Genomic DNA, 72,089 nt, shown 5'->3' on the forward strand with positions numbered 1-72,089 from the left:
CCACTGCTTCTACTCACTGCTGGGACATAATAAGTTTAATACAGTGCTCTGAGGAAGACAATCTCTTGCTTATGCTCCTTATTTACATTCTCTGTCTTCTTTCTCCTAACTCATCACATCAGCTGACTGAGAGTGCACTTTCCTCAGTTAAACCAATCAAATTTTGCCTTAACCTCTGACTGGGAGCCAGTAATTTTACAGCTCTCAGTTTTTTTAATGGTCTCTCTGCTGCTGTCAGCTGTTATTTCAGTGTAAGATCGATTCATCCCTCCTCTGTCACTTTTACCTCCAGTTTTTCACACACATGATGCCAAGTTCATAGGTAGTATATACGGTTCTATGTCAGATTAATCCTTCAGGTCTTTCAGCATTGCTCCTTTCCCCCACACCACCAGCGCTGAGTGACTTCATCGGTGCATGACTGTATAGCTTGTGGCATAACAACCCCCTTAAAATGATGATGTCACAATAGGATTTTAATATTACAGCTCTCATAACTGTGCACATCATGCCAAGGCTGTTTTCCTCCTCTAAGTCTGTCGGGAAAGCTCTGGTACACATCCTGAGTTATTCCAAACAAATCATTGTGCCCATTATGACTGACTAGCAATGACTTCACAGAGGTGAAGGGTTAAAGGTGAAGGTGAAGGTTTGTCAGGTCAGACCTTTTTTAGGCACAAAGGGTTTCTTGTAGACAGAGAGGTTTGTCAGGTACAAAACAAAAACAAAGGAAAGACTTACACCCAAATCAGTTGTTACGTCATGGAGCTTCATCAGTAAATTTGAGGTGAGGTGCATTTATCGTTATAGTTTGTGTTGCATATTCACTGCATTTTACCATTAAACTACAGTAAAACACAAATCTTTACCTTTTTCCTGATCAGTACTTTAAAATGTTGGAATACTCTTAAAGGATTATGTTTGAATTTGAAGAAATGACTTTTATAATCCAAATATCATTTCTGAACAAAGTTTAAAAGATGTTTACATAAAATTGTACAACCCTTATCACAGAAGTTTGCGCTTCTTCCTCGTCCTCTCTATTGCCACCTCTAAACACAGTCATCAAAGCGTCGCCTTTAGCAGCCCATAGGCCTGCGCCGCACAGCTCACCTGGAAGATTATGGCTTAGAAATGTGTCAGTGCAGCTGTCACTGTGTTTACTCACACATAAGCGTGCTTTAAAAGTAGAAGCGACGCAGGGACTGTGTATTCCTCTGCGACATAATGCCATTTTGCAGCGGAGTCGAAATGATTGATCGTCTCACCGATTGACAGAAAATCAGCTTGTAGAAACTCAGATAATGAATCGTATCAACAAAAACACGAGAAAGTTGGTGGTTTGTTTTTCCATTTTTTTGTCTCAAGTATCAACATTTGTTGTTTTGTTTTTTTCTAATGACTGTAAATTGAATATATTTGGGGTTTGGGATCTTTAGTGAAACAAAACAAGAAATAGATGCTGTCACATCAGTCTCTGAATTTCTGATGATTAACTCAGGAAATGTCGTGCAACTTAAGAGAACATGAAAAATGGTAAGATTTGGGCCCTATTATGAATTAAATGATTATTGTTATGATTGCCATATTCTATACTGAGCTGAAAAACTAAGGAAATTTGTGTTCAGTAGATTATTTCTTTGTTGTAACAAAGCTTCTTGGTACTAAATAATGTATTCATAAGATTGTATATAAAATTTTTATTTATGTTTGTTTAAGTGTAACACTGAGGTCTTTGGGAGCACTGCAATTTCAAATTCCTGTGTTTGATCTCTACATATTGTTTTTGACAATAAAGTTGACTTTGATATTATACTGTTGGTAAACCTGTTTATTTCCCCTTAAATGCTCAACCCGAAAATGCATTTTCGGGTTGAGCAGCAGGGGTGAGTATGTTGCTTGCACCATGAAATACTTGCCAGGAAACCTGCCATGAATGCGCTTTATCATCAGACCTATTTGCTCTGGTGTTGGCAACATGTCCGCTGGAACCTGAACATGTGGAGGAACATTATGTTAAGCGATGAGCCCAGAGACTACCTCAAGTTTGGGAGTGGAGATTACAGGTGACTGCCTGCATTCCTGAACTCAACCCCACTGACCTCTTGTTGGATCAGCCTGGGTGTGCAGTTCGAGCACAATTTACCAAAAAAACCCCACACTGGCTAATTTTTGCTACAAATTCTGGTGAATGTGATGTCATCCAACAGCAGTGTGTGACCAAGCTGGTGACCAGTATGGGGAGGAGGAGCCAGGCTGTGTACGGTTCTTCCACATGCTGCTGAGGCTCCTGCTTGTTAAATGAATAAATTGTTAAATTCCTAATATGCTTCTGTTTCTTCAGACTTCAATCATCCAATCCAATAAAATAAAACAAAAGTCGATAGCAAAATAAGCTGTTTAGTACTGGCAGAGATGATCTGGCAAGTTTGTCATGAGCGTAACCCACAAATGCATTTTCCTTACAAAAAATCAACCAAACACAAATTTCCTAATTTTTGGTGATAAGTTTATATCTTATTCACCTTCTGTTTTATTGAAACAGTAAAGACAAACATTGTGTATTGTATTTGTTTTTTCTCTATAATGCAAAGTACCGTAAAACCAAGAATGGGATTAAAAAGGTGAAGGTCCCATCATAACCTGATCGGACGGGACTGCCACACACTGGGACTCATGGTGTAAAATGTGCCAGGCAAGATCCTTTTGTCAACGGGAAGTGTGTAGGCATGGGTGGTGAGCAGGCAGGACTTACAATGTGATGAATCCTCGAGGTCTTGGTAATTATGGCGGTCGATGGACGGGGGGAGGGTTGGTGGAGGCATTTTATCTTAATCACAGCTCAGCTCCATTCAAATTAATTTGACAAGTTACCCCAACTCTTATTAAAAGACGCGCCCCCCCCCCCCCCCCCCCCCCCCTCTAAATGTGACATTATTAAAGAAGTATATTAAAAATATTTTTGTCAAAATAAAGGGGTGAAAGAGGACACCACGAGGGTTGGAGACGCAGAAATTTGCCGTAGATATTTTCTCCCTGTAGGGCGCCCTGAGCCATCCATCCCTCCCACCTCCCGAGTGTTTCTATAGTAATTTCCAGCCAATGATCAGTAGGTGTCCACATCCCTGCTTCCTCACCTCAGCACCAATCAGCCACACACAGCGACAGGAGACACGGGCTGAACTGAGACCAGGCAGACACACACAATACAGCCTCCGGATCAAGAAGAGAGGAAACACCTAACCACCTCTGCGATTTCCGCTTCCCCCTTCTCTCTCTTTTTCGTCCGACACCTTTTGGCTTATTTATGCACTTTTCAACCTTCCCCCCCCCTAGCGTGTCCAGAAAGTCGATAAAAATGATCCTTTTGTTTTGAGCGTTCTCAGCACACACACATACATACACACACACACACACACACACACAGTCTCCCTGTTCTCCTCCGGCAGCCTATGTCTGTGCGTCTTCTCGCGTCTTTGCATTATTTCCCCCCCGCGTATCCCTTCGCAGTGATGTGCCGTTACACGGTCTCCGGCTGGTAGCATCTTGGGAGCTCTTCTCAACAGGAACCTGGTAGGTGATGCTCTCTCCCTCTCTCCCTTCTTCTCTCTCTCTCGCTCTCTCTCTCTCTCAAGCTTTCCCTCTCGCTCCGAGTGTTTGTCCATCCTTATTTTGGCGTCCGGTTGCATGTGTTTTACCCTCCCGTTTTGCTGTCCCGATTTGTGTCCGTGTGGCTGCCAAGTGATCCGGCCAGTGTCAGATTATTTTTATGGGGCTTTTATTCGCACTGTTACACCGCACTCCCTCTCCGGATTATCTATGCATGACCTTTGATCTGGATGTCTAGCTCAGACCAGGCTGGGTGTAATTAATGGCATCATTGTGCAGCACAGCAGAGGTACAGCTGCTGATCACCGGACGTGTTTTGTTTATTTATTTATTTACTTTTCTTTCTTCGGTCTCCCTTTCGCACTGTCCACCTTTCTCTGGTTATCTTTCTCCTCTCCCCCTCTTTCTCTCTCTGTCTCTCCAGCTTCGAGTATTGAACATTTCTGTCTCTCTAAACTTTGTTTACAGGCTGAAAATCAATGTCCGTGACTTGATTGCCTTTGGGCTGCGTATTTCGCTCCAGGGGTGAATTGATTAAGTAATAATGACCCTGAGGAGGGCTGATCATTAAGCCAAGGAGGTTTTTTTTACGGGTGGCTGGCGGTTGTTTCAGATGCCACACTGACATTGAACTTCCAGATTTGGAGACTATGGTGGAGAAAACTCGTCTTCTCACATTTGCTTTGTGAAAATTAAAAGTGTAAAGTGTACCAAGACCTCAAGAATTGCTGGAAAGAGAGAAAAAAATATATCTATATAAAACCGTATGGAACATTATTTAGATTTTATTCTCCTGATAATCTGGTGTCAGGTTAACGGGACAAATGCTTGACTCTTTGGGCATGTTTAGTAGTGGATACACTTTAGTATATTGAGGACTTTGATAATGCCACCCAGTGTGATACCTCTTGTTCTGTGTGTGCATATTTATAATTCATTCTTTTCAAGACAGCTGCTGGGTAGCACCATGGAAGTGATTTGAAATGGTTTAGTGTTCTAGCAATGGATCAGCTTTGGCAATTAAGAGAGAAAGCCCAGAAAAAGGTAATGGAAGTAGGGGAGATGTGTCTAATGGGCTTTTATCTGTGGAAACCAAATCCAGACAGACTGGGGGAGAGAGAGAGTGAGAGAGGAAATGGAGCACCCGCACCCCCCACAAACACACACACACATGGACACACACATGCATGCGTCCCGTCCTGAGGCAGCTGACACTGTAGTTGGTCTGGTCCATGATCTGGTTGGAAATTCACCAGTGGCTATCACTGAGCGCTGTCACAGAGTAAATGTAATCGAGCTGGCCATGAATGAATACCACTTGCTGCTCAGGCTGGTCAGAGTCTTGTTTACAGGGATGGGCCAGCTTTGCAATTACGGTTACTACAGGCGAAAATCAAGAGATTTGAAAATGTTTAACTCTGTAAATCCTCACATCCAAGCCAGATTATTTTTAAGAACCTCCTGCAGGAATTTTGTGCACGTCTTCACATGACATGAGGCTCTCTTCTAACTTTCCCAAAATAATATGATTTTGGATAGAATATTTAAATTTTCATGTTTTTATTAAATGCACTACTGCATATCCAGATGTTTGTGTTTATTCTGTGAAGCAGCAGATTGAGTTTTCTTGAAAATAAGTAAGAAGACCCTGGCAAGAGAATCTTTTAAAATAAACATGCAAAATTTTTTCTCTCAATAATAATAATGACATGTTGGTCTGTCACAGCCATCACGTTATTGTCACTTGATGACTTTTTGTGATTATACTGTCAGAGTATAAACACTGTGCCAGAGGATTCTTCACAATATCAGCCTCTCTTTTTCAGAGAAAAGTTGAAATTGAGAAGTGGAAAGTGATCAGGATGAAAGTATTTGTCTCTTTCGTGTGTAACTGTTGTTTTCTTCTCATTTGTTTTGTTTTCTTTTTCTTTTTAGCTCTGGAGGAGACAAACCAGGATGGTAACTCGTTGTTCGTAACCAGCTTCACTTTGACGAAGGCCGCTGTAACCTCAATCTCTTCTCCTAAACACTGACTAGCGTTCCTCAGCCATGTCTAACATAAACAATGCACTTTGCATTGAAAATGGACAGAATGCAGATGTGTCTCTGCTACAAAAGGATAATCTTCAGGATGGTGGATTAAGTCAGCTTTTGGATTATAATGCAGAAATGGAAAGGTACAGGTCTTTTGCAAACTTTTATAAAACCAATGGGGCATTTCCACAGACTGCTAAGATTGCCCGCATCACGACGCCCATTTTTCCCAGTGCTAGAATTGGTATGTCCCCTTGGAACTGTGATAACGCCATGCTCTGGGGAAGGAAATCAGCGGCAATAAACCCTAATAGGACCAGCATGCATAGAAATGACTCCCAGAGGCCGGGGAAGCCTGGCGTGCCGCCAGAGACGCTGCAAATGGCAAATAATAATTTCCTCTCTACCTTATCCCCCGAACACTGCAGACCTTTAGCAGGAGAATGCATGAACAAGCTGAAATGCGGCGCTGCTGAAGCAGAGATAATGAATCTCCCAGAACGCGTTGGAACTTTTTCCGCTATTCCGGCTTTAGGGGGCATCTCATTACCTCCCGGGGTCATCGTCATGACAGCCCTTCACTCCCCCGCAGCCTCAGCAGCCGTTACAGACAGTGCGTTTCAAATTGCCAATCTGGCAGACTGCCCACAGAATAATTCCTCAGCATCCAGTGGAAACCCAGCAAAGAAGAAAAGGAAAAGGTGTGGGGTCTGTGCACCCTGCAGGCGGCTAATCAACTGTGGTGTCTGCAGCAGTTGTCGGAACCGCAAAACGGGCCACCAGATCTGCAAATTTAGGAAATGTGAGGAGCTGAAAAAGAAGCCAGGCTCATCGCTGGAGGTGAGAACCGGGGCTCTGCTTCCCCTTCTTTTGTTATTATCCCCTTGCACTCCAAAGCATTAACCTTTTCATCCAGTCACGTTCTAAGCCCTTGAAAATTGTTTCCATGCCCACCCATGCCTGAACATCCCCCCGGTTTCTCAAATCTGCCTACCCGCCTAGCCTAATTGGCAGTAATTAGGGGTGTTTGTGCGGAGCGCAAGCTGAGCTTGGCTCAGACACCCCTAATTGCTGCCAGTCAGGCTGGGGCTGGAACGCATCCGAACAACCCCGAGCTTGGCTCAGCTCCAAGCAGGGCTGGGAAATGGTTTTCAGCAGAGAGCCATCTCTCTGCACCCGGTCATTTTAACCAATTATGGAAACCGTCTCTGGATGGGGAGAATCAATATCTCACAAAGCCTCAGCCTCCGACCACCAAGAGATGGCGAGAGTGATGGCAGAGCTGCTGATGGCGTTTCTCAAAACATCCCCCAAGTTTTATTTGGGGAGGGGAATAAAGCACCCAGACGGATCCCTTCACACTTATCCTGTATGAATTGATTGTGCATATCACAGTGGGGTGGAGATAAAGTCATTTTACATTATATGTACGCCATTATGGGCAATTATGCATCAGTCTGGGGCATGATGCATAAAAAAATAATAATAATCTGGTCCACTTAGGAAAGGGAAAAACATATTAGGAATCGGCTTAACTGAGAGCTAGCAAGAGGCTTCATTAGGACACAGGGCTGAATTGTTTTTAAAGATTTGTTTTAATTGATCTATTTACCTGCTGACATTTGATTATCAGGTGCAAAGGCGGAATACGAATGTTGAGTTGCAAATATGGTTCTGATTATCCTGAGGTTATGACTTAACATGCGCCTGGATGAGTTTCCACCAAATGCAGCCCGAGTGCCAGATAATTTGTTCTCTAATCAGGAGATTACACAGGGAGGATAACAAGGTTAATTCTGAAATATTACCTAATCTTTGAGGAAAAACACCATATATGGATGTATGCTTTGCTAAATCTGAAGTCAAGTCAAGACATCCGTTTGTCTGATTCTTGTTTGGTTCTCACACGTGTTCAGTAATACAATGTTGACTCCACCAATGCCCAAGTCTGTGATGTAACGTTTTGTTATTTATCATAAATGTCACTTTTGTTTGCCACATAGAGATTTTCCATCAATTCAGTCACAGCCTGGCAACATTAGCACCTTGTAATCAATTTCTCCAGTCCAGAACCTCCAAAGCTTTGCTTCTTGGTCAACGACACAGTAATCTACATGTCTGTTTTACTCAACTTAATCCCTTAAAATGATCAGCTGTTACACGCAAGCTCTGAAGGCACACCATCAAAGTTTATTGTTTAAATTCTGCATTATTTCAGAAGTTATAAATTTATTGCATGGCATGTGTACGAAGTGCATGTTTGTGCATTCACCCTTTCTCACCGTTTTCTTTTAGAAAACAGGGTGAACGAATCTCTCAGTGAAGTGGGAGGATTTCAACCTTTTTGGAAGAGAAATCAAGATTTCAATAAATAAATAAATACATCCATAACAATAGTGGATGTCTATGAACTGAGATGGTTTGCTCTCAGGCAAGTAGAAATATTGTCACAGTGGGGATAAAGACAATGATTTTAAAGGACAGACATTACAAATATAAAAAGCGACTGTTTAGCAAAGAGACTTTCGAGGCTTGCATTTTAAATATTTTTAAATGTTTGGTGGCGTCATGCAGAATCAAATGTGTCAGGTTTGGATGTTTCTCTTAAAACATGCTGAAGCTTAGATTTAGAAAACAGTAGTGGGATCATACTGCACGCATGACTTGTCATACAGTGTACAAGACTCTGCTATTAAGGGGCAAAAAAATTAAGGTTTAAGAGTTTAATTAAATGGGCCATTAAGGAGGTTATTGAGTATGAGCTGGATGTGGATATTGCCGAGGTGTCAGTCTGAAGCTCATCGGATGCTGACTCTATAGATGATGTACTAACAGGTGTTCCAAACAGGTGTCCAGGAAGCTGGGCCCGAGCTCATAATCCATGGGTAGCATCACTTTTTGGAAAACATCCATTTGCAAAGAAGGTTAGAATTACCGAGGGTGTGAAGCCCCCCAAACAAATCCTAACTTGGATTTAAAAGCTTTTTCTCTTAGTTCAGTAATTCCTAGTATGGACTTCTCCAGCGCTAATTGTTATTTTTGACTCTGGAACTGTAATTACAGGTGCGCCTTCTGCAGTGTAAATGGGCTTGCATTTAAAGGCATCTCAGAGGTGTGAAGTTGTGCAGTTTTATGTACGTTGGCACTGAGTGGGTGTCTTTTCGCCTTGTTGACGACGCTCGGGGTTCGTTGGGATTTTATTAAAAAGTGTGAGGAGTCAAATGGTGCACGCAATATGCGCAGCATCACATGTTGTAACACGTAGTTGCACTCTGCGTGTCACCTTTTCTTCTTCTTCCTCTTTTTCTCTCGCACACACAAGATGTACGCAAACACACACGCACACACAATCTAGCATCTAACTACGCAGTCACAAACGCACACACTGAACATGAGCCAAGTCTACCTTTTGCCTTGGAAGAGACGATAAGCTACTGGCAGCCAGTTAGATTTGGCTGTCAGTGTTTTCCACATGGGAATCACCCTGAACTAATTATATCTTAAGCAGCGGTGGAAATGCAAATCAGAATTTTACTCACACCCCTGAAATCGGAGAGCCAATTTAATCTAATACCCCCTTTAATTTAGCGCGCTAATGCAAGGCCCTAGAGAATTGCCCTCTGTCACCGCTGTGCTGTTCTGCAGCAGATTCTGCTCTCTGTCTGCTCCGTCTCTGTGCTGCTCTCAGGCTCCAGGATGGATTAGTCTGGCAGAGGAATCTCATCTAACCTAACATTTCCTGAGCAGTTACCTTTGCATAGCTTTAGCTCAGATGGCTCAGAGGTCCTTCATTAACTTTCAAATGCTATACTTGTATGAGGGTAAGCTGCATCTTCACCTCTGTTTACCTCACCTGTCTGCCTCACTCCAGCTCTTATTTCTGCATAGTCTTATTTTAAATTTCTTAATGTTTGCCAGTGAAGATACAGTACAAACTGTGCTGCACCGAACAAAACAATTAAAGTACGTAAAAATGTATACGTATGTATCAATTTCACTCTTTGTAGTTATGCTTACTCCCCACCCCCCCAAATACAGCGTTTGGCCTTGTGGTGAACATAGCCTCATCTTTCTGCTAGTAGTTCTCAAAATTACCATTATGTTACCAGGATGCTGCTATGACTCACCTGCTTAGACTGTCAACCCAAACCAAAGGTGCTGCAGAGGCGCGGGTGTCAAATAAAGGCCAAAATCACATCTTATATTACTTACTACTAGAATATTATGTTTACACATCTGTTGTGTATATTTTGGTGTTTTCTGTTTGCGTTCCATTTATTTTAACCCTTCGGGTTTATGTCAGAGCACTGAGCCCATGTTTGAGAAATATTATCTCTAAGGTGGCGTACAACAAGTGGTTCAACGATCTAAATACATTCAGTTTATTGGGAATCGTTGGTGCTTCTGTTCATGATCATGTGGATGTTCATAAACAATTCTGCGTGTGAACTGAATGTGTCTCAGAAAAGCTTTAAAACATTTATTTTTCTGAGAAATCTTTGGACTCTGTCCTTACACTTTATAATTTATCAGTTCAGTTGTCATAGATTTTATTATACATAGCATGGCACTAGACGGTGAAGCAATCCAGGCTGAATCCTGACCATCCTGACCAGTTCCTGCGAGATATTCTAGCTATGCTACAAATTCAGCTGTTGAATTTTACATAATTGTTGACACTGCATTTATAATGTATGTTTTTTTCCCGATGACTCTCACTATTAAAGACTGTAAATCGGTGATTTAATGCCTACCATGCCTTCTGCAAATATATAATTCAACAGAAACTTCCTTTTAATTCCAAATGGAAGTTCAGCTTATTGTGAAGCAGGAAGTATACCGGCAGGAACAATTTTACTTAAAGAGTGCTTCTGTAGGTTTTGTTTTTTACATTAATAAAATAGTAATGACAAAGAAATCTACTTGAAATAACATCCTGAGAGGCTGCTATTTTAATAACACTGGAGAAAAAAAAGCAGGAAAGGACAAAGCCAAGTCCCGCTGAACAGATTCCTCTTTCAATTAACAAATGTCAAAGGGCAGCATCAAGTCATGTGCAGGAAAACAGCATCCCAGCGTACAGAGATGTTCACTCGCTCCCTCGCTCCCTCCCTCCTTCTGTTCTTTGTGCTGTGTTGATACGACTACATGAAATGGGTGAGATGAAAAGGTGGCATGGCTGCCTGGAAACCTTTACTATTGTGATAAAAGACAAGGCCCGAAATGGTAGGAAGCAGGACCTTGAGTAAAATAGCTTGGATTCAGCCCCTTAATGAGAGTGCGGGAGCCAAATAAGCAACGGTAGCCAGGTCTAATTTGTTTTAGGTGTGCTCAGAATAGATAAGGACAAATCTGTGGCCTTCACCCCCCTCCCACCAACCTTTGCCTCCCTGGAGATAACACCGAGTGCTTCCAGTCAATCTCCATGGGCAAAGGAAAGGAGGGAATGAAATTTAAAAAAAAAAAAAAAGCATAGAAAGAAAAAGCCCGAGGGACGCGCAGCCTTTAGATCTGCAGATCTCTAACTTACTGGATTTATTCAAGCTTTAAAACTGCAGATTAATTTGGTCGCAGAGGTCTAAGGGGGGGGGGGGGGGGGGGGTGCGAAAGAAAAAAAAGGGAAGGAAAAATGAGACCGTACGCTGCTGCGCATCTCCACCTAAAGGGCAACAGTAAGCTCCTGTCAAGACTATGGGATTTTGCCATCTGAACCACAACGCAGACCGCTTAATTATACACATCTTTCCTGCAAGGTACCCTCAGCTACTTAAGAGCCCGGGCCCCTTTAGTCATTGTCATGCCCTTTTTCCCCAAGATTGGTTGTGCCATGTGGCTTTTCTGTCAGCTTCCATTTGCAGAGAGTAGCTGTCCTCCTCAGGTCTTCGCTGCGCGCGGAAAGGCACAACCGCACAAGACTGTTAAAGAATTCATCGCCGCTGCCACTGTCACCAATTAAGGCCAAAGCGTAATTGGAGGCATCCGGACGATGCCCTTACATTATGTGGTCTGTCGCCTCCTCTGCCCCTGCTTGATTTAACATCCCTAGTTCGGCGGTAAAAGAGAAGTCGTTGTCATTGTCTTTATTATAGTGAGAGGAGAGCGAGCGAAAGAGAGAGAGAGAGGGAGACGAGGATGGGGGTAAAACAGCAGCTCAGCAGAGGGTGGACAGCGTGAAAGAGCAGGTGCTGGAGGACGTTAATGTGTGGCACTTTAAATTTTAAACAGATGAGAATACATTATTGATGATGACTCTAGCTGAGAAGTTAAAAGGTATCTCGTCATTACTGAGAGCGTGTACCAAAAAGTGTGAGAGAAAAAGTCTTCAGTAATTGCATCAGGGGACTTCACTGAGCAGAGAGCAACAACGTGTTATTATGATGCCGTGTTCTTGACTTTTTTTCTTTCTTTTTTTTGCATAATGCCCTGATTCAGTGGATAAAATGAATGATTAGACATGCTGTTCCTCTGTTCCAGTGAGCTATTCCTCAATACCTATAACCAGCTTCTTTGTGGTTATATCAAACATGTAATAGGTAGCTGTATTATTACATTGTCCTTATAAGGAGAGTGAACTACACAGGAAAATGATCATTTGTGGACTGGAACAGAAGTTCTAACTTAGTGGCTACCTTCTGACAAAAAACAAACCTCACCACATTTAATCACTTTAATCACTCGCCTATACTCTTCATTTTATTTCATTCATTAAACATTTCAGTCGTAGTGCAGTTCTGGCCAATGTCACGGTTTCATACTGACTTTGACCTTTTTGTCATTTAAATCCAAATTAAGCACCTTGAAATAAATCTAAGTCAAAGCTAGCAATTTAAACAATTGAGGATGTGTGCAGAAGGAATAAAGATCTAATATTTCTGCAAAAAAAAGTCTTTATGACTTTTATGACCAAAGACCTTCTTGCAGCAGAGTAGCCTAAACCTGTCCCTTCACTTTTTTTTCTTTTTTTTTGAGGCTGAAAGAGCTGCAGCACTGACAAGTTGAAAGGTTGATTCAATCCGCTGTTATCCACTGTGACTTTACAGACATATATAAAATGATGGCAAGGACATAGGTGATGATGGTAGCCTGTGACATTGTAAAATTATGTGGCACCGCCACAATAAAAAAAAGCCAGTGGAGCTTTGCTTGAATCAGATGAAGGACTCATTCAGGAGATTTCAGTGTGAGATGTCTAGCATGTCGCATTGATCACGGTTACTTTCTTCTTATAACCAGCTTCATATAAAATCTCATTCTTTTTCAGAAAGAGGCATCATGCTGTATTTTAAGTGTACAATTTTGTGTGGTGCTGATCAGTCAGATATGCTAGTAAAAGTTGTGTGTGTAAAAAAGTAGTGTTGAGATACAGGTTAACTGTGTTTTGGCTCAAACCCAATCAGCATAGTCAGATATAACATGCACAAGAGTAGGCCTGAAGCATAAAAGCACTCTTTGAGTTGCATTAATCATCATCACATGACCCGTTACCTGTCTTTTGTTGACACAGAAAGTCTGCAGAATAAATGAGGAACTTGTTCAGTCCTGTGGGTGCAGGATGCACGAGTAAGTATCGCAGACACGCCATGTAACTGTCGTGTATGAGAAGAAGTGTGCTGTAACAAAGAGGTGTTAAAGTTTATATGTAGTTGGCACAGTTGCACAAAGCTCCAGAAAACCAGACGCTTTCAAGAATTTTGTGTCAGAATTTGTATGAAAATGTATTATAGAGGAAAACAGCATTGAGTTTCCATAAATCTCAAACTTTATTCATAACTGAATATACTGTTACACAGTTTTCACTAACTGAGACTCAGGCTTGTAAGCTTACCTTGTATGTGTCCCTGTATCTAGTGGCTATCGCTAAACATCAGCTATGATAAAATTGTTATTTAATACTTTAATATAAAGTGACAATAACACAGACATGAGCCCTATGGCTGTCCACTTTGTTTGGGTTTCATAGAACATGTCAGTGAATCAGCTCTGTTCACATCCTAAACCTTTAACCATTTCATCTCTTCCCTGTGATCCGTTCATCATCCCTCTGAATACGCTGCACTGTCATTCCAAATACAACGTTCCTTCATTTCCTCAGGATAGAGTAGACAATTTAAATACTAAAGCTATTGACCACGTTACCCTGGTACAAAAACTAAAGACAAGCGACCGTGTAGGAAAAATGACTCCTCAATGGCCTGATCCATGCAAAATAAACTGCCATCTTTAAACCAGTAAATGGCTTGGTTCTATCATCTGTCCAGCATGGCTAACACATGGTAGATCAAACATTTTGACTTTCCTGGCATCAAAGGCATAAGACACTAAGAGGCAGCCTTTATTAATTACCACCGTGGCTTTGGTTGCCATCCTGATATCAAGGGGTTTTTGTTTGTAGGCCAGTGAATGAAGATCCTGCAAAGAATTATTTCATCTGGAGTACAGATGCTTTCTGTGTAAACAGACAAGAAGGAAAGTGATATGAATTCACTTAAATGTCGTCTAAGGAGCCTGGAAACAAAAGCATCCGGACTTCTTTTAGTTGCTTGAGGACGTTTCATCCGAGAAGCTTCTTCAGTTCTAGGGTCAAATGGTGGAGAGTCCCAGCTTTAAGCCTGTGGGAGTGTCCCCCCAAGAGGGACAATGGACCCCCTAATGATCCTCTACACGAGCCAAGGTGTGAAAATGAGTGTAGGTAACAATCAGCCAAGGTTTCGGGTGAGCTCACTGTGAAACCTAACCCCAACCTATCATGTCCTGAGGTCAGATGGCCCAGGATGTGAGTGGGCATTAAGGCGTCTTTATATGTCAAACAAATCATATAAGAAATTTCTTAAAGGATCTCTTCTACAATGCCCATCTCATTTGGCCTATACTTCCAGAAATGGAAGCACTACTACTACGGATGTGACCAGAACTGAAACTGCATGGTATTTACCTTTTAGTACCAAAATTCTAATGCAGCAAAAGCACACAAAACACAACAGAAGTGTTTCTGAGGAGACACTAATATGACAGAAACACGATTCATACGATATTGTATATAAAAATTTGGTATTAGCCGTTTATTGTTAGCTTGAAACTTCGTAGATGGTCCATCGCCTTACTGTATCCACATAAAATACTTCCCTTGTCTTGTGTGAGTTATATATTTATTTAATTTGTTTTTATGTGAGATTTTGTGGCATTTAAAAAAAAAACGTTTTGTTTTATTTATCTTCTGCTGTGCTTTGTGTGCGTTTAAAGCATTTTTTCTAGTTGCTAGTGTTTTATTAAGTTGCAGTGCATTTGCCACCGTACAGCTAAATTAGCTATGTTCCATAGGCTAAAATATTTCCAATGGCTAACATTATTTAAATGCTAACGCTAACATGGAAGTGCCTTGAACCAGCATTTCTATATGAAGGCCACCAGATGGAAATAGTTGTGGTTGCAAACCAGATTTCTGGTGCTTTCCCGAGTTTTTGGGCTCAGTTACTCGTTTTGGTGTAAACGTTCACCTCAAAGGCTTCCAGTGGTGACACACAAAAACACTGAGTGGCAGTAAATACGTCCAACTTTTACACTTTCTGTGATTATTCCCCCGGTGATATTAGTAGGTTATTTGGCAGTCATCGTAATATTTCCATTTGTGTCCTGTCAGCAAACTCTGATGTTAACATTTTGCCACCACCACGTTAGTAATTTAAAATTACTTTTTAATAAAGGAGCTAATAAAGTAAATTGTATCAAATTGGGTATCAAGAATGTCGTAACTCTAACGAGTTACTAAATTTCTGGTATCATAACATATCCAGCTACTGCTACCTTTTCATGCTCTGCGGCGCCTTTTATTTATAACAGTGTTATTTAATTAACACTGTTAGATTAAAAAAATTTATACGTCAAAAAAATTTATGACGTATAAATTTTTTATGTAAACATTTATGACGTATACAAAACTTAAACCGCATCCAAAAATATGAAGTATTTGAGTTTAATTGTAAGTGGGGGGTTTTGAGACACATTCACATTTTGGTTTGCTGAGTTTGTCTTTTATGATTTCTCTACCGAAAACACAAACCTGAGAATGTCCAGGTTATACAAGTATAGCTGTATGGCTTAAAGCATAAGGATCCAGGATGTTAAAAAAAAAAAAAGCAATGCAGCTGGACAGATGCACTAAAGTGTTTATGCGTATAAGTTAAAAGGCATCAAATGACAGATGGCCTTGTGCCATTCATCCGAGAAAAACTGACGTGAAAGTGAATTTGTGAGTGACAACTTGTGATGGGAGAAATCGGTCAATGTGGTTTAAGCATCTCAGTTTCTGCAAGTCAAATCCGCGCATGCTGCCACCTCCTCTATTGTGGCTCTGCTCTCAGATTATGAATATTTCATGCCGAGCATCTGACACCGTGCCCAGAAAGATATTTCAAGTTTTTTTCCCTGTCAGAAACCCTGGGGTTAGAGAGTGTCACAGAGGTGTGAAGTCAGTTTCTAGTCCCCAGGCAAAGGATAGGATTTATGATGCACTTGCTGATGACATCAGGTGGATATTTTTTTTTACTGCTGAGCCCCTTTGTCCTCCATGACTGATAAACCATTGAGCTGTTGACGGTTTTGTGTCACTCCTTAAAAGATCTGTCTGTGGCGTGGTGTTGAGTAGAGAAATGATTTCAATCTGCTCAGAGTGCAAGCTGCATTTTGACAAACTGTGACCAGTTGCACCGTCTGATCAGCACGGAGCTGGGATGACTAAGCCGGTGGGAGTGTGCTTGGATTAGCCCTGACTTATTACCTGCCCACTAATGATATCTGCCTTGTTTTTATCTTTGTCAACTTTCACAAATCCAGTTTTAACTAAAGCTTCCTTATATAATTCCTCATTTTAGTTTGCTTCAGGTGGAATATTAGTCATTGGACTCTTAACTAGATGACTTTAATCCTCAGAAGGGAGGTTTTCTCCACATGCAGAGACCATCAAACTTTTATTGTATGTGTGTCTCAGCTAAATTCAATTAAACCAAATTAAGTCTTCTTATACATGCAGCCTCGCTGTTTTTTTTTTTCAGCAGTATATATAAATGCAGCAGTGCAGCGGTTTCCAACCTTTGTGGCGTGTGACTTCTTAAGTTGGAATTATGCGAGCCCACGCAGAGAATCCTGTGATGGGTATGGCTTAACTCCCAAATCTCAAGCATGCATTGTGCAAACCTGTGCATTAAGGATTGGATTGGTTCTTTCAGCTGTAATGAGGAGGAAGGTTTTAAACAAATGTAAATGTCCTGCATACAGTTATGTAGAGGGAACAACCACAGAAATGCAACCCCTTTGTCTGTGGTTGGTTGAACGCGCCAAACCGAAGCTTGTTTTCTGCTTTCTAGCTTTTTCACAAGCAATAACGTGACTGAATGGAGAAGAAGTACATCGCTGGGTTTGCTTCTTACCACTGTTCCCTGGTTTTTTTGTAATAGCAGGCCTTCATGCGTGCTATGATCACCATTTGAAATTATCTTACCTTGTTTTGTTTTTTTTCCTCATTCACTTTTGTTTGGAGGAGGCACGAATCAAAGCCGTTCCAAAGCTCTGCTGTCACAGTTCTTTAATCTGAAAAAATTTCAAACTAATACACACATTTTTGTGGCTGTTGTTGTTGTTGTCGTCTGGATATTTCTAATGCAGATCAGTTCGCACTAATGTCAACCTGAAATTTTCCACAGACAAAGCAAAAGGAACTTTCTTTACTATTCACTTCAAATCCTTTGATCACCTCTTGTTGGTTTTTGGACACATTTTAAAATAACAGTAACTTTACGTTCGCTCGGTGCCAACATCTTGCTTAAAAATGTGTAAAAAGAAAAAGCAAAAAAAGGCATGAGCAGCACATTACAAGTATAAGCAGTACATTTTACTTACGACAACTGATTATTAAAAAAAAAATCTGATTTACTGAAGTGAAATGTATTTTTACTTGCTGAATTTGATGAACAGATTGATTTGACTCCCAGTTACCTGAGCAAAATTAAAGATTCATCTTCAGCTGTCTGTATTTTCTAATCCTAACCTAAATATTATGTTGATTTGCTGTAAATATGCAGAGCTCTGCGTATGGACCTTCTAAGTTTAAGGGCTCCCACACAGATGCTGTGAAATCTGCTCAAAACAAGAAGGCCTGCTCCTACTTTGCATTTCAATTTAACATTTCAGAGAACTGGCAGCATGTTGCCTCGCTTAGCCCTCGCTTCGTTACACCCACATGGCTTCTCGTCGTGCTAGCTGACGTCTTTCGCTGTTCAAAGGGCTGCAACTTGGCTGAGAAATTGGGGATTTCCATACCAGATCCCTCAGGTATCCGCACACTCAAAACGCGTGTCCTGTTCATCTTCTCCTCCTCCCCCGCTCCCATCCTTCAGCGCCTGCCCTTCTCGCTTCTCACACTGCCCTGATTTCCTGTCTTGGAGCTCAATTGACCTCTCCGCTGCATCTCTTTGTTTTGTTTTCCTGAAATCTCAGCAGCACCTGAAAGCCTGTTCACTGTCTCATATATAGGGGTATGCTCACAGACAGGAGTTAGCTTTGTTGGAGCCCTGTATGAAATTGGCTTACTTGGGCGAGGGTGCTAAGGTAAAGCTAATTGAAATGGAAGCTAGCATACATAGCTGCGGGAAGTTGATCCTGGCTACGGATGCAGCCTCTGACCTTAAGGTGAGCCCTCGTTTTTTGCGCAGAGTTTTTCTCAGAGGGCTGGCTTAGCCTCCGTCTGTGTGGGCATGGATTTTCAATGCACGATGAAGGGAAGAGGCACAGCATCTGAGAAATATTTCAGCAGCATAAAGTTGCTCCCGTTTTGCCCTAGATATCTCTCACACAGCATGAGTCCATTGTGTGTGATGTATTCTGTGATGTAGCGTGAGACGTTTTAGCAATGGAACAGGTGCTACTGGACAACGTCAGAATACCAAACCTAAATTTTTGGCTTGAAGGCTGAGTTTTTGCCCGTCTTCCTTATTCTGCATATTCTACGATGCTGACGTCTGAATGAAGAAAATACTGAACTAGCACAAGCTAGCACTTATTGAAGAATTGAAATGAAAAAGTATGGATATATCTAACCATCATTTAAAGTAACAGATCTGATCAGAGAAACTTTATTAATCCCAGAGGGAAATTAAGTTGTCATAGCCACATATACACAACAGACAACAAAGCAACTGTATAAAATGAAGAGATAAATGCATAAACATAAAAAGACACAAGTATTAACACCAGTGTTTCTGAAATATTAACAGGTATAAGGTGCTGGTAGGTGTGCAAATATATGTCGTACAGTGTGGTGTGTTTAGTCTGGTTCAGTACGTGTCGGCCTGATCTAATCAGATTAAGTAAAGAGTCTGAGAGCAGCGCCTCCTGTGTTGTTCCTTCAGAGATCGAGGTTGAAAGAATCTGGTGCTGAAAGTGCTCTGTCTCCATCCATCTATATTCTTCACTCCTTACCATGCTGTTTTATCCTATCCTTCTTGATATGCCTGTAGGGATGGGGCCCATCCCAGCTGAAATTAGGTAAGATGTGTGTTACACACTGGGCAGGTCACCAGCAGAGCTACCACAAAGACAACTATTCTCTCATCACATCTACACCAATTTAGAATCACCAGTTAATGTGGCCTGCCTGTCTTTGGACTGTAAGAAGATTCAAACCAGCATAAACGATAAACATTGCCTCTTGGTTTGAAAAGTGAGACCAAAGCAGAGGTTCCTTAAATCTGCATTCATTTTAAAGGCCATCAGATGGCAATAGCTGTGGTTGCAAAGGCTTCCAGTTTATACAAGTTTGTTGGAAATTTTTTTTTCTGACATGACCTCTGTAAATGCTTTCCTGTTATGGGCTCACCTATTTCAGGTCAAACTATATAAAACATTAGGTTTATTTGGTAAATTTTGGTTATAAGTCTCAGAAAGATCATGATTAATTGATTGAGTGATAATACTATATTCATCAGGAGGGAAATTGGGTTAATGCTGCCCAATTTCCCTCGGGAAAGTGTTAGGGTTAGACATATCTAGCATATGTTCACTGTCTACGAACTTGCGATTTACAAGTCAGTACACAAAAAGCCAAGATGGTGATGGTGAAAATACTTTTCTCAAGGCTTCAAACCAGAACTTCACAAAAAAGTGTGTGACATCACGACATCTACATCCATCTTTTTTACTATCAAATCCAAACTCTTCTTTATGTGAAGAACATTGCTAACTACTGGGCCACTGTGCATTTACACAAAACTGATTCACCAATTTTTTCACCAAATTTATCATCAAGTATGAAATCTTGATATCGTGCAGAAATGGGATCAGGATATGTGTTTGAGCATCAAGCCATCAAATAAAGTTCTTGAGAGTGATGTAAATTTTTCACTGTTCTTCAAAGCTCACGCCCAACACCACCAAGCACGCTGCTCTCAAATGATTATGCCTGGTTGTGGCATGCTAGCTTTACATGGTTACATCAGCACTGGGCCCCATTTTGATTCATTGCTTTGTTGATGCCATGCAACACTTTCATGACCGTATCAGCATCTAATTTCAACACACTTTGCATGTTTTAATGGTCTGAACTCTTTTTATTGTTTAATAGTCGTCATCAAATAACTTCTAAGTGCATTACTACCAGAAATATCTTAATTCCTCGTAGCATGGATTCAACAAGAAATAATTGCATCGCAGTTGCTGCAGATTTGTTGGCTGTACATCCATGATCCAAATCTGCTGTTCCACCAAATCACAAAGGTGCTCTGTTGGATTGAGATCCAACAGAGGTGACTGTGGAGGTCATTTGAGTAAAGTGAACCTATTGTCATGTTCAAGAAACTAGTTTGTGATCATTTGAGCTTCTTGACACAGCGCGTTGAAAACAGCCATTAGAAGATGGGTACACTCTGGTCTTAAGGGGTGCAGATTCAGACCCTATCATCCATATTTTTGCACAGGAGTGACCCCAGGTGTGCTCTTTTTTTAAGTTTTGATGGGTTGTGCGTTCATAAATGCTCTTCTGCATACCTCAGCTGTAACAAATAGTTATTTGAGTTACCAGTGGCTTCAGCTTGAAGCAGTCTGGCCATTCACCTGTGTGTTCTGGCATCAACAAGGTATTTTCAGTCTGAGAACTGCCGTTCACTGGATATTTTCTCTTGATTGGCCCATTTTCTGTAACCCTTTGAAATGTTTGTATGGAAAAATCCCTGAAGATCAGCAGATTCTGAAATATTCACACCAGCCCATCTGGCCCAAACAGCCGTACCACATTTCTTCATCTTGTTGCTCAGTTTGACCTTCAGAAAGTCATCTTGACCATGTCAACATGGCTAAATGCACTGAGTTGCTGCCATGTGATTGGCTAACTATATATTTGTGTTAATGAGCAGCTGAACAGGTGTACCTAATGAAGTGGTCATTGAGCGTGAACACTAACAGATAGCTATATACTGCTCAAAATAATGAAAAAAACTTAAATCAAACATTGGATTGTGACAAATATTGAAAATATTTGTCGATATATGAGGACAAAATGACGGAAAAGCAGTCACTGGAAACAAGAATCGTCAAACAGTTCAGTTTTTTTAAATAGCACAACCACTATTTGAATATTTAAAAATGCCACCAATCCGCAGTTTTTGACACTGAAGTTTTCGTACTGCGTCTCGTGTGACTTTAGAGATACGTCTACTCACAAGGTGTAGCATGAGAAGCTCGTGAGCAGAGCAGCAGAAGCACATCCAGCCACTCTCTTAAGGCTAGGGAGAGATTGACGTTTTGGTAAATATTGAAATTCAACACTTCCCATCTGTTGTTTTGCCATTGATTGGCAGGAGGACATTTTAAAGGGAAAAACAGGTGAAATGAGTTGAACATTTGCGATTGTATTTTTAAAACACAATAAATACTGTATATGAACATTTACAAACATATACGGTAAATTTAAACATGTCCTTGTTATACCAATTTTAAAAAAAAGTAGAACTATTAGCAAAAAAGACATAAATTGTCATTTACAGCTGGCTTATCCTTTAAAAGTCAAGGTAGTTATTTGATTTTCATACACTATCAAATAGTGTATCAAAACCTTAGATCCTCTATGTTTATATAAGCTATGGATACTAGTACATCCAAAGATATTTATTAATTATTGAAGGCATGTGATTCCATTAAACTTAAGGCTGAACACCCACTTAAAGAAAACTCAAGTTGTATCTCTCTTACCATATTTCACAGCTGTTTCTAACTGCCCGTTTCAAAAGAAGGCACGGAAAAAAAATGTAAATTCTCCACTGTGCACTTCACATTGCTTCCTTCATTCTCACATATCTTGTGAGAATGAAGGAAGTGCTTGAGTTCTGTTTCTGTATCCAAAGTTGACTAACATCTCAAGATTTAAAGGGCGAAATCAGAGTTTCTTTGCTTCACTACCATCTCTGGTTTGCATCGTTTGAAGCATCCTGCGCTTCCAGTCGAGCCTCCGTCAGCGACGTCACTGGCTCAGCAGGTGTTTTGCCGTTGGCAGCTGATTGAAAACATCTGCCGTGACATCGCTGACTGGGGAGCTTTCAGAGGAGAGCCGCAGTCTCAAGTTCCGCAAACTCTCCTTCGATTTACCTGTTTGACTGTGGGCGTTTTTCATTTTCATCAACATACACTGACTTCCTCGTAAAGAGACACATCGCTGTGCCGCCTCGGGAGCGGTGGGCCTGTTCCATTTCGCTGTCCACTCAATGGCTCCTTCGCAGTTTGATAAAAGAAAGGCGTTTTTCTGTTGTTTATTTCCTGAAGCCACTGAGGCCTGGCCCGTCTCTCAGAAAATCCACTCCTATGGAGGGCTCGTAAAATATACATCCTACAGGAATACTGCACTGTAATTACATTCGCCCATTAGCATACGGAGGTTTGGAGTCACACTGCACTCAGCCTCCAGCAGCACTTTGCCATATGGTCCGTCTGTGCTTCTCGGGCCATATTTGGCAAGACTCGCGCAGAAGGTCAAATATCAAGTCAGAGGACTGTGCCAGAATTGCATCTATGCTAATTGCTCTCTCTCTTTCCCTGCTTCCTCATCCATCTCATGCTCCTCTGCTCCGCTCCTTCTCTTTCATCCCTCTCTTCCTCTCCCACTGAAGTAAGTAATCTGCTTTAGGATGTTTCTGAGATGGAGATGGATTTGGTTTTCCTTCGCTGCCCCTCAGCCTAATCTCCCCCCTGTGACCACCCCGCCTCCTGCAGGCACAGCTCTTAAGCACACCATCATACATCCCCCTCCATCGCCCCCCTTTTGCCCCCAGTCCATACACGCCTAGTCAGCGAAAAACTCCCAAATTCCTCATTACTCACAAACATCCGCAATACACTTAGCCTGATTTGCTCGAATGGATGCCTAGTGCAAGGCTGGACCTTGACTTAAAAGATTGTAGCCGCATTTCTGTGTTGGAGTGCTATCACCATTCTGGTGTACTCTGGTTCTTGTCTGTGTGCCATGAGCATATTTGAGTAGGGTCAACTGAAAACATATGCTGTTTAGAGAGGGAAAAAGGTTATACTATTCTACTTCATTTGCTTCTATCTCTAATTTTGAGCCCTCCTTGTATAATCACATAAACTATAGCGCTGAAATCTCTGTGACCAGAAACATTTTTTGATAAACGTCTGCAGGTGGGGACAGCATACCACAGAATTCACAGTTAACCTTTTCTTCTGTTGGTGCATCAATATAAAGGTCCCCGCTCAAGGGTTAATTTGCACCTGTATGGTCCTATGATAGTCATATAACCAAACATATACGCAAAATTCATAAAACAATGACAGCTGAAATGACAGCTTAACATCCTGAACAAAAATAAGGGCATTTCCTAGCCTGCATTAAAATATTATGTTTTGATGTAACTTATTGAACAACATCTGCAAAACCCAGATTTATGCGTGATGTATTCACATTATTCATGTTATTTTATTATAGTACCAACTTCTCTACTTATTGCCGCCGATGCTGAATATAAGAAAGTATTTGCAATATTTGAGGTCTAAGCTCTGTGTCTGCTCATGTTGCGGCGTGGCGATGCGGCACCGGGCGCAGCGGTGTGTGGATACCTAGATGAGTGGTCTGTCCGTAATAGCGGCCTTGGAGAGGTAGTTTTTATAAGCAGCACTGGGTGGCTAGAATATTGGCTACAAGCCCTAAGATGAGATTTCAGCCCCCACCTTCCTAACAGCGGTAACGTTGCAGGTGATGGATTGCTATACCTTCCAGGTCTGAGCTTGGCAACGCCCCAATATTTCTCCAGAATAAAGTGACAGGCAATATATAACACATCAGTTAAGGCTGACTGGATTCCTAAAACCCCACCAACATCACCACCACCACCCAGCCTGGAGATGGTTCTGAGTGTTTTGGATGGATCTCAAAGTCGTCCTTCCTCGACTCTGATGAAAGGACATTTCTTTTGCTTTTAGCCCACCTCACTACTGGGGTTAAAATAATCAAGGCAGACTGTTGTTTTATTTTGAAAGGTTTGTTTTTTCTGACTGTAGTTTGGAGGTGTTAGATGTATTAGGTGCGAGGTGTTTGTAGGCATGAGAAAGACGAGTGTTTGCAATTATACATCTGAATGGATCTGAAAAGTCAGTGTGAAGGAAAAATAAAGCAGAATTAAGAAAAGTTTGTATATTTGTGTATGTTTTGTTTGCAGCCTGTTAGAGCTCCATGCAAAGGATTGTGGTCATGAAGTACGGCCTGGTTCCCGGCCCGTATCTTAATAAATAATGGGTATTGTCAGGGTAACATATGGGCGTGTGCTGATGTGTTATAATGAGCATTTGGAAACACATCAGCACACTCCCACAACCTGCCCGATGCCTCTACCTGAAATTCCCTCTTCCGCTCTGTCTTTCTGTCTCCCACATATCTCCATCTCACTTCCCCCTTTCTATTCATTCTACCTCTTCTCTGATTTTTCTCTCCCTGCCTTTTTTAAAATCTTTCTTGTTCTCTGCTCTGTCATCTGTAGAGTACAAGCAGATTCTTGAGATTTCCTAGAAAGAAAAAGTGAGGGCGGGAAGGCGAGTTTATAGTTGGAGAAAAAAAAAATCCACCCGTAATTGCGGTGAATTAAAACTTTTATGATGTTGCGCGCGCTTGTGTGTGTGTGAGCCTTGAATGTGTGTTGGTGGGAGTGAGAGGAGTGAAGCGGTCGTGGTGGTGGCGGGGCAGGGGGGGCCTCTGTGACAAGGCTGGCTGGGAGCAGAGAGCTGAGGGTTAGTGCCAGACATGTCTCAAGAGAAACCGGGGCACATTTGCAATCACCCCGAGTTCAAAAGGGTAATTTATTCACAGTCTGTGGTTAAAGTAGGGCTGCTCAGAATGCCAGTGGAATAGTGCTCGGAAGCAGAGCAGTAAAGACACATTATTTTAATTTTTCTCTCTCCTCTTCTCCTCTTTCTTTCTTTCTTTCTTTCTTTCTTTCTCTCACTATCTCTCTCCCCTCCTCTTGCTCCCCCCCCATTGCCCTCTTCATCTCCTGTTGTTGTTTCTGCGAGCCCTGTGTGGCGTCTTTTAACACACGCCGGCGAGCATATTTCACTTTTACACTCATCCGCATTGACGTCTGGGCGCTGATTGAATTTTGAGGCGCTGTGGCGTCTGCCATTATCATCCTCATCGTCTTGAGTGGTTTATCTCTGCCCCCAGCTCAGTGTGACGCCAAGGCTGCAGGGGAGAGGAGGAGCAGCGCAGGGGTGGGCTTGGGGGTGGGGGGAGTATTTGTGCGTTTCCAGTATTTGTGTGGAAAAGATAGGGATCCTGGATTTTTAAGATTCCGGATGGAGGTTTTTGTCACCTTTGCACGCATGTGGCTCTGCAGAGGTCGGAGTTCGGCTTGGTTTGGTCCAACTGGTTTGATTTCCACCACCTTGTTTTAATCAGCTGACGATGTGGCTTCAACGTTTACTGCGCCTGCCAGGTCCAGTTAAGATCACATGCTGCCCTGAGACCTTACACTGCCTCACCAGAATCAGCAGAGAATTATTCCACTACATGTCAGTTTTACTGTGTTGTTATCACCCAAAGCCACCAGCAGACAGTCAGAATACCCTGCCTACTGTGCTGGTGTGGTGGGGTTAATTTGAGGTCTGGAGAAATGTCTTCCTCCTCCTTCAGCCAGTTCAATACTCTGTTGTGTGCATTCATTGCCGGAGCGGGAAATTGTCTTTCCCTTCAGTCTGTCGTTGCAGCCAGGTTGTTATGTATGCTCTGCTGCAGAGGCAGCAGCGTTGATGCGAGCTGAGCTGCTGCCACAGCGTCTTGATTTGAGGTGAAACCTTGGCGTTGCTCCCTTGTCCCTGGTGTAGCACTATCAGCTCGTACCTTCTCCTCACCCTGTCTTTATCGCCCTCTCTTTCGCTTGTCTCCGTATTCTTGTGTCGTCGTCGTCGTCCCCCCCCCCCAGCTCTTCCTGCCAGTCGACTTTGAAGACACATGCAGGTGGGGGACCAGACGACACAGAGCTGTACTAATTGAGCCTTCTTTGTGCCTGGTCACAGCAGTGTGCCGAGGCACGGAGACCTGGGAGGGAATCCAAGCAGCACTCGAGAGCCCAACTGGATCGATAACGTGGGAACTTAACAAAACAGAGACATACCGAGTGCCCAGATTAGGGTCATTATTGTCTCTGGTGAGCCGCACTTCCACCAGGGATTAATCAATGTGAGAATATGGATCAAGATAAACATTCTCACCTCTCGTCTTTTCTTCAGCTCCAAGAGCATCACAGTATAGGCAGAGAGAAAGAACAGGACATGAATGTCCTCCTGTGGATGCGCAGATGTGTTCACAACATCCACAGCATTGTAAAGTTTGTTCAGTCCTCTGAAAGAAATGTTGATATTGTCCAGTCGAGTCACAGAGATCTGTGTTTGTTGTTAAAGTCTGGTGATACGACAGCTGTTAGCAATTAGCCGACAGCCACATAAGCGGTCTGCTAAGTTGTCATTAAGCTAATGAAGCCATAACAATTATTTGTGTCTAAAAGGTGTTGTTTTTCTTAAAGTCCAGATTGAAGCTGAGAAAAGTCTACGAACTACTAGACAGAAACACTAGCAACGAACTTTACCAACTCTGATTATCAATGGAAACATAAGGCCTAAAGCACGGCACTACGGCGCTTTTGTTTTTATGTATGTTTGCTTTACCGAAGAGAATCTTAAAATATATACTTTTTTTTTTTTTTTTTACATTTTTATCTTTTTTATATAAAAATGGTACTAAGTGTTGAGTATTAACCGAGGGTTAATACTCGTGTAAGTTTTGGTAAGTGATTTGGCATTTATATAGCAGTGTGATATTCTTTTTGTCCACTCAGATGTTACACTGCAAGCCACAAAAATTAAGTTCTTTGCTTCCATCCTTTTGTCTCAAATGGAAATTTAAAGCAAAACATTGGCTGTAAGTGATGAATGTTCATATCAAGAAAACTAGGAAAAGTACTAATAACTGAGAAGTGTTTATGTCTTGTCTTTTTGGATTTTTTTTCAAGGGAATGGTTTAGAAAAGCAATCATTTATACTCTCAAATGTTGAACCTATGTTCACATTGCGCAGAATCCCAATATGAAGTAAATAAACACTAAATTGATTTTCTACTATATTTTCCAGGGGACTTTTATGCTCAGCATAACTTTGATTAAGCCTTTCATTGTTCTCTAAAAATACATTTTGAAACAAAAATCACATAAAAAACATGCATTTTTAGAAACAGCAAAACTGCTTTCAAAAAATGAAAAAGTGCAATTAATGGACTGCAGCGATACAACAATCAGCTCGTGGCAATTAGGTAAAAAAAACTAGATGTGTGAACACATCTTGACCCTTAAAAACATGATCGCATTTCATTTCCTCCACGTTTAAATTGGTGATGATGGTATCCTGCTGCTCTGGGTTCCACCATTACTCACTCAGAAGGATAATAGTAATTGCTTAATGTGGTGTGAAAAAATGGTAAATGGTTGCTACAGACGAGGAATGCATGCATCCAAATCAGGTGGGGTGATGAGCCAGTACCTGTACAGCTGACTCTGTTTAGGAGATCACAGGAAGAATATCCTAAAATGTAGGAAAAGCCACATCTACTGCATTACACCTGATGAGTGAATATTTGTGATCCACAGCTAGTGTGAATGAGAGCCCAGAGATGTGTTGCACTGGTGTTAATCCATTAGTTCTCACCCCAGCCAGTCAGGGCAGATGGCTATTCTCTATATGCCGGTCAGAGGTTTCTTACTATTAAGTTTGGTACCAATACTGCAATGTGTTTGCCCAAAGGAAATATATCTGTACCTTACTCTGTAAATTGTTTAAAAGGCCTTGTGCCAGACATGTCTCAAGAAAAACCAGAGCACATTTGCAATCACCTCGAGTTATTTGTCGCTATATAAATAAACGTTAATTTAATAACATAGGTGGCTCTGAAAAGCCTCATCAGATGATGGGTTTGCAGACTCATCTGTTTATGGCATGTTTATTCTTTTTTCATTATAAAGATTATTTATGTGGGTTTCTAAATAAAGTTTGTCTTTTAATTCTAAACTTGTCATAGCAGAAGACATTAAAGTCCTTATCGCAGTGTCAGTGTAGCCATCGTAAGCACTAGTTAAAAAGTTGGGCTTATGACCTTCTCATTGATGTCAGTCAAGTAATAGTTTTGGTTACTTGAAAGTGAAAAGGCTATAATTCGTGCTGGACACACATTGTACACATACATATAAAAAGGATGTCACAATACAGTACAGTAAATTAGCAGTGAGTACCAATGGAAGTACATGATTCACAATACCAAATTCATACCAAAACAAAATGATTATCTCCTGTACTTAAACATAAAATCCTTTATTATAAAGTCGTTTTAAATCACTGACATTGTGGTGGGAGACAGTTTATTTTTAAAATGTTATGATTACATTTTATTGACAGAACACTGGAAAAATGAGGGTGGTTGTCAAGTAGCATGCTACTTTTACTACAAGGTATCGATTCTGTACGTTAGCTTATGCATGTAAATCACTTTAGCTATTGCTAACATTTTAGCCTACAATGTATCGCTGATTTCACAACAGTGGTCTCAAACAACATGGAAATGTGTATTTCAGGATAATATAGGGACTATAACACTTCAGATATTATCAGGTTGAACCAAAACCAAACCAAACCAACTTGGAGATTAACTCTTTGTTCCACATGTAGTTTTTCTTGTGCGTTATGCAGCCCCCTTCAGTTCTGGAAGAACTGGTGCAAGTACTATCACATTTTCAGAATTTAGGTATGAAAAGAAACCACAAGTGTGGGCTCAGGTGACCTCCCTGCATATATGGGGACTAATATCTGATAATTAAGAAATCTATTGTTACACATAATGTTGCACAGTGCACTCTACACACATTTAAATGATGTAATTTCTTGTTTATTCTGATATGAAACAAATTGCCAATGTATTGCACTTGTTCTTCAGTCTGATACTAGTGCAACTGGAGTTTTCTTGAATGAAAAATCACTACAGACCAGCATATGCATGCAGTGTCTAATGACATTAAAAGTCAATGTAAACACACTGGCTTTGGTTTTAGTTTAATAAGTTAAGTGAAGTAAAAGCTGTTCAGCTTGTTACTCCACTTGTCACTGAGCAGCCTCTTTGGTGGAGAAAACAAGCTAATTTAGGCTGCTTAAATATCCATTTTGCAATGCACTGCATGACAAACAACAACATTAATCCCGCCTACTGCATTGACTGCATAAATGTTACTCCTCCTGCAGCAATTATCAGGCAAATTCATTGTTTATCGAAAAAAGGGAAAAAAACAGTGTTTTGTATCATGATGCCAGACAATTAATAATTACAAATGGTTGGAATCCTTTTGGGTAATACAATTTAAATATAAACTATTATCAGCGCCCGTTGTACACTGTAGGTTTTACATGTGGTCAATAACCGGTATAAGCTTGAGAGCATGCGCCTGTCTGGTGCTAACATACTCATCAGCATGCCTTTAAGAAGCTGCCAATGACACTTGGTATTAAAATGTCAAATTGCTCTCCACTCAGACTAAAGTGATTTTAGTTGTGATTATGCACCATTTCCCCCGTCAACAGGGGGAAAAAAAATCAAAAAAAATGTGCTAATTGGTCATGGGGATTGGTTGGAGACTCCAGTATTTTATGTCTCTGACTTCCAAATGAGTTTCGGAAAGAAGAGGCTGTCACTCTGGCGTAGAGGTTTCGGGGAGAAGAAGGAGGGGCGGCTGCTGGCGCGGGCTCAAATTGAAACGATGCACTGTTCCCCCTCACTGCGGCTAGAGCTCACAGTAATTAAATGCCTCATTGTTGCTTCTTGGGAATTTGTATTGAATATTTCATACAGCGTAATGATTATTTGGGTGTGGGTGGGACGTGGATGTAATCACCTTGGCTGGCTCTTTGATGAAATACTTGATTTGGTGGTTGTGCTTTCTGGCCATTTTAAGTGCCCTTCTGGGATTTTTACTTTACTTAATGTCCATGCTGTTTCTAGCCAATTCTACCCAACTGCTCCTTACATTGCGGGTTATTGCCATCTGTGATTTTTGAACGTGAATTTTGTTTTGTTTTATTTTCAAGAGGTTGCCAGTGACATCACCATGAAACCTGTGAAATAAAATGTGTCCTTCACATTTTGTCTCCCACAGAGGACGCCGGTCAACAACGGCGAAGCTTTTCGGTGGTTCTTTTAGAAAGAAAGCCGTGGCCACCCCATCCACCAGTTAGGAGGGCAGGTGGGACTCTTGACTCTCTGCCAGGAGCACTTCATGGGTTCACAGAACCCATCACGCCCGAAACATTTGGAGAGGATGAAAGAAGAAAACGTGGACAGACAAAAAGATAAAAGATAACATAATGGTGTTGTTTTAACTCTGTAATTTCCTTTTCTGTGTAATTATTGTACCTTTTGACAGTATCATAATGTATATTTTTGGTGTCTATGAATGTGTTTTCAGTGTCGTGGCTGTAGGTTCACAGCCAATCCTGTGTAAAGGACTCAAACAGACAATCATACAGTCACCCTGAATCCATCAAACAGGAAGAGGCCACAAGGATCGAGGATATACAAACCCAACACACTTCACCGCGGAGCAATAATCTATTCTTGTGATTATTCTTCAACCTTTTATATATATTTTTTACTTCAATTATTATATCAAACTGAGTCCTATTCAGTTTTTTGTTCTTTTTTAATGTAATCTGCAATCCACATGCTCATGTTTAGACCATTGCTGGCAGTGTGATATGTTTGCGAACGATAGCAGCAGCGCTCCCGTGATGGGTTTGTTGATGTGCTTCCTGGTTTGAGTGGACATAGAGCAGAACGGCCCACATTGTCCTGTGTGGTGAGCTACACTTCTTTAAGCTCTAATTGGGCGTCATTTGATTGTGGCAGCGCCAGATGTTTGAGTCAGACTGCTGTCTGAGGGGTCATATTCTCAAAGAAAATCCTTTTTTTTCCCTTACAGAACTACATAGGTCATTGTGTCTTTTTCTTTTTCTCCTTTCAGTTTGGATCACTAAAGGTTGTAACTGTCAAAAAGGTAGAAAGTAATGCCAGTAAAGAGTTGTAGGTCATGTTGAAAACATTCAAATTTTGAATTAATTACAGACCACTACACATATTTGACATGCCAGATGTTGTTCTGGAGAGAAGAGATCGATGAAACTCCTCCTTCAGCGTAAACAGCAGTCCCTCCAGCAAAATAATGTTGAGACATTCCAAAAACACGATTATTCAATAAGTTACTCATTGTCTTAAACCCTATTGTTGCATGTGTAAATGTGTTTTGGTTTTAAAGATTACTAAGAATTTGTATATTGTTGTTGTGATGCTTTTATGTGTTAAAATAAAAAAAAATGACTTCAGTAAAAGAAATGCTGGTAGAACCGTTTTTGTGCAGAAACCATGGACAGAGAGAAAAATAAATGCCCCGATATACAAACATATATAAAAAAGGGAAAAATCAGTAATCACTTTTGATCACCTGATAAGTATTACCTTTCTTGCCTGTTTTTAAAGCCTCAACAGAAATAACAACCTGGAGGAGATGGGAGACATATAACTGCATTGGTTGCCTCCCTGGTCACGTATTCCCTAGAATACTAAAATGTTGCATGAAGAAGAGTGGTTCCCAGAGGCAGCAGACTTTAAAGGACTAGTGAAATCCCATGTGGTTTGTCATGCTGGAATGCACTGGGGGGGCACAGGGGTGGAGGGATGCAGGGAAGTAGAAGAAGGGAGGATGGGGAGGTTGGAGGGGGGGAGGCGAAGCGAGACAGGCTCCTGAGATAACTTGAGCGACTGAATGATTGCCGGGTCTTTTGGTTTCTGGGGTAGGTAGGGCGCGGGAATAGGAATGCTGCGGAGGTGGGTGGGGGGCAGGCAGCGGGAGGCAAAGGGAGGACATAGGCGCATTTGGACGATAGCTGAGATGGGGGAAGAGGGGTGTCAGTGCAGAGGAGAACGAGCAGAAAAAGGAGGAAATCATCTGGGACTGACTTCTCCCCTGACTGAGCACGCTTGCCATCACCCAAATTGAGCTGCTGACTGTTTAGGGACGGCCTGGAAGATGGCTTGAAGTGCTCTGCAGCAGCAGTGTTGGTGGCAATGTGGCATCTAAGGCGCCCGTTCTCCCCCTCACCCGCCCTCACTGGTCATCAGAGGTTGATAATGTGCACTGGGAGTGCGCCGGCTCCCTGGACGGTGAGATTAAATAACATCAGAGACACTTCTCTCTAATCCTTCTTTCCCTCCACCTCCTACTCTGCTCGGGAACTAGGATTTAAAGTCTTCAGGCCCAAGTGCTAATGTTCAGCTTTCTGCTTTGGCAGGGAGAGGCAGAGACAGAGACTGAGAAGGTAGCAGGAGGATGTTAGCAAGATAGCAGGGTGGTGGCGATATGTGACAAGCTATCCCATTCTCAGTCATGGGCCGCTTTGTCAGAGCCGCCGACGTCCAAGAGACAGAAGGTGTCCTTGGGTGTCAGTGCTCTGTCTCATGGCAGTGATGAGACTGGGCTGAGTCTTAACAGGTCACATATAGACTCCAGACAAAAACTCTTTGGTGTCACATTTAAACACAGTGGATAGCCTCAAATGTCATTTTTCAACATGTTAAAGGTACTCAATGTAACACAAGCCAACTTAAACCATAACAAGTAGCTGTGCTGCCACTCTCACTGTCACCAAATGCATCAAAATGCAAAAGTAAAATCATCTTTAAAAAATCAGTGAGTGAAAACATACAAAACCCCAAAACTTGCAAATAGGACTGACAAACTTCTGACATCAAGCATCCACCTTCAGATTTTATTTCTCCAAAAAACAGGGCCATTAGTGTCTCTATCAAACCTTGCCTGTGATGCCAGCAGCTTATTAAAACATGATAGCATTTTTATAGCACATTAGCCTTCGGTCCCCAGTGTAGCACGGAGTGTTAAGACTGGAAGAAACTAACAGCCGTAAACCATGGAAAGTCAGCCGACTGAAGTGAAGTACACGCCTGACGTCTCACGGAGGGGACTTCTTCCTCATCTGTTCTGGTTGACAACACTTTTAAACTGAAAAGAAAGTTCGATCATGTATAGCAAGCAACAGCTTAATCAGATGTCTGTAGCTAACGAGCAAGTTGTTTCATGTCAGCTATATTCAATCTGTTTTAAAACAGTCACAATAAGAGGCACAGCACTCACATCCCCGAACTGGGATCCATTGTTTACAAAAGATAAACTACATGTAAAGTGTGTTAGTGAGCATTTAAAAGCTGTGCAAGCTAAATAGCTCCCACATGACTATTTTAATGGACAGATGTGAAGGTTGTCATCCTGTTAATACAGGAACAATGAAATCATTCATTGTGAAACATCACATTCTTCTTTTTCTGTGTGTTTTGCATCCACATTGTTGGAGAATTATTAATACAACAGTTAACCAGATCCTCTTTAAATAACACTTTCAGTTAATATTGTGCACCAAGATATACTGTAAAAAAGAAAAAAAGAACGATAAAAATCTGTAAAAACAATACAGTACGATGAATGTTTTAAAATGAATTTCCTTATTTTCTTAACCATCCAAAACCACCCATTTACTATTTATTCAAACATGCATTGAAATGGAGGGAACAAAGGATTAATAAATTACCATTTTCCATTTTTTATAGAATTTTCTTTTTACAGTGTAAAGTTTAATATTTTACAGTTAGGCAGTGCTTGGACCTTGCAGCGCAATCTGAAACAGCCGAAGATGCAATTTCTTCTTAAAAGAAAACTAGAAGTTCACGCTCTTGAAAAGCATTTCACGGTATACAAGTTTCCAGTTTTGCATAGTCAGACTTAACACGATTTAGCACCGTGAAAAGTGTAAGATCATTTCCGTAAGAAGAAGACAATAAACGTCTGGTTTACATTAATTGACGGTCCCTTAAAGCTTTGGTTCTGATTTATTTCAACTTGGCCATCAAAGTTTAAGCTTTGGCGTTTGTATCTATTAGCAGTACACAATGTACAAGATCTGCACTTGTGTGAATTTAAAACTAAGGTCTGTTTAATTCTTTCTGACCACCGGAGTCAATGTGAGCATGTGAACATGCACACGAGGTCTAGAAGGAATACCGGCTGAGTTACACATGTGAAGTGGGTGATGCAAGGAACAAAAAAAGGGGTCTTACATGCAACAGCGGTCTCTTTTTCAACTTGCCTTCATGCACAGGATGCATGCATGTTGCAAGCGAGGCCACTGCTTACTGCTTATGTGCAATCCTCCAGATGCTGCACAGCCTCTGCTTGACCAAGAAGCATTAAACCTTTCCAGGTAAGTAGCAACCTGTAATTTCCAGGTACCTGTTGTGTTCTTACCTTGTTAAAGCAGCAGCTATTTCATGAAACCATTTTTCAAAAGCTGGAAATACAAGCTAGTAAAGCTTTAAAAGTTTACTTTCAGTATTTAGTAGCCTTATTTTTCTTAGATTTTTCAATATTCCATAAATTCCCTTCTGTGAAACACTTTGTAACCTTGTTAGGAAAAGTGCCTTATAAATCCAATATATAATTTCCAAAATGACAACTAAACCTAACCTAATGCATTAGTGTCTAAAACTACCTAAGAAGTGCAAGCAAAAAAACAAAACACAAAAAAGAAGCAAAAAACTTCCTAAAAACTTCCAAATGGGACAAAAGTCAGAAGTTTGTCTCCTGCCAGACAAACTTCTGACTTCACCACCACCTCCCCAACCTTCTAATGCAGACTTTCTTGTTCCTTAACACTTTCCCCGCCAGAGTATTGTTCTGAACTTCCCGGTGACTCATGAATCATTAATCACTCAAGACCTCCAGGATAATTTTTAGAGTTTTACATTTTTAATGCTATTGCATGATGTGAGAAAGGCGATTGCTGGAATATTTCGTCATTGGCAGGGATAGTGTTAAACTGTTCTCTCGCTTTCTATGTATGCAGCGACATCTGGCAAAACATGCTGTGCGTACATGCAGGATGCTTCTTTTTTCTCCTTTCAGCTGCTCCCTTTAGGGGCCGCCGCAGTAATCATTCGTCTCCATCTAATCCTATCCCTTGAATCCTCCTCTGTCACACCAACCCTCTGCATGTCCTTCTTCACTACATCCACAAATCTTCTCTGAGGTCTTCCTCTTTTTCCCCTGCCTGGCAGCTCCATCCTCGACATCCTGTTGTTCAGTATATCTAGTGTCCCTCCTCTGCACGTGCCCAATCAGCCTTTCCGCTCTAACTTTTTTTTGATTTAAAACCCATAGTAGGCAAACTAAATGAAACATCAGCCATCAGTCTATAATATTTTGTTGTCTGTTCTTCAGACACAGATCAACTACGCTTTTATGTCCACCAACTCCTGTCAAAGACATCTGGGTCATTGAAGATGATTTTAAATGTGACTTCCTTTAATAGTGTGTCTTTCGTCATTGTTGGGAAGAATCATTGAAATCAGCTTTTATTTGTGTTGAAAATGATATCATAGACTTCTCAATTTCACCCGATTGCTTAATTTTTGTTTCCTAATGCTGATAACAGTGGGAAGGCTGGCCTGCAACAATGTGCATTTTACTTCTTTGTATTTATTTTTTCGAAGCATGAATTAAAAAGCCAATTGCAAAACATTATCCAAGACAAACGCTGCAGCATATGTGGAACTGAAGTCATTTGATAAACTGGATGGCATGAATGTTTAGACAACTAAATATTAATTAAGTGTGGATGTCATTACAGCATCAACATAAATGTTTTACGGGACTGGAGTGATGAAGGGATGAAGATGTAGGATTTTCTCACAAGGGCTGCATGGTTGCTGAACTGTACCCGGAATGCTATGAGTGAAGAGGGTGACTGTAAATCACCTGCCATCTAAATAAATACTGACGTGTATGCGGGCCCCTCTGATGCCAGTCTTGCCACTGGGTACCAGGGGTTAGTGGGCCAATCAGATGTGCTTACCCTCTCTGTATCCTCCACAGAAATGCAGAGTGTCTGTGATAATTCCTTCAGGGATTTTGACTGAAAATGCTCCTGCGCTGCACTACTGGCATACTTACATCTTGCCACCAGGAAGAAAAACTTCCAAAGACCTTCCTGAGGTGAGGAAGTGCTAAGAAAGGGCAGCCCTGATTGGAATACTGGATGATAGAAATGAATATGCTATTTCAAGGAAGTCAAAATGAATGCTCTTGATGTTCTAATTTCAAGGTTAGTGCCATCTTTAAAAGCTTTATGGCAGTCGTCAGTGCCTTCAAACATTTCAGGAGTGTTTGTGTAATAAATCCTATAATTTTATTTCCGTCTCCGACTTAAAAGGAAAACTGTACGGCTGCAGATGCTTGCGATGCACGTAGGTACCTTCGCACAATGCACACAGCACTTTCCCACAGTGAGTCACTCGCACGCACACACAGAGGACAGAGAAAGAGACCAAGAGAGAACGACACAAGAGAGCCCCCACCCTTCCTCCTCCTCCTCCCTACCTTGTCTTTCATTATTTATTTACTGTCTGCAGTTTTTCCATCGCACGCATATTGATGCAGAGAAAGCAGGGTGTGAGTGCGTGTCAGAATCATTTCCTGACGAGGGAGACAAGGTGGAAGTAATCAGCAGTGCGCTGATGCAATATGACAGCCCCTAGAACCGCTGGTACACTGTTAAGAGCAGGAGGGAGGAGAAGAAGAAGAAGAAGGAAGGGAAAAAAAATCTTCCCCACTGAAGGAAGCGGCAAGATTTGCACAAGCAACATTTGGGTGGAAAGTAGATTTGCAAAGTTCTGAAAGTTTAGGGGAGAAGGAAATCAGATTCTGGGGCTGTTTTGTCTCAGCTCATCTCTGAAAATTTCTGCTGAAGTATTACCCCCCCAAAAAAAATGCAGTAAAAAGGTGGCATTTTGTTTTAAATATATTTCACTATAAGCTAAATAAGCTATCCATTTAAAATAATTTCACTTCCTCCACTTGACTTCACTGCTCTGGTTGCACCCCCAAGGAATTTGAGTAATTGGGAAAAATATGAAGTGACTAAGTGTTGGGTTCTACAAGCATGACTAATATCTGTGTTTTTTTTAGACACACACACACAATGAAAAGCGTCATAAATAGTTTTATTTCCCTTTTCCAAGGAAATGTAATCAAACGTATTAATACATAAGTTTATCTTAAAAGCCTGGAAAAAATAGCACACAAACAGGATCTGCAGTGAAGCCAGCAGTGTGCACGGCTGACATGATCTCTCTCCGCTAATCTTGTCTGAGTGTTCCTTCTCCTCCGCGCTCTCTCCCTCTCTGAGGCAGGTACAGATTGATTAGTTATCCTGCAGCCATCACCAGGCGCAGTGAGACGGTCGAGCACACCGGTCCTCCTCCCGTGTAACACACCTGTGCATATCTCCCTCACACATCTGTACATCTCTGTCTCATACATTTCCATCTCTGTCTCTGTCATCACCTTTCTCTGTTTCTCACATGCGTACCGACACCTTCACCCTGCCTTACTCACCCACAGACACACACTCGCACACCATCTGCTCCTCCTGACAGACACAACACACCCGCGTGCGGTAATTGATGAATGTGAAAGGCGATGTTTTCAGGGTCTCTGTGCGTCTCCTTTTTTACATGCTGACCTGGAAGAGCAAATGGGTGAATACTGTGCTCAAACACACACACACACACACACACACACACACACACACACACTGCTGATTGATTGATTGATTGCTACAATCTGTATCATGATTGGTTGGTGACATTTCTCCACATCATGTCAAATCCTCTGGCAGCTGGAGTCTCACAGTAATCTCCAAGGAATTAGGTAATCTTTGTCCGAACGGCTGGAATCCACAGTTTATGTCCTTGGTTGACACAAAGGGACAGTTCGTTCGTTTCATGATAAATAATTAAAAACATGAGACTGGGCACAGTTATTTAAAAAAACAAATCTGAAATCACTTTTAGACCTCAAACAAAAGTTTTTTTCTCAAATGAAAAGATGGAAATTAGGAGATACCCCACCATAGTCACAATATCCTCCTCATCCCACACTTTGCCTTTACTCAATTCCCAATATGTTTTAATTGGCTAAAATGTAACTGTAATGGAAGCAGGAGAAAAACATCATCTTATTACCTTTTATTTTCAACACAAAACCTCCCATCCTGACTTAATACAACATCTGTATAATTCCATATCATTCAGTTACTTTATAGATACACCTTGCTGGTCTTGGGCCGTACACCCTTTTGTCTTTAGACCTGCCTTAATTCTTCATGACATATATTTAACAGAGTGCTGGAAACACTCAGAGATTTCGGTCCATATTGGCACGACAGCATCACACAGTCGCTGCAGACTGTGGGATGTGAACCTCCCATTCCATCACATTCACAAGGAGCTGTACTGGAAAGAGAATGTTACTGGTGACTGTGGTGGCCATCTGAGTACAGTGAATTCAGTTAAACCAGTTTGAGATGATCTGAGCTTTGTGACATTGTGTCACATGGAGCCATGCTTTCATATTCTAATTCAGTTTTGATCATACTGTCTGAATGCTGCAGAAGAATTCGAGTCCCATCAGACCATCAACATTTTTCCAATCTTCTACCGTCCAGTTTTGGTGAGTCTGTGCAAATTGTAGCCTTAGTTTCCCGTTCTTACCTGACAGGGCTGGCACTTAGTGTGCTCTTCTGCTGACAGAGCAAATCTGCTTTAAGGTTTAACATGTTATGCATTCAGAGATGCTCTTCTGAATACCTTGGTTGCCAGAAGGTTATTTGAGTTACTGTTACCATACCATCACTTGGAAGCAGCCTAGCCCCACCAGCAACAATGCCTCATTCAGAGTCACTTAAATCATCTTTCTTTCCCATTCTGACACTCAGTTTGAACTTCAGCAGGTCCTCTTAATCATGTCTATACGCCTAAATGTGTTGAGTTGCTGCTGTGTGATTGGCTGAGTAGATATTTGTGTTAAAAAGCAGTTGCTTCTAATAAAGTGTGTTGGTGAGTTTATATACTAGCAGACATACGACCGTACATATTCTGCTAAAAAAACAATAAATAAATTAAGAAAGACTTAAATCACACACTGGATCTAAATGAAAGAAATATCCAAAGTGTTCTCTGATTTATCATTGTAACAGAATTTTCAACCACCTTGGACAGTATGTGATGTAGGAGTGAGAGTGTAGTATATAAATACATTTGATGACTGCTTTTGCATGCTAGCAAGACCTTGATGATGAAGATGGGACATCAGCTCCTGCCATGTCTGGTTTACTAAAACAGGCAGGTTGAACAGATACAGGCTCCAGTAGCACTTTCAGGTTAGCATCTATGAGAAATAACTTGGTGGGGGGACATTGTTGGACATTGCTCAAGTCTTTTAATTCAGTTATAACCAGAGATGGGCAGTAACGCGTTACTTGTAAAGCGTTACTGTAATCTGATTACTTTTTTCAGGTAACGAGTAAAGTAAGGGATTACTATTGCAAAAACGGTAATTAGATTACCATTACTTTCCTGTAGGAACGCTGCATTACTGCGTTACTAAAACCGTGATTTTTTTGCAAGAATGTCTCATGACAGTGACGTAAGCGAGTGCGACGTTCGTGACAACAGCTGTGTGCAGATCAACAGTGGATCATGTATCGAGTGCGGGAGAGAGTATGAGCATGCAGCGTTTAAAACGTGGAAGTACTGACCTTACTTTGAGTTTGATTCCATAAAAAGTGACAAAAACATTAGCGTCCGTTGTGCGTGGGAAGAAAACTTTTTACAGCGAAAAAAAACCCTAAACTTCCAAGCGAGCACTGAGTGCGCAACGACGTAATGGGAAATTCAGAGAGAAACTCGCGGATTCCTCCAGTGACCGCTGCGGCACACCTGCACCAGGGTAAACCTCCGCCTGCCCCACTCCTGCTTTACAGGTGAAAATAGAGCAACAGGACCGCCAATCTTTGATGTTATTTATTTTCTGCTGTGTTTTACTTGCATCTATTTGAAAGAGTGTAAACACACAAAAAATATATATTTTATGTGCTGGAATGTGCAGAAAATAAGTTTAAATGTTAAACAAATTTCTTCCAGTCAGAGAATGTTGCATATAATTTACTTATTGCTTGATGCATAAAGTTAAAAGATTAAAACTAATAAAACAAGTTAAAAAAAGAGACTTTTCCATTTGATTACATTTTGTATGATGGATTATGCAGAAAAAGTAGAATTGGGCTGAAAGATCTATCGCTTTATCACCTATTCAGGTTGTAAATCGTGTTTTTAAAAAGTAACTAAGTAACTAAGTAATTAATTACTTTTGAAGATAAGTCATCAGTAAAGTAACGGGATTACTTTTTTGGGGGAGTAATCGGTAATTAGCTACTGATTACTTTTTTCAAGTAACTTGACCAACACTGGTTATAACTGCTTTTGTTAAGTTACTTAATATGTTTTTTTTAATGAAGCTGTTTTACTGAGCCCATTTAAAGCTTTAATACAAAAATGTGTATAGTAGGATTTCAACTGCGGTAATGAAAGAATTTCCCAGATATGAGAAAAGGAATCTCTCAAAATCTAATTTCATCATCTTGATCTTCATCTTATTGGGACTTACTTACACACCCCTCGTCCAAAGGCAGCCTGTCACAACGCGCTCCATCCGGAGATGGACCCCAGAAAAGGAGGATGCTCTGAGGGACTGTTATGACACCACAGACTGGGATGTGCTCCTGAGCCCACATGGTGAGGACATAGAGGGGGCGACACACTGTCTTACAGACTACCTCAACTTTTGTGTGGACACGGTCGCCCCTGCTAAGACGGTACGGTGTTATCCTAATAACAAACCGTGGGTAACACAGGAAGTCAAAGCTGTCCTCAACATGAAGAAGAAGGCTTTCAGGAGCAAAGTGAAGGAGGAGATGAAAGCAGCACAGCGGGAGGTGAAACGCTGCCTGAGGGAAGCAAAGGACACCTACAGGAGGAAGGTGGAGCAGAAGTTGGAGAGGAACAATATGAGGGAGGTCTGGAATGGTGTGAAAACCATCACAGGCCACAACACCAAGAAAAGCACAGTGGGGGGGACTGTGGAGAAGGCAAACGAACTCAACAACTTCTTCAACAGGTTTGACCAGCCCACAACCCCCCCACCCTCACCCTCACCTTCACTACAGAGTCCTCTCCCCACTCTCCTACCTCCCTCGCTTCCCCCCCTTCCTGACACCATGACACCCCCCTCCTCCAATCCCTCTCTCAGCAGCAAGACATCTCCCCCCCTCCCCTCCTCCCAAACATCTCCCAGTGTCACAGTGGATCAGGTCAGGAGACAACTGAGGAAGCTTCGCCCCAGAAAGGCAGCAGGCCCAGACAAGGTGTGTCCTAGGATGCTTAAGGCGTGTGCTGCTGAACTTGGGGAGCCGCTATAACGAGTCTTCAACCTCAGTCTGCGACTGGGGAGAGTGCCCGCCCTATGGAAGACATCTTGCATCGTCCCGGTCCCCAAAAGGAACCGGCCCAATGAGCTGAATGACTTCCGACCGGTGGCACTGACGTCTTATGAAGACTCTAGAGCGGCTCTTCCTCAACCTCCTCCGACCACAGGTACAACATGCCCAGGACCCACTACAGTTTGCATACGGTGTCGGAGTGGAGGATGCCATCCTGTACCTCCTACACAGAGCCCACTCACACCTGGATGGGGGAAAAGGCACGGTCAGGATACTGTTTCTTGACTTTTCCAGTGCCTTTAATACCATCCGGCCCTGTATGCTTCAGGAAAAACTGAACAGGATGGAGGTGGACCCCTGCCTGGTGGCTTGGATCTCCGACTACCTCACCGACAGACCACAGTACGTCAGGCTGAAGGACATCACGTCTGACACTGTGGTCAGCAGCACAGGAGCACCACAGGGAACTGTGCTGTCCCCTCTTCTCTTCACCCTGTACACCTCTGACTTCTGCTACAACTCTGAATTATGCCACATTCAGAAGTTTGCAGACGACACAGCCATCATGGGGTGTATCTGGGATGATCAGGAAGAGGAGTACAGAAGTCTGGTGAGGAACTTTGTCGCATGGAGTCACACAAACCACCTGCAACTCAACACCTCAAAGACTAAGGAACTGGTTGTGGACTTCGGGAGGTCCAGAGAAGGTCCACTGCCGGTTCAGATAGAGGGGGAGGAGGTGGAGGTGGTCAACAAGTACAAGTACCTCGGGCTGTGGGTGGACAATAAACTGGACTGGTCATGCAACACAGAGCACCTGTATAAAAAAGCCCAAAGCCGACTATACTTCCTCAGGAGGCTGAGGTCTTTTAACATCTGCAGGAAGCTCCTGAGGATGTTTTACCAGTCGGTGGTTGCTGGAGTACTTTTCTATGCTGTGGTGTGCTGGGGGAGCAGCACAGCAAAGAGGGACTCATCCAGGCTGGAGAAACTGATCAGGAAGGCTAGCTCTGTGGTCGGCATGAAGCTGGACACTCTGGTGACAGTGGCAGAGAAAAGGACATTAAAGAAACTGATGGACATTATGAACAATGCTGGGCATCCTCTGCACACGGCCATTAACCCTTTACAGCCGATCGGAGCGGGCACGCTCTGTTTTGCGTAACTGTTTTTAAATCCCGGTAGCTCTGCAACCACGTAAGCTAGCGCAATAATTTTTTTTGCATATGAAACTGGAGGAGTTGTACTTACATCTTATGCCATCAGCTTGTCCTAGGTCACAGTTTCCTTCCACATAAAGCTTTGCAAAAACTGCATAAAAATCACTTGCAGCAACAAAAACATGATATTCCAGAAACACGCTTCGCCGATCCGATCAGCTGTTTGTAACACTTCCTATGTCCATCAGCGCGAACTATCACATGACCGCATGACCTGCCCGAAACCGGAAGTGACGTCATTTTGCGGAAATGTAGTTTTTTTTACGATCGGGGCCTTATGAGCCTATACTTGTGTTTTAAAAAGTTATGTTTGAGTTTATGACTTTCTGTGTCGTTTCTGGGATGCTTAGGACTCATATTGCACTGCTGGAAATAGTTTATTTTGATGCATATGCTGTTATTTTGCAAATTTGCACTATAATATTTATTTTCGTTTTTCCTGCAGTATATAAAAATTGGTGTATTTCAAAAATAAAACTATGAAAACACTCAAAATAAATTTCCTGTGGCGGGAAACTAGTTTGTGCAACTTTTTTGTATTTACAGTTTTGAGGGATAAGCCTCTTAAATTTCTCTAACTAGAAATATATGTTAAAAAAACAAAAACGATTTTCAATTTTTTTGTAGTTTATTGCACTTTTTTGCAATTTATGTAATTACTATGCACCTAATGCAGACATATTATTAAAGTTTGGGCTATAATGGTTGTATTGATGTATAGCAACTTGAAATGCTCCCAAAAATGGCTCCACAGCATGTAAAAATATAATATAAGCTCTGGCGGACTTGGTTCTATGGTAGGTCTTAAAGGGTTAACAACCAGAAGAGTCTGTTCAGTGACAGGTTGCTTCTCCCCAAGACAAGAACTAACAGACTTAAAAACTCCTTTGTCCCACACGCCATCAAACTGTTTAACTCCTCTCTGGAGGGGAAACAGGAGGACAAAGGAGGGGGGAACAACTAAGCTGTAGTGCCTCTTCACCTCACTGTACAATACCTTGTGCAATACTTTTTGTAAATAGTCAACAGTGCAATAGACTCAATACTTGAAATGTGCAATTCACTTGTATTTTTATTTTTATTCCTATTTATTCTATTTATCCCCTTCGTATATTTTTTTTATATTTGTCTCTGTATTTATATATGTGTGTGTGTGTGTGTGTGTGTGTATATATATATATAATATTCTGTAACTGTAACTTCTGTCGGTGCTGTGCTTTTTTGGAAATCGAATTTCCCAGAGGAACCCACCCGAGGGATTAATAAAGTTCTATCTTATCTTATCTTATCTCTCTTACTTGCTTTTTTAGGGAACCCCTAGTGGCCATATAAGGAGCTGCAGGTTTAGGCAAGAGTTGTTTTAACTGTCTTAAAATAAAGTCGATGTTAGCACAGAGCGCTAGCCTTATCAGCTGCTTCTCAGTTAATCCAGAGGATCTTTAGTTCCTCAGATACTAGAGTGCACAAAATAGACCTCCACTAGTGCTGAAATTTGAAGCAGGGACCAGCACAAAAGGTGTGCTAACAGCTAAAACTACTTGAAGACTCTTGGCTGAGGATTTTTTGTTTGTTTGTTTGTTTGTTTGTTTGTTTTGCCTGTTTCTTTGTTGTTGTTTTTTGGTAACTTTAGTAAACTTCTTGACTTTTTTCCCCAGGTTTTATTTTGTTGTGTCAGTTATTTTAGTTTAGCTGATGACAGCATGGCTGCTCTTCAGTATACAAAGTTTCACAAAATTAAACGTTATTTTGAAAAAAAATTTCGGTAGTTTATTTTCTGACCTTGACCCTTTTCTGCATAAAAGTAGTAAACATTTTCCTGTCTCCACATCAGGCTTTTCTTCTTGACCCTAACCCTGACTAAATAAATTTGTTAAATGGATATTCTATTCATATTGTTAATAGACTCATGCAGCGCAGCTTAGTTGTATGGATGATAAAAGGTTATAAGAATCAAGGAAGAAGCATGTCATCAGGATACAAGGAAATTACCAGTGCACTTTATCTCTAAAGTGGCTTTCATTCTCTTATCTCCCATGTATCACTCATCTTTCAATCCATCCACCGAGGTTTTCATCCATGCATCGACCCCTCTATTCATCATCTACCCATCCATCTATCAGCTGCAGCACCAGTCCTGCCATACATCCGCCTGCCTAGTTTAACCAAGTGATTCAATGAACCCATTACTTCCTCTCAAAAAAACAAAGATGCCACTTGGCCAAAGAGTCATCGCTGCAACATCAACCTATGCAGACACCATAAGCATGTTGCTGCACAAGCCCAATATTGGGAAGAGGAGATGGACCAATGAGGAGAAAGGACAGGGAGGGTCCAAATGTCAGGTCCCATTGAGGTCAGACGGTAGCGGCTACATTTACCAAAGCAAACAGAACAGAGGAGCAGAGTACTTCACCTGTCGGTGTGGATTACTACATTATCACATTTGCCAGTCTCACAGTGTCCCATTCCAACCACTCACAATTCAAAATTCATACACCATGCAGAATGGTGGGTGCTATTAAATGTTAAACTACGGGAAGGTTACAATTTTCAGAAAGGTATTGAGTTATTGAGAATTTAACTCTCTGAGTAATCACATGTGAAACTACTGTAGAAGAAGACGACCTGGAACAGAGAAGCACAATTTTTTTTCACAATATATTTAAATATATGAGCGGATCTTTAAGGTTTACTTACAGCTTTAATATGAGTTGTATGCATGTAAAGAAATATTTGCTAAAACAACTCATGCAAATATGTTTACAATATTTAATATAAATGGGAAATAAATGAGTAGCTTCTTTGATGGAGGTTCACATCCAACCCCACAATTTTTCCTGATATTTGTCTATATATGAAAATTTATGTGTACACAGAAAACTGTGTACACATAAATAAAGGACAAAACTAAACTGAAACTGATGGGCCAAAATAAATAAATAAAATAAAATAATAATAATAGAGCATCAGTTACTGATGATAAAATATAAAAATTCTTAAATATTAATGCAATATAGTGAGAATTAGAATTAAAATTAGGTTTGCATACATAACAATTTCTGTTACTGTTCTTCTCTTGCTAATAAATAAGTTAAGTTCTTCTGCATTTCAGCACAATTTCTGGACTGTAGCCCTGCAGGTATTCACTGGAGGTGAACTTCGTTGCACTGTACTTTTACCCTGCAGCAATACAGAATGCCAAGGCACTTATAATACCTCTGTGGTTTAGCTAGGCAGCAAATAGAACACTGGAAATGGCACAAAAGACATATCCAGGGTAAAGAGCCATCCCTGGAGAGAAGAGTGACACCAAGGAGTCCCTCTTCTCCTTCTCAGCAGAGTGATTAATAACCTCTGTGCCCCATAATCTCTCCATCATCTATCTATGTAAATGCCCCCAGACCTGCAGCGCCAACACACTTTGACTGATGGCTGTTCCGCAGCACTGGGCTCTGTGAGCTTGTATGTCAGAGCGCATGTGTGTGTGTGTGTGTGTGTGTGTGTGTGTGTGTGTGTGTGTGTGTGTGTGTGTCGGCGGGGCTTTTTTTTTGTGCATATGCAGGCTGGAATGTGTCTGTGTGTGCGAGGTGCTGTGCAAGTTTTTGTGACGGGAATGAAAAAGATGAGCAGACCAGCTCAGCTATAAGCTTACCTCCTGTTTTATCTGCTCCAAACACACAAATAAGAAACGAGAGATCAAATTAGATTTGGGCAAACAGTTTAATAAAGTCTTGTTTTAGCTCATTTTTCGGCCGTGGCAGCTTCAATAAATGTGTTAAATTGGATTCATTTGGCGTCTCAATATAACATATTACATTTTTACATAAATTATTAGTGTATATTGTTGTAATCAATAAAGGTGTGTCTCACAGGTAAGTGAGTGCTGCCACTGCCCCACTGAAACCAACCAAGAAGTATTTGAGCACCAAGGAAATGAAAACAGGACAATGTCTCTTCATTTCCCAAATATTTCTCAGTGCTGATGATGGTTCATGTGGGAGTTTCAATAACCTATTTTTCACTGACACGTTGCCAGTTCTGCTTTGGTGTCTTTTGAGACTCACCCCACATGTGGAAACAGTTTGGGAACAAACTGTTATGTAGTGTTACTGTTGGGGAAGTTGTAGAAGTTGGGGTGAGTTTCAAGAGAAGAAAATAATGCACGGAACTGGTTCTAGATCAGGCAGCAGCACCACGTAACTGAAAAAGGGATAAACGTATGCCTTTTTGGAAAACTTTTGGGGAGAACCACTACCTGTCCTTTTCCCCATCGTGTCCGTGCCACCTGAATAGTCACATGCAGCTTTTAATTGCAGAGAAATGAGAGCAGAGAGTAGAAAAGCTTTAAGTCTTTGCTTAAACTTATCTTTGTGAAATAAACACTGATTGCATAATCTCTTGTTTGTAGAATAAAGACACCAAGAATTTAGATTTGCTAAATACAGTCTTTGTTTTCAATGTGACATTCTGTCTGACACTGAGTACAAAATCTGGCTCCCTGCAAACAAAGGGGCTTGTTTTCCTGTGGAGATGTATACTGCCACTTTAATCATTAGGTATGATGTAAACTCTGTAAACTGTAAGTCCAAGGCACTCCCAGAATTTCACCTCTTTGCAGCAACTTGGTGTTAGATATTTGCACTGCGGTACTTGAAATCACATCATTTTGTCTCTTTCTGGCCAACTTTGTGATTCCGATGCTGTTTTACAAAAGATAAAAAGCATTGCAAACACTCCCTGCAACTCCTCCCACTATTACAGCGCTTACACTTCAACTTTGTCAGTACATTTTGGACTAAAAACAAGCCACTAACGTATCATCCATGCAAAAATAGCTCCACAAATGTCAGTGCAGATCTTTATTTGATACATTTTTTTTAATGACTGCTATTTTACAACCTCTAATGTAACAGTTGTGTAAGCCATTTTATTTGATTACATATAATTCCATTAAATACTTTTTGATTGATAATTTTCAATTCAAATAATGAAAGGGAACAAATTTTAACAGCTGCTAAGCTGTGGGCTGTTGAACTAATGATTTTTACCATTTAAATTTAACAAACGGCTGCTTTAAGGTAATAAGCCAATCCATACTTTCACAAAGTTATTTTGGGATATTGATTTAAAAATGCAGAACCATCAACGTGATCGGCTACAGAGACGTCATGCTCCATTAGAAACAGCATATGACTGAAAACTGGGAGACGAGATTTAAGACTTTTGCATGTGTATTTTTTTAAACGGCTGTCCTGACAATGGGGGATGGTGAGCTCTGATGCAGACCAGGAGGATGCTCTGTGTTTTTTAACCGTCATATCCCTCAGGCTGTTCTGGGCACAAAGACCAATAACAAGAGAGTTATGAAAAGGTCAAAGAGTTACACTGTGTTAATGGGCAACTGACTCTGGGGACAGATGAGGAAAATCAGAGGGGAAATCTGACTTGGCTGCGGTGATTTTTGGGGGCGGTAATGTGTTTATATTTTCTTAAATATATCACTAAATCTCCATATCTTTGCCTCATGTCTCAACTACTGACCTATGAACAACACATCGCATTTAGTTTCCTATTTGTTCATGGATAAAATATCTGCACCATCAAAAGATGTTGTGGACTGCTTTCGTTTGCTTCCATTATTCTTTCAGCCCACTGGCAGATGTTTGTTGGATGATGCACACATGTGGATTTCTGAGGTTGTTATTGCAACTAACAAGAACCTAACATCTTGACCTAATTCTGGCTTTAAAAGTCAATCTCAATAAAAACTCAATAAAGCCATCTCGACTTTGTAATTGATAATTACAGTTGACTTATTGCTGGATAATTACAATGCAACTCCAATGAAAATAGGCATGTATTGATTATATGGCATCTCGAGATCTGTTACTTTCATAGCATCACACCATCTGCAGTGTATTGGTAAATCTAAGGTGTTATGTAAAAAATTATCTTGAGGTCTAGAATATTATTTAAAAATTCAAACTCTTCAATTTTTCTATCACCCATCATCTCTGGGTTTGATGTGGATGCTTTTGGGGAAACTGTAGTTTTAAGAGCTACTTCCTGCAATTAAATTGTAATTTGCTACCACGTGCCCTACTGCACATCTGCCTTTGAGTGTACTGGCTCTACCTCTGCTACCCTCATGACAGCTTTATTATTCACAAATGGCAAACATTTGTAACAGTTGCCAATCTTCCCCGAAATGGACAACCCAGGAAATTTATCTCAAGACCACACCTTGCAATCGTTAGAGAGACTAGAAAAAAAAAAAACAAAGTGGTACATCTTAGACTCTACAGGCCACAGTTAGGACGTCAAATATTAAAGTTAGTGATGGATTTAGCCTTAACACGTATGGCTTGTTTGGAAGGGCTACCAAGAAAAAATCAAAACACAAGACTTCTGGAACAATAACCTTTGAGCAGGTGAGACCAAAGTGGAGATGTTTGGCCATAATGCACAGCACCCTGTTTGACAAAAACAAACACCTCATCACAAATGTCAAGCATGGTGGTGGAGGAGTGACGCACGAGAAAAAGAGGAAGAAAGGCTCGGGGAAAGAGAGACGGGGAGAGAGACTTTGACTTCAGTCAAGCTGAAGTCAAAGTCCAGACTTCAGCTTGACTGAAATGCTGTGGTAGGACCTTAGTGTGTACAATATGTTACGTGTTGTTTTTATTCTAAGATTGTATTTACCTAATTTTAAAACCTGGTAAGATGTAGATAATTTTTTATCAACTCCTGATTTAAAACCTTAAAATTGATTGCTTTCTTTTTACCATGACTGTGAAAAGACAGATGTGGTCAGTGACATCACTCGCTGGTTAGTGCACAAATTATTCCAAACCATCGCAATTTGGGGGCCAATTTGGACATTTGGACTGAGAAATTGTGTGACACTACACACTCATGTCATTCAGAAGGTAGGGCTTCCCTGAAGCTTTATAATCCTTTTGACTCTTGAGGTTGCCGATAGACGGTGTGGATGCTAAACAAACAAACAGATGCTCTGTGCAGCCATGTTTCTGTGGGACATACTTGATGAAATATCAAGTAACCACTGAAGGTCTGTAGGCTATTTTTTACATTTCAAACTGAAATGTAAAAAATAGTTATTCGTTCCATATTTTGGAACGAATAGCTGACAAAGTGTGTGGTGAAACCAAACAGCCTATGGAAAAGAGGGGAAAGGGACTGGAGTACATTTTGAAAAACAGTAAGTCTCCTTATTTGTATCATCAGGGTTTAGTGAGACTGTAAATTGGAGAATAGGACAGCAGTATGAAAATGTATTAGTCAACACTGCTATTGATGCTTAGATAATGGTACATCCACTTTAGACATTTAGTCATAAAAGCAAATTTTTAAAACGTCTTTTAAAAAAGTGGCAGATACGGCCTGGTCCCAGTACAGGGAGCTCCAGGATGAAAGGTTTTACTCATTCAGCCTAATTTACCTTTTAAAATTGTTTGTTTTTGTTTTTTTTACAGTGAAAGTCCAGAGGGGTCTTTAAAGCTCCCCTCTGATTTTGCCTTTTACTTTTGCCTAAAAAATAATTATGTTTTGAGGCAGAATCTACAGCTAATGGCGAGGGCTAAACATTTGTTGTCGTCTGTATTAGAAAGACAAGATTAATCCCTGCTGACAGCCCCAATTAAATCATTCACACAACATTTAATTTTTTAAAAATCACATAGAGTTTACAGCTGAATATCAGGGGAACTTTTAGCAGATCACGACTTCCTGTCACTTATCACTCCGAGAACTAAAGTCTGAGTTTTTCTAATGACTTTACAGGAAGAAAAATCCTGGATGCAAACCCCCAAAGGTTATCGTTTTCACATCTTTCATGGGCACAGAGAGATCTGATGATGATTGCCTTGATTTAAATGTAAAAGAAAATGACTCACTCTGGTTTTGCTTATGTGTTTACAAGTAAGTTTCAATTACCGAGTCTCTCACGAGAGGAAAGGGGGAGATAAGTATCTACAAACCAGCAACTTTCCCAAAAACCTTCACTGCTTTAACTGAATATCTCAGTACCCAGAGGAGAGTTGGCATCCTGCAGCCCACACTCCAAAGCACCTTTTTCAGTGAGCCGCCCTCACACAGCTCTTCAGAGGGGAGACATGTTGTTAATAATTAAGGCTGTGGCTGGAGGCACAGGGAGGCTAAACTTCCTCTAACAAGTGGCTCTCTGACAGCACAGACATATGGCTCTCGCTTCCCCATATTCTCCTCAGCCCCTCCAGACTTGTGCATTTTACACACGTCCAAGGCGGGGGTGAGAAACCTCCATCCTGACTGCCAAAGAACAATAAATCAAATTCCTAATGGTCGGCAACAATCAGATAATTATGAGTGTGGCCGCGTGGCATGAAAGGGAATTTTCTCCTTCAAATCCAGTTAACCATTTTTGCTTGATTTCCTGCCAGCGTTCACAACATTCGCTACAATAGGCCATTCTGTCTTTTATTTGAAAGCGGCCTCTGAGATGCTGAAAATATAACATTTGTGCCTGCCAAATTTTTCACACAGTCTAGGAAAAAACCACCAAGAAAGTGGCTGTTTAAGCAAATTTGTTCCACTGACCATGTTAGCTCCTTTGTACAAAAGATCAGATTTGAGATCTATGACTTAGAGGTTTAGCTGACACTCAGGTGCTTCGATTTCCTTTTTGGGGCTTGCTTTAGTAAATCCCCTTGCAGGATCTGTTAAGCCGCAGCACTGTGCAGAAGTCTCAAGCCACCTATTTTTTTATATTTTGCTGGGTAATTGGGGAAAGTGGGTAATAGGCGCAGAGAATTATTGAAAGCTGTGCAAACATACATGGGAATACAGTAAATAAAGCAACGACAGTGCAATTGTAACAAGCTTGACAGTCAATGGTATGATCACTTTTATTTTTCGATACAGCCTGAAAGCTCTTAGTTAAGCTTGCTTGTCATTTCTTTAAGTAGTCTTCAGGACTAGTTCTCCAGACGTCTTGAAGAACATTCAAAGCTCTTCTTTGGATGTTGGGTGCCTTTCCTTCTGTTCTCTGCCAAGACAATCTCACACTGCTTCAGTAAAATGATGTCCGGGATCTAGGGAGGCCAATCCATGACTGATGGTGTTTCATTGTGTGTTTTTCTACCTTTACTGCACTGTTGGCGCAGATGGTATTGGATGTTGGATGAAAACCCAAATGGACAATGCACGTTTTCAGCTTTCACTCCATAACATGCATTCACACGGATTTCAACCCAATTATTGTATAATTTGCCAAACCTCAGCCTTTTCTCTCTGTTTCTTTAAGAATGGCTTCTTGACAGCCACCCTTCCACTGAGACCATTTCTGATGAGGCTTCAGTGAACAGTAGATGGAGTAGCTCAAGGTCCAGATGCATCTATCAGGTCCTGTGTCAGGTCTTTGTGGGTCTTTTGCTTATTTCCTGCTCCTTAAGGACACGACTTTAAGGTACTGATCGTCTGCTGGAGATTGCTTTTAGGCCTGCTACTTCTTTTGGTCCACACTTGTGCAGTTTTCTCAAATTTTTTAAGGACACATTGCACACCATCCCAAGATACACCAGGTTTTTGGCTAATAGTTCTTTGGGAATCACCATGTTGGTGCAGAAATACTGTTTTATGTCAATTTGTGGTATTGTTGGCATTTTTTTTAAGAAATTCAGCAAGAGAAATTAATTTCTTGATATGTTGTCTGTTATGTGTCGACACAACATTGTTTCATTCATTGAGTTCAGTGACTGTTTTTATGCTCGAATGACTTAAAGTTTACAAATAGTCTGGTTTTAGGACAGGATTGAAAATGAGGGGAAAAGCAGCCGATGTCCAAAGAAAACCTTTGAAAGACCTCCGGAAAATTTGGAGAAGTATTGCTCAAGACCACTTTTTAAAAAATTACAAGAAAGTGTTGAAACCCACAGTGAATGTGCTGAGAAGCATTTATGTTTCTAGTTCTTTTGACTCGTCTGGAGTTGGACATCTGCACTGAATCAACTCCATCCTGACTATGACTTTGCTCTGTAGAGACACGCCCCTCCCTCTGATTTGCATCTTTTAGAAGCAGCAGGGTAATGATGCCTCAAAGCCTTAAAAGACTGTCTAACCAAAGAAGACCAAGGACTGCTTCTACAGTCATCTGACCCCTGAACGTTTATGGAGCAGGTGAATGCTAAGAAGGCTAAGCACGCCTGCTCCTTTGAACAGTGTTAAATCGTACCTGAATAACACGAGTTGTCAGGTTTTGCACAAATTTGTGAGGTGCAGCTCAAGTGCTGCTCTCATTGAGACATGCCAGTGTTATGTTTTTAGAGGTTTCACGTTTTGAAGATTTTAAACATACAATAATAATTTGAGAATTTATTGAAAGACATGCAAAACAGAAGGATATTCATAGGCAGTGCTGGATGTTTGAACCTCACTGAATGGCAAACCCGTAGGCTGTACTGCAGTCTGAGTACTGGATGAGTATTGATGTTGTTTATTGACATTTGCATTTACAATGGAAGTAAAAATGACTTTGTCAAATGGTGCACACAAGCCGTACTACTTTTGAGGGCAATGTGAGCATTTGGCCAGTGAGAAGAATCATCATTTAACGTATTTCCTGCTCCCTCCTCTCTCCTTTTGCTGGATGGGGGAAGAAGGGGGGTACAAATCTTGTTTTGATACTGACGCTGTCAGGGGGCTAGCCGGAGAGGATAGTAAACACTGCCTTTGCAGAACATTTAAAATCAATCCTTCAGCCACAGGCCTCGATACTCCCTTCGCTTCTCTCTCCCCGTCTCTCTTTCCCCGAGCCTTTCTTCCTCTTTTTCTCTCTCCCCTCTCTGTAATGTGTCTGCTGCTCTCTGAGAATAGAGGCGGCACTTAAAAGCAGGGCGTCGAGGCTGAGTTTGGTGACAACAGCGGTGGCTTTTATTATCATGCTGAGATGTGCCCAGCAACGCCCACCATCACCACCAACCTCCAGCAAGCACTGATACCGACTTTCAACATAAACACATGTACACAGCCCCATATGTACACACTCATATCACCTTGATGAGCCAATAATCGTGTCATTAGCCTGTTCGCTTTCAAGGCAGTGGCTCATTTGCAGCTATCCAAGCCGTTACCTTTGCTCATGATGGCCACGAGATTAGTTGAAAATCATTTTGATTCCAGCAGTATTGCTTGATTAAGTCACCATTTGCCAGCCAATAGAAACAGTCAACAAATACCTCTACCAGATGACCGCTGATGCAGGAGCTGAATACCAATGATTGAAAGGCTACATTAATATACACTAACTTATACAAATTTCCTAAAACAAAATCTGGAACTCAAATTAAAAGCACTCGAACAGAGCTGAAAAAATTATGGCTTAGAAAGTTTCACAGTAAAGAATCTGTTATGTGGCCCTCTGCTGCAGTAACCGATCTCTTTCAAGATTCGACATGTGGTGTATTCAGAAACGGTTGTAATAAGTGCTTTGAGTTTTTTCTTTTTAGTTTATTGTCACTTTGCTATCAGCTCGGAGCAGTCGGGCCTTTCTCCTTTGACCCCTGGCATCAACGAGGCATTTTGGCTGCTCACTGGATGTTTTCTCGTTTTTGGACCAATAGTCTGCGAACCCTAGAGGTGGTTGTGTACCAGCAAGGTATCACCAACCATGCCATATTCAAATTCACTTACGTTACCTTTGTTCCCCACATCTATTGAAGATCAGATCGTCTGCATGAACGCATTGAGCTGTTGCCACAAAAAAATTGATATTTGTGCTAAAAAGCAGTTGAACAGGTGTACCTAATAAAGTGGCTAGTGAATGTTGTTTAAATGAGACACATTTGAGGATGATATTAAAAATGATATTTAATCTGTCTCAGGATGAAGTCATTGTATTCTACAGCACAGTCAGCATTAATATTAAGAAGAAGAAAGAGAAGAAAGGATTGTATCACAAAGATTTGTGTCCTGTTTATTTTCATCAAACAGAAAAATCCGGAAATAAAAGTTTAGCTTTAATACAACCCTGCCTCACATACACTCATATTATTAATTAACAGAATAAATATGCTGTTTTTAAATAAGACCAAATGCAAAATTTTACACCAGGCCAGATTTCTTTCAACATGTCACCCGGGTTTGTCTCTGCATGCACCATTAGAGGACTGACCTCCACTGCAGTGTCGAGCAGCCGGTGAAGAGCATGTGAAATCTGACCCCAGAGAGGGTAAAGTGAAACCTGGTCCACAGAGACAGCACTCTCACACTGAGGCTTGTATGTGTTACCCACCGCCTCCTCTGCAGAGCATTTCATTCAATTTTCCTTTAGACACGGGATGACAGAAATTGCAGGGCTTTATTTCAGTGCACCACCATCCATGGAGACTGTCTTGTTGTACAATCTTCTGTTTGTCAGTTTCATGTGAGCGTTTCCATGCTTTTTTCATCTTTTTGTTTTGAAGAAAACAAATTGATTGGAAAATGTCATATATCAATGTTTCTTAAGTAGTGTCAGGTAGTGCTGTGCACTGCAGGACCTGAGCAACATAAAGTTACCACTTTAACCTCTATTAATGGAGATTTGTTCAAGGCAAAACCATGACAAATATGTCGATCCATGACCTGTAATTGCAAAAGCATCCTTTGGGCAATGAAGGTAATTTTAAAAAAAATGGTGGAATATAGTGATGACATTTATGGTATCATTTCTCTCTGTCAAATTACCCGTGGCTTGACAGTAAGTGTTGCAATAAAGGCAAAACACCACAAAATATCTTAAGGGCTAATTTTACTGTATTTACATGTGAAAATATTAGGCAACAACACTGGCGCTGATATGTAGTTGCAGTATAAAACTGACAGGAAAAATAGGAACATAAACAAGTGCAACATATACCAGTAAAATAAAATTGTAAAAACATGCTTTTGAGAGCAGGGTCAGCTTGTAAATTTGCTTAACCTATTTATCCCTTGAAAATCAAAACGCTCTTTTCACTGTTGACTGACTGCACATTACTGTAGATAGGGGCTGCTGGTGGTGGGGGTAGGAAGAGATTTCTGGTACAAACAGCCATCAAAGATGGGGGTGTGTCATGGGAGTAAAAGAAGCTGCAGCAAGGGCCAGCTTTCATACTTCACGAGCAAGGCTTACAGTGGAAGGTCCCCGAGGAGCAGTGTAGCAAAGACGGACACATTGTACCCTCCACACTGAAGACAGAAAAAGATTGTAAAACCACTGTCAGACAAAATCTGGAAGAGAGTTATGTGGAAATATAACCTGAATTGTTGAAATTATTTTTAAAAACTCACTGTAGATCTTTTGTTTGTTAGTTTGTTTGGTGTTAAATCAAAGAATTTCTGGTCTTTCTGATCTTTCATTACACCTGAGAAATGCTCATATCCTGATTTGGCTAAAGGAAAGATGGAAGAAACCCCATTAGAGTCAGCTGCAAAGGTTAAAAATTGTATGTTGAGTGATAAAGTCCTTGGACAATATACTTTTGACAAATCTACATATTTCTACAGCTACATGGTTTCACTCTAATCTGAAACAGACCCACTGGGTATAATTCTGGGTGAAAGTGTTCTGTATATGGACAGCATGAACAGGACCTTAAAGGCTTTTCTGCCCATTAAACATGATCCCAATAAAGTGAAAATGTCTGAACTCATAAAAGACTTTGACAGTTCATTTGACAGGTGTAGAAATGAAACATATTTATGGTTCAAATTTACACAATGACGTTTTACAGATGATAAATACAGAAGTACCAGACATCTTTTTCGAGTCTAATTTAACTCGATGCTAAATAAAGATCTGCTGTGGTCCAAGAAAGCATTTTTTTCTGATTCTAGCACAGCTTTAAGTGAATTGTTCATTTGGTTGGTTGGCTAGTTGGTTGATAAGTCATGTCCATGTGTTGTCCTGTTATAGCACCAAAGAGAACACAACCACTAGATTCAGATTTAAGAAATGTAGGCCACCCTTTGCAGCTACAACAGCTTCAACTCTTCTGGGAAGGCTTAGAAGTGTGTTTATGGGAATTTTTGACCATTCTTCCTGACGTGCATTTGTGAGGTCAGACTCTGATGTCGGACAAGAACATCAGGCTTGCAGTCTCTGCTCTAATTCATCCCGAGTGTGTTCTGTGGGTTTGGGGTCAGGACTGTGTGCAGGCCAGTCAAGTTCTTCCACACCAAACTTGTCTTTATGGACCTTACTTCGTGCACTGGTGCACAGTCATGTTGGATGAGGAAGGAGCCCAAAACTGTTCCCTCAAAGTTGGAAATATGAAACTGCTGAAGATGTCTTGGTATGCTGAAGCATTGAGAGTTCCTTTCACTGGCAATAAGGGGCTGAGCCCAAATCCTGAAAAACAACCCCATAACTTGGTCTCCCCTCCACCAATATTTACATTTGGCACAGTAGTTAGATAAGTGTGGTTCTCATGGCAACCACCAAACACAGACTCATCAATCAGATTGCCAGATGGAGAAGCGTGAGTCGTCACTCCAGAGAACACGTCTCCATTGCTCTAGAGTCCAGTGGTGGCGTGCTTTACACCATAGCATTGTGCTTGGTGTTGCTCACCCATGAAAACCTATTCCTTCCTTCAGATTAGCTCAAGAAGCTAATCTGAAGGCCACATTAAGTTTGGAGGTCTGTAACGATGGACTGTGCAGAAAGTTGAAGACCTTTGCGCACTATGCACTTCAGCATCTGCTGACCCTGATCTTTGATTTTACATGGCCTAACACCTCATGGCTGTTGTTTCCAGTAACTTCCACTTTGTTATAATACCATTTACAGCTCACTGTGGAATATTTAGTAGCAAGGAAATTTCACAATTGGGCTTATTGCACAGGTGGCATCCTATCACAGTACCAGCGGGAATTCAGAACAACCCGTTCTTTCGCAGATGTTTGTAGGACCAGTCTGCATGCCTAGGTGCTTGATTTTATACACCTGTGGGCATTAAAGTGATTGGAACACCTGAATTCAATGATTTGTATGGGTGAGTGAATATTTTTGCCAATATAGAGTATTTTTCTTTTGTCAAAATGATTGCCTAAAGGCAACAAGCCAATTCAATCTTCATGTGCAGCCATCCTAAACAAAAAATGAGTTAAATGTATATAGTAAAGGAAATGTCACACAGGTGAAATGTGAAAAGTTGTTTTGCATCTTACTTTTTGGAAAGACGTGCCTCGCACCACAGGCTGATGCAGTCTTTATAGTCAGATTGTATTCTGAGGAATATACACACATTTGACACACAGCAGTACTGACAAGGGAGATGCGCAAACAACTGCCAATTAAGAGACATTTTATTTAAATTGAAGAAATAAACCACCAAGCAACTGAGCTTTAAGGACTTTTATAGAGCACTGCACACCGGGCATAGGTGTTGCCACTGCTGGCGACTGTGGACAGACCATGCCTCCTCTGCAGTACCTGCAGAAAAGAGCTGGACAGGCAGACTGGAAGCAGGGGTGAAAAGGGTCGTCACAGTATTTACAGGAAATGATTAATATTGTTGTCGCACCATACCAAGCTTGGTAATAAAGACACAGTGGATTGTGCTTTTAGTTTGGACAAAAGCAGAAATTATAGAATTTGTACCTGTGATAGTATCAGATCGAGGAAAGTATGTTTATATAAGCATCATAGTGAAGACGGTTGGATTTTGTATCTTTGAAGATGATAACCATAATTGTTTTTACCGACTAGCTTAAAGAATCAATACAAGGATTTCTGAAATTATGTACTATATAGGAGAGGTTTCACCTTAAAACAGGTGCAAAATCTATATCAGGGGTAGATTTGGAGGTTTGTAGCATACATCTCACTTTTCAGCAAGAGTCTGGTCAGAGACTAAAAATTGTGTTACCTTTCTGTTGAGAGATTAGGGTTAGGGACGATGCTCATGATTTTTTGAATAAACCTTTCCACAGTGTTAAACAGCTTAGAGAGCCAACTTCTGCCCCATCTAAAGGTGACAACAAAACATCAAACATAATTTCTGTTAAGACAGATGGAAGGTAAGCAATAATCTAGGCCTAAGACTCTGGTTTGTGCCTCACTGAGGATCAGAAATGGCCCCCAGAGTGGGCAGATCTTCCTTAGGACCAATGACAGAGGGTGACAAAGATAGATGAAGGGAGGTGGGTCACGGAAACAAGAAAAAACAGGCAGGCATTTATAGTTGTACCTATATAGGAAGTGTACAGGGAGTGCAGAATTATTAGGCAAGTTGTATTTTTGAGGAATAATTTTATTATTGAACAACAACCATGTTCTCAATGAACCCAAAAAACTCATTCATATCAAAGCTGAATGTTTTTGGAAGTAGTTTTTAGTTTGTTTTTAGTTTTAGCTATTTTAGGGGGATATCTGTGTGTGCAGGTGACTATTACTGTGCATAATTATTAGGCAACTTAACAAAAAACAAATATATACCCATTTCAATTATTTATTTTTACCAGTGAAACCAATATAACATCTCCACATTCACAAATATACATTTCTGACATTCAAAAACAAAACAAAAACAAATCAGCGACCAATATAGCCACCTTTCTTTGCAAGGACACTCAAAAGCCTGCCATCCATGGATTCTGTCAGTGTTTTGATCTGTTCACCATCAACATTGCGTGCAGCAGCAACCACAGCCTCCCAGACACTGTTCAGAGAGGTGTACTGTTTTCCCTCCTTGTAAATCTCACATTTGATGATGGACCACAGGTTTTCAATGGGGTTCAGATCAGGTGAACGAGGTGGCCATGTCATTAGTTTTTCTTCTTTTATACCCTTTCTTGCCAGCCACGCTGTGGAGTACTTGGACGCGTGTGATGGAGCATTGTCCTGCATGAAAATCGTGTTTTTCTTGAAGGATGCAGACTTCTTCCTGTACCACTGCTTGAAGAAGGTGTCTTCCAGAAACTGGCAGTAGGACTGGGAGTTGAGCTTGACTCCATCCTCAAGCTGAAAAGGCCCACAAGCTCATCTTTGATGATACCAGCCCAAACCAGTACTCCACCTCCACCTTGCTGGCGTCTGAGTCGGACTGGAGCTCTCTGCCCTTTACCAATCCAGCCACGGGCCCATCCATCTGGCCCATCAAGACTCACTCTCATTTCATCAGTCCATAAAACCTTAGAAAAACCAGTCTTGAGATATTTCTTGGCCCAGTCTTGACGTTTCAGCTTGTGTGTCTTGTTCAGTGGTGGTCGTCTTTCAGCCTTTCTTACCTTGGCCATGTCTCTGAGTATTGCACACCTTGTGCTTTTGGGCACTCCAGTGATGTTGCAGCTCTGAAATGTGGCCAAACTGGTGGCAAGTGGCATCTTGGCAGCTGCACGCTTGACTTTTCTCAGTTCATGGGCAGTTACTTTGCGCCTTGGTTTTTCCACACCCTTCTTGTGACCCTGTTGACTATTTTGAATGAAACGTTTGATTGTTCGATGATCACGCTTCAGAAGCTTTGCAATTTTGAGACTGCTGCATCCCTCTGCAAGATATCTCACTATTTTTGACTTTTCTGAGCCTGTCAAGTCCTTCTTTTGACCCATTTTGCCAAAGGAAAGGACGTTGCCTAATAATTATGCACACCTGATATAGGGTGTTGATGTCATTAGACCACACCCCTTCTCATTACAGAGATGCACATCACCTAATATGCTTAATTGGTAGTAGGCTTTCGAGCCTATACAGCTTGGAGTAAGACAACATGCATGAAGAGGATGATGTGGACAAAATACTCATTTGCCTAATAATTCTGCACTCCCTGTATAAGGTTTGGTTGCATCCTGAACTTCATCCTGAAGCAGATAAAGTATCTCTATTTATATGCACGGTAGCTGGAACCCATTCTGGCCATCACAGGGCAAAATGTGCCAATCTATCACAGGCCTACAACAGAGAGACAAACATTCATGCTCACAGCTAGAGCCAGTTTTAGGATCACCAGTTGTGTGTAGGGGATTGTGAAAGGAAGTACTCGGAGAGAATATACAAACTTTACGCAGAAAGACCTCAGCCAGCCAGTGGATTCAAACCCAGGACCCAGGGGTAAGCAACACACCACCGTGCCACTGGAGATTAAAAACAGACATCCTAAAAAAAATATTTGAATAAACCCACAGCCTTTGGTAGACTCCAAAGGATCCTGGACCTCAGAAACCTTTTGAAATGCAGCCGTTCAGGAGCCCCCGCTGACTTTGAGAGGCTCCTACAGAGAACAGTGCAGTTGCATATGCGAACCTATGTGACACAGAGTCAAAATAAACTGTAAGAGTGTATTTACACCTCAGCACAGTAAAAATCCATGCACGTTTTTGTGTCTCTGCGTGTTCACAAGCAGGTAAAACCAGTCATTTGAAATGCCTCTGCCAACTGAGATATTGAGGCAGTGGTACGCTGTGGGTGACTCTAAGCTAATTTCATTGTCAACACCTGTTTGTGCTGAAATCCTCACAGAAGCGATAGATCCCAAAGAGAAAGGCCATCTTCAAAAACCTCCATGAAATATGGAATTCTTTTTTTTTCCCTCAGATGAAGCTTTCTTCATGCATGGCTTCCATTCGCCGCACAGCGAAGAATGTTGTTACCAGGCAACAGGCATAACAATGACACAGGTGCTCTCTTTCTCCCTCTCTGTCTCTCTCTCATCCAGTGATCGTGGGTTTTGCACCCTCTCCTCAATAATGTTAAATGGCACTTGTTGTAAGTTCAGCATGAATTTGTTACACTATAGATATATATATATATATATATATATATATATATATATATATATATATATTTACTCAGAGCATCCTGATCTGGTCTGAGTTTTCTTCTTTTGTCTTTAGCTTTGGGCTTTTTGTGCTCTTCCTTCTTCTACGTCAAGAAAAACGACATGGTCCAGGAAAACAACAAGGTTTTTGCACCTGGATGTAAACACTTATAATTTAGTAAGATTATTTTTATGCAAAAAATTTGTGTAAAAGCAGATGAAGATTTTGGCCTAAAAAGCAAGAGAAATGACACTTTTTGGTGAAAATTCTTGCACTAAGACATACTGACATATTTTCAAACTTCTTTAAGGCGATTAAGACTTTAGCTATTGTCTTTTTAATGTGCTTGAAGGTGGGCATAAAGTGGATGATCAACAAGTTCTAGTTCTGTTTTCAGAGCCTATTGCCAAAATTTAACTCAACGCCCAATCACAAACAAAGAGGCAGAAGAGCGAGAGAAGCAAGTGCAGAGCTAACAGGCTGTTAACACCAGCCACGAGCTCGTCCCGATCTCCTCAACGTCTGCCTGTCTCCTTTCTTGCTGTTTTTCAGAGATGGCAGAGCCTTTGAGCTTCGTTAAATTGTTCCTTCTGCCCCTCCCCCTCCCCCTTTCTCTCTTGTCTCCTTTTTCTCTTTCCCCTTTTTCCTCTCCCCGTCTCTCACTCTCCCTCACTCTGGTTCTCTGTATCCTTCCTTTTCCTTCTCCTCCTCCTCCTCCTCCGCCCCCACCACCTCAGCCGGCAGTCGTTCGCCCTTAATCAGAAGGCTGCGGCTCCCCACGCTTCTGTGCCTCCTCCCTCTAGCCTCCTCATCGCCCCATCCTCCCCTCCTTCTTTCTATCCTTTCACCAGCAGCCACCACTTTCCTCCCACCACTCTCTCCTTCCTTTTCCTGTTTTTTAAAAATTTGTATTTATTTATTTACTTGTTGCACCCCACCCCACCCACCACCACCACACAAACCCCTCCAACCTCCTTCTACACCTCTGCAGTTAGCACCTGCCAAAGGACGCTTCTGTTCATCACTCACCCGTGCACTTAGCAACAAAAGATGTGTGGTAATTTCCCAAAGCACGCGGCAGACCGCCGGGCCAGTCGCACCCCAGGGGCCGATGGAAGGAGGCGTCCACAGAGGCACTTCGCCTCACCGCTGGTTGCTCCTGACCTCCATGTCATGCATGATCGACATGAGGTGGGGGATTGGTGTGGTGCAGCTGCGTGACAGGCAGGCCGGGAGATGACAGCGGTGGGGCAGAGGGTTGGGTGGTGTGTGTTTATGTGTGTGTGTGCATGAGGAGGAGGTGGCTGGCGGGGGAAGGAGCAGAGCTGATCGCTGCCACTGGCCCCAGCCGCTACGGTGTGGTTGTTAAAATGACTTCCTCGTGCAGTATTGTCACCAGCTTGCCACTGCACCTGCTCTCCTCTTCCCACAGCCTCCACAGCTTCACACTCTCTCCCTCTGCATCTCTGTCAACCACCGCGGTACTTTGCAAATGACCGTAAATTCTGTAAGTTGAGACCCCGGCCCAGCGGCACATTTGCAGGACCTTTTGAAGTACATTTCAAAAGAGCAGCAGGAAAAAAACAACATGAAGAAGAAGTGTTCATGAAAAAAAACAAAAAGGTGTGACATGCAGGCGAGCTTGAAGGCACTTTTGCACATGCCAAAATACAGTGAAAGCCAACACACACACACACATAAATATGAAATGCGCATGTGCGCTTCAAATCACAGCTGCATGGCGGAAAGGCGCATTACTGGAATTCTCAGAGTGCAAAGCCCTATTCCCTGCAATGAAAGAGTGAGGGAGAGTGTGTGTGCGTGCGTGCGTGCGTGCGTGCGTGCGTGCGTGCGTGTGTGTGTGTGTGTGTGTGTGTGTGTGTGTGTGTGTGTGTGTGTGTGTGTGTGTTTGGGGGTTGGGGGGGGGGGGGGTGTTTGGAGCGGGTGTGAGGACACCTCCATCCAATCTGATCAATGGCGATATTAATCTGAGCACGAGTCAGGCCCGCCGCCACAGCATTTGATTAAAACAGGGAAGAAATATGACGTAACCAATAAATCTGTTTTGTCAAAATGGCACGTGGCTGCACAGGAAAGGGAAATACCGGCAAAAGATAAGAGGAGAGGGGAGGAAAGGAGAAAAGAGGTTAGAGGAGGTTTGAATGACAGGGAGAGGTGGAAGGAGTGCAGACTGCGTATGTGTGTGTGTGTGTTGTGGGGGGGGGGATATGGTGACTGACCTCCTCAGCATTTCCGGCTGCACGAGTGAAGCACTCAGGCTGAACCAGATCTTCACCCACCTGCCTCCCACTGCACTTTCACCGATCTTTTTCCCTTCCCTCTGTTTCTCCCTCCCTTCCTCTGTTTTTTTTCCTTCCTTGCTTCTATCCCTCACCCTCTCCCAGCAGCAACCATGGATAACACATAATCCTCCTATCCTGTACTGGGAGCCTTAATGTGTGTGTCTGTGTTTTGGAGTTTGGGGCCTCTGCAGCTCACAGCTAGAAATAACACCAGAGAAAACAAGGATGGTGGAAATGAGTGCACTGTTCATGGACACGCGCTTGCAGGTCTGTCAACTGTATTAACACCTTCCGCATCAGCAAGTAAACAGTGTTTATATTTTTGTTGGTATAATTTCTATTGTTGGAAAGGACAAAATATTTTCGATCAGGAAACCGGTTTGCTGATGAAGTTTGAATGCTTTAAAGCATAAATAACAACAGGTTGCAATGATTTCAGATCATTTGAAGCCTAATATACATCTTACAATAACTAAATATATGATACGAAATATATGAAATTGTAATTTTTTTTTAAACATTTCCCAAGGAATTCTGAGCTGTTTTCAGCATTACAGAACACTACATGTTTATCCACCCTTGTCACAAGTTTTGCAAATGCGTTGCAGGCGTCTGATGATGTTTTCCAACTCTCTGGGAAACAGTGCTGTAATTTGGGAATCTAGTGCACAGGCTGGAAAGACCATCTTTAAATGCACTGAATGAAAAGTCAGTAGCAGAAATTGTGTGAGCAAAAGCATGTGACTGCAAACAATCCATGTTGTCTTCACTTAACCACGTTCATATTAATTTGTAATCGGAAAGTAGGAGCTCTTTTGCCTAAATCCACTCTCTAACTTTTATCATTAATCCAAAACTGTTCATATTCGCTGTGTTTCTGCAGCCAGTCATTGTTCGTCCAGTGTTGCCTGCCAGCAATCCCACGAGCCACACAGAGCACATCCTACAAAGAGTTGTAAGTGAAACTGAATGGGCCTTTTCATGTAAGACGCACAAAAGACAGGTGTAAATTATAAAATTGATGATATCAGACTAGGTGCTGCAGTTTCAAGGTTTTAGCGTTGTTCATGCTGGCTCGCTGTCACGGATTATTTGTAAAAGAACAGAGCTATTGTTAATGTTATTAGTAACACCTGTGCTTTATGACAAGTGAAAATGTCTGTTGTGAGAAGATTGTGTAACGAGTGAATGCTGCGACTTACACTCTATGCTGCAACTGCAATTATCACCCCATTGGGTAAGAGCTCATATTAATGGTTACACAAATATGATGCATAATTACTGAGAGATGTGCTGCCTGTCAGGAGGCTATAAGATTTGTCTGTAACAGCCTGCTTATCATGTGAGACATTTGTGCGTTTGAGTTATTGGCCTTGTTTAATATTATTTTTTGTTTGATTGATTTGATTATTTTTGTCTGTAAAAATGTTTTGTGTGAACAGTCTTGGAGTTTATTTACTTGTGTTCACTTACATTTTTTAAAGATTATAACTTATAGTAAATCCTCCCTGAGTGTTGAGCAGTGAAGGCGTCTATCGGCACTTTAGCCCCAGAGGTTAGATTAAGCTGCCACACCCATCCTGCTTCTTATGCAAAAAATTAAGTTTGTGAGGTTTTTTCTTAATCCGATCTATGAGACTTTTACATTTTTATCCTTTCTGTTGCTCTCCTATATTCCCCCCTTAACCATTTTGCACACAGACTGTGAGAAAAATCTGCATTGGCAAAAGCAGGGGTTAAAAGTGGGGTCTGGGAAGTGGTTGTGATGGTGTAGCACGGGGGGAAAAAATCACATCCAGAAGGTGGATCTGATCAGCAGCATCACCTAAAATATCTTAAATATAGTAACTGATGATGTATACATAATATTTTTATATATTATTACCTTGATTTTACCTAACACTAAGCACAAACAGCCTGCTCTGTATCAATCCAGCATACATCATTACTGTAAACTTCACCACATTACTACTAACTAAACTGCTTTAGCCTGCACTAAGCTGTCTAATATTTTCATGCAACCTTTTGTGCAACAACACAAAGTCAAAGTACTTCAGACGCTTGGCAAAATACAATTCATTGATTCACTGATTAAAAAGATTAAAAAGCTGTAAAACTAATGAGGACGTTGCATGTAAGATTTAAATTTCCAGTTTATACAATGTCACTTGAGCTAATAAGTTTACCTTTGAAAACAATCTCTTCTCTTTCACTTCTGTGCTGTTTTCCTTCCATCGTCCTCCGTCTATGAGAGCGTCACATGTCGTAGGTCGCAGACACGTTGTCTGACAAACTGAACCGTAACTGTTTGTGTGCTTGGTGATATTTGATGAGCGGTTTGAAAAGTTGCATTTGAAATTACCTGCCACTTTTAAAAAAGTTACTCTATTTATGCTTGCATCTCATCTGCAGTGTTAGCTAGATGCTGAATTTTTTTTTTTTTACACCTGCACCATGAACAGGTCACAGGATTATGAAGGGAAAAGGATGGTGTTGGAGGTGTGGGATGTCATTGTTCTCTCATTACGGAGCATGTGTCTCTGTGTCCTCACTGGAAGCAGTAGCAGGATGCAGCACACAAAGAAATTAACCCATTCCACAGCAATATGCATTAATCTGCGTATCAGATTTGAATGCTCATTACCTGGAAGTGTCGGAGTTCATTACAGATCGTTTAACCCTGGATAAAGCTACTACTTTATCGCCTGGTCTTTTAATGCCCTCAGACAATAAAATTTAACATTGTCAAATCATTGTTGGAACTGTTTACCTATTTAATTCAAAAGATTTATGATTTATGGTATGATACTTATACAATTAAACAACAGAAGACACACGATTCTTCACAAAGATTACTTTGGAGCGTGGCAAAATGAGCGAGTATGTGAAAAGCAGCAGTTAATTTAAGGTTTATCCAAGTTGGCTGTCTGAACAGAATTCACATTCACATCCTGGATGTGCAGCCAACGAATCTGCAGCAACTGTGTGATGCTGTCATGTCAACATGGACCAAAACCTCTGAGGAAAGTTTCCAAGTCCTTGTCAAATCTGTGCCATGAAGAATTACGACAGTTCTGAAAGCAACAGGGCGATCCAACGCAATACTAGCAAGATGTACCTAATAAAGTGACCAAAGTGCATATTCTCTTTGATCGTTTGAGAAAGAATAACTTCTTTTGATCTGTCAAATTGAACCACACACGTAGAAAATAGTTTGGTGAGCACCATTGTTGTAAATATCGAGCAACAGAAATCATTGTCTGAAGATCTCTGATGTATTTTAAAGTTGTTTAGAAATCTAACGTCTTATTTGCACAGAGGTGTAGGTCTGCTTTTATTTTGCTGCATACACAAAAACAAGACAATGACTTTAATTATTATAAAATAATTATCCAAATCTCATTATCTTAAAGTTTCTGTTGTTATGATACAATCTTTGGCTCTATTAAATGCACCAACAAAGAAATAAATTGCAGTAACCCACTTTTTTACACCCTATAGGTAGAACTATTAGCCTTTTGTATGTTCTTGTCATCGCTGCTCAGTAAAATTATTTGAAAACATACTTATTTGAAAAATTGATAAATGTACAATATTCACTGAAACATAATTACTATACCATTGCTAACAGCACAAGCAGCTTTACTGTCAGTACTGGGCCAATCTCAAGGTGACACTCCAAATCCTTCCCACCCTCCTTCACATCTTTTGTATTTAACGTGTGTAAACCCAGAAGACGTCGTGACTTCACAAGCAAGCAAACCTGCAATTTCAGTGGATTTAATGAATACACCGAGGCTAGCACTTAGCTTCGGTGATGACACGCGCTTCCAGTGAATCTTCACTGTAATTTACACTACCATGACACCTGAATGTGGGTGTACCTGTGGCTAAGCTAAGACCACACAGCATGCAAATAAAACAAGTTTGCAACCAGCATGAGTCACATTACTCTTTTTTTTCTTTCCTTGCTTTGCTACCTGTGAATGTAAGTCACTGGAGTTTTTAATTGTAATAAAAATGCAAAACAATGTGCACTACTTGTTGCTTGAAAGTAATCCAATTACTGTATTTTCTAAGTAATTTTTTTCTGTAACCTATTAGAGCCAGTTGTAAGGAGCACTTTTGGGAAAGTAAGTGAGAACAGGCTGCTGTGTAGGTGAGGCTGCTAATTAAGTTGAAGGGGATGACTCATACAATCCACCTCTAAATGTCACTGCCTTAGCTCTGGCTTTGTGCTGATCACCGTGGACACCGTCTGGACAGATGAATATTGCACGAAGCAAACTTGTTTATGTGCTTATTTATCTTTTATGTTCGCCCTAATGAATGTTGTAAAGCGCATAATTAAAACATGTAAATGAAATGGCATTTAAAAGACTTGACAACTTTAATAAAACAAGCTTCTCCAAAGACCTTCGTGTCGAGTGGCTGCTCTCGTTTGGCATTATTTTAGGAGGCCAAATATAGCTTTGTTTGCCTTAGGACCCCTACCATCTGTGTGAGATTCTGCCACGGGCAGTCGCCATTCCTGAATCTATGTCAAACATCTCCGATATGAGAGGGGTGCAAAATGAGGAGTAGGAAGGATGAAAGGATTAAGAAGGTGAGTGAAGGATGATGGAGAGGTGGCAGAGATGAAGGGCGAGGCCACAAGGGAGGGGGGGGGGGGTGAGCAGATGTCACATGACCCCCTACTTCAAGGCAGTGCAGGAGGAGTCAGGCAGACAAAAGACCCTGTCAGCGTGTAGGTTAAAGAGGGGGATGTACACAGCAACACAGCATTGTAGCCAGATAAACCTGAGTGGCAGAGGGCAAAGATGAGGGAATGTTTTGTTTTTTTCAGGGAAAGCAGAAACTTTGAAACTTCAAGATGTCTTGCGCCTTGTATGAGAAAATCATCTACCGAAAGGGCAGCACAGAGGAGGGCGGTCAGTTCCTGACATCTACCTTCATCAAAATCACACTTCTATGTCTACAGCATGCGAGGGGAAGACGAACTATCCCCAGTGTCGAGAGAACAGTGCATGATGCAAAAGGGTGGCCAAGGTAAAACTAGAATCTAAACAAAACAGAAGAGCCCATATCTGACTCAAAACTACACTGACGTTTTGCAAGTATTTAAAAAAAAAATCCAGTCCAAACAGAACCTTACTCAAGAGGCTTTTCTCTTGGTATTAGTTTTGTTTTTTCCAGCTTAAACAGCACCAGATAGACAGACTCCAACACAGATGATAATTAACAGGGGGAGAAGTTGATTCTATGTAACTGCAAGTCACTCACTTTACTGTATGTTGTAAGGTAAAGACCCTACAACATTTGAAGGAAAACCCCAACAATTAGGAGATATCCTATATTTGAGCATTTTGCAACAGTGGGAAGGAAGAACTCCCTTTTAGCAGGAAGGACAGCCATCTGCCAAAACTGGTTGGAGGGTGAAAGAGAGGGCAAAAAGGGAGAGTATCGAGAAACAAGGACACAACATGAACTATGTGAGAGAGGAGGCTTTCTCGTTCAACATCAGAGTCTGACCTCACAAATGCACTTCTGGAAGAATGGTCACTAATTCCCAGAAACACAATCCTAAACCTTGTCGCAAGTCTCCCCAAAAGAGTTTAAACTGTTATAGTTGTAAAGGGTGTCCGGGCATCTCATTAAACCCTATAGATTAGCAATGGGTTGTCACTCAAGTTAATACGAGTGTGACGGCGGATGAGCAAATACTTTTGGCAATATAGTGTAGCTAAGGGATGATTCAGGCTTACCTGATCCAACCTCAGCAAGAGGTTTTATCAAAAATAAGTTTTAAGCCTAATCATAAAAGCAGAGAATTTGTCCGTCTGGTTTCACAGGAGAGGAGCGTGATAGCTAATGGCTCTGCCTGCTGTTCTACTTTTGAAATGATACCTATTTATCCGCTGTTATTCCCATTTCCAGTGTCGCATGTAAAGACTGTTTAAAATTCTTCGTTTCTGCACTGTGTGCACGACAGCTATGGTACGTTTACAGAAAGAAATCGTGTTTACTGTGTGGTTAGGGTTAAATAAAGGAGGGTGCACTTACACAAACTCTGCCCGGGCGTGTCTGACCCCAAACAGGCCATAAAGCAAATATAATCATAAACTTTTCAGCAGAGTCACATACTGATAAAATGAGTGTACCAGAGAGAGGAAACGTGCCTTTGTTAAGGTAGCACTATTCACCCTCCATAATGGCCCAAGCACAGCTGTCGATCCCCGAGATCATCGTGAACCAACGCAACCCTAAAGGTGACATTCTGACTCTAAGCATTTAATGCATCTTTCTGGATCATTTGATGTCCAAGTCAGCTGCTGCATTGGAGGTCCTATCACCGAGGACTATGAAAAAGGTGCAATTCTTGTCCCTGCTTATGGACACACTGCTTACTAGGCTGGATCTAAATCTCTAAGAAATGAAGTATTTTTGAGGCGGAATAAAAATAATTTTACTGGTCTGCGTGAGTTAAAGGAGTTAGACTTACTGATGCGTGGACAGTGCACAGTCCAGAGGTGGCATCCACACTTTGACTCTTTGTGCTTTTTACAGTTGTGTGTTTATTATCTTAATGACCTGTCTCTTAGCATGCAGCTTCAGTTCCAGTGCAGTGATGGGTGAGGTGGGGAGAGCCATATCTGGGCCCTCTTGCTAATTGAGCGCAGCACCAGACCCTAAAGGTCTGCCTCACTGACGTTTTCTTAATCCATGGCTGTTTAACGCTGGCTGTGCTTGAGTAATTAAGCAGATAATCTTCAATTAAACTGAGCTCGACCCCACAAGCCCACAAGCCCCAACCGAAGACAGATGGGCTTGAAGCACACGGCTCCTTTTTCCCCAGATAAATGGTCCACTTCTCAGCCATTCTGCCAGGGTGACGGCATGCTTTCTGATGTGTTTATATCACGATCATTTTTTCATGCTGCACTGACACATTTTTGGCCTTAAGAGAGATTATAGTAATCAACTTGAACTGATTTTGGTGTTTTTTGAATGTCTAAAAAATATATATTATCTATTAGAAATTAATCAGCTTGCTCTTAATGATAGAAAGGAAAGCATAGCATCAATTCCGGCAAGTCAAATTCAGCAGTAATCCCAGCAGGTTGGCCTACCTCCGTGTCAGCCCATATCATCTTTTGGCTCATCTGATGCCCTTTTATGCATGTATGCATTTATGCACACTTGTCACACTACAATCATACTAAGGAAAACTGTGGTTGAGTGGAGACCAGATTGTGACCAAAATTACCTCAACCATGTGCAATGAACTCGCACAGGGTGGCTGTACCTCAGGAGGTAAAGCAGTTTGGTGATTTGATCCCTGGCTGCTCCAGTTTGTTGCTCTGTGATCTGTCCATTGGAGTATGGGAATGTGTGAATGTTAGATAGAAGGCCTCTATGTATACAAAAGAAGGACTTGTGTGAATGGGTAAATGAGGCAAGTTTTATAAAACACTTTGAGTGCTCAGGTAGAGTAGAAAAGGACCAGTCCATTTACTATTTACTTGGAAATGGCTGCTTCAAAGATGTGGACAGCAACTTTGGTGCAACCAGATGGAGATAAAACAGCATTAACACCCTAACCCTTTGCAGTCAGTTTGAAGTTTGGTTCAAGTTCCATGTAATCGGTGATAAAATGGTGGTTGAAATCATCAAAATTGTAAAATCTGTTGTCGTCTGCATTCACAGAAAGTCATTCCTTATATTCAGGCTCACCTGATCTTCCTTACATTCAGAGTCCAGCTGGAACCTCAAAGATCTGAAACAAATTCAGACATTTTCCACAGATATTGGCGTAGTTGTTGACGAAACTGCAAAACAACATAGGCGCCCAGCAACATTGTTTTTTTTAAGTAAGCATATAACCAGATTGCAACCAGTGGCAATCTGTTTGAGACTGATTGCAGAAAACACCACAACTGCCTCCCACCAGACAACCCTTGCAGCTGCCTGCTCATCATTACTGTTTGCTTTGTTCTGGACTGGGGTCTAGATGTTGATCTGCCCACCTCTGAGTTTTCACATCTTCACGGGATACTGTGAAATCCCAGGTCAGAGAGAGGCGAATATAAATTAACTGCTTCTTTGGAACGCAGTGGTC

The 72,089-nt window shown here is 41.4% G+C and overlaps 1 protein-coding gene across 2 annotated transcripts; it reads left to right on the plus strand.

The window, feature by feature from the left end:
* The first annotated feature begins 3,171 nt into the window (after positions 1–3,171).
* Positions 3,172–31,551, plus strand: cxxc4 (CXXC finger 4). Of its 2 annotated transcripts, XM_086297577.1 has the most exons (3): positions 3,172–3,573; positions 5,545–6,483; positions 30,369–31,551. In XM_086297577.1, exons 2-3 carry the CDS (start codon positions 5,659–5,661, stop codon positions 30,411–30,413), a joined length of 870 nt encoding a protein of 289 aa, XP_086153703.1. In that variant the 5' UTR covers positions 3,172–3,573; positions 5,545–5,658; the 3' UTR covers positions 30,414–31,551. The 2 variants fall into 2 exon arrangements, with proteins under 2 accessions (XP_086153703.1, XP_086153702.1); XM_086297576.1 differs by lacking the exon at positions 30,369–31,551 and having other exon boundaries at positions 5,545–6,546.
* The last annotated feature ends 40,538 nt before the right edge of the window (positions 31,552–72,089 follow it).

The sequence above is a fragment of the Aulonocara sp. 'chitande type north' Nkhata Bay genome, linkage group LG6 (genome assembly GCF_057382095.1).
Source record: "Aulonocara sp. 'chitande type north' Nkhata Bay isolate Kocher_YH1m ecotype deep benthic linkage group LG6, A_spYH_male_GT1.1, whole genome shotgun sequence".
Classification (NCBI taxonomy): Eukaryota; Metazoa; Chordata; class Actinopteri; order Cichliformes; family Cichlidae; genus Aulonocara; species Aulonocara sp. 'chitande type north' Nkhata Bay.

Bases quoted from the DNA above. Each gene is read 5' to 3' on its own strand.
- cxxc4 (XM_086297576.1), top strand. From the start codon at position 5,659: ATGTCTAACATAAACAATGCACTTTGCATTGAAAATGGACAGAATGCA.